The sequence below is a fragment of the Anastrepha obliqua genome, chromosome 3 (assembly GCF_027943255.1).
Source record: "Anastrepha obliqua isolate idAnaObli1 chromosome 3, idAnaObli1_1.0, whole genome shotgun sequence".
Taxonomy (NCBI): domain Eukaryota; kingdom Metazoa; phylum Arthropoda; class Insecta; order Diptera; family Tephritidae; genus Anastrepha; species Anastrepha obliqua.
The window spans coordinates 40,216,788-40,288,254 of NC_072894.1; the positions used below are offsets into that span (position 1 = coordinate 40,216,788).

At 36.6% G+C, this 71,467-nt stretch overlaps 5 protein-coding genes across 10 annotated transcripts; 2 read left to right on the forward strand and 3 right to left on the reverse strand.

Moving 5' to 3' along the window:
• Positions 1-4,480: 4,480 nt before the first annotated feature.
• On the reverse strand, positions 4,481-8,620 carry LOC129240774 (nuclear distribution protein nudE homolog). 3 transcript variants are annotated; one of them, XM_054876754.1, is made up of 7 exons: positions 8,501-8,620; positions 7,878-8,195; positions 7,663-7,816; positions 7,330-7,603; positions 5,926-6,177; positions 5,236-5,327; positions 4,481-4,908 (listed from the first exon to the last, which is right to left on the reverse strand). In XM_054876754.1, exons 2-7 carry the CDS (start codon positions 7,955-7,957, stop codon positions 4,489-4,491), a joined length of 1,272 nt encoding a protein of 423 aa, XP_054732729.1. In that variant the 5' UTR covers positions 7,958-8,195; positions 8,501-8,620; the 3' UTR covers positions 4,481-4,488. The 3 variants fall into 3 exon arrangements, with proteins under 3 accessions (XP_054732729.1, XP_054732727.1, XP_054732728.1); XM_054876752.1 differs by having other exon boundaries at positions 5,236-5,342; XM_054876753.1 differs by having other exon boundaries at positions 5,236-5,342; positions 8,451-8,612.
• Positions 8,621-11,487: 2,867 nt separating this feature from the next.
• On the forward strand, positions 11,488-18,570 carry LOC129241589 (type 1 phosphatidylinositol 4,5-bisphosphate 4-phosphatase-like). Of its 3 annotated transcripts, none has more exons than XM_054878012.1 (7): positions 11,488-11,576; positions 12,169-12,299; positions 12,356-12,542; positions 13,912-14,090; positions 14,165-14,374; positions 14,433-14,597; positions 17,223-18,570. In XM_054878012.1, exons 3-7 carry the CDS (start codon positions 12,395-12,397, stop codon positions 17,337-17,339), a joined length of 819 nt encoding a protein of 272 aa, XP_054733987.1. In that variant the 5' UTR covers positions 11,488-11,576; positions 12,169-12,299; positions 12,356-12,394; the 3' UTR covers positions 17,340-18,570. The 3 variants fall into 3 exon arrangements, with proteins under 3 accessions (XP_054733987.1, XP_054733988.1, XP_054733986.1); XM_054878011.1 differs by lacking the exon at positions 11,488-11,576 and adding an exon at positions 11,902-11,996; XM_054878013.1 differs by lacking the exon at positions 12,169-12,299 and having other exon boundaries at positions 11,504-11,576.
• Positions 18,571-22,769: 4,199 nt separating this feature from the next.
• LOC129241757 (uncharacterized) lies at positions 22,770-23,473 on the reverse strand. The gene is made up of 2 exons (XM_054878257.1): positions 23,099-23,473; positions 22,770-23,030 (listed from the first exon to the last, which is right to left on the reverse strand). Exons 1-2 carry the CDS (start codon positions 23,308-23,310, stop codon positions 22,889-22,891), a joined length of 354 nt encoding a protein of 117 aa, XP_054734232.1. The 5' UTR covers positions 23,311-23,473; the 3' UTR covers positions 22,770-22,888.
• A 1,978-nt stretch (positions 23,474-25,451) lies between these two features.
• Positions 25,452-32,047, forward strand: LOC129241538 (transcription initiation factor TFIID subunit 2-like). Of its 2 annotated transcripts, none has more exons than XM_054877930.1 (10): positions 25,452-25,575; positions 25,723-25,777; positions 25,903-26,066; positions 26,125-27,274; positions 27,383-27,831; positions 27,907-28,319; positions 29,961-30,171; positions 30,230-30,625; positions 30,691-31,264; positions 31,328-32,047. In XM_054877930.1, exons 1-10 carry the CDS (start codon positions 25,520-25,522, stop codon positions 31,538-31,540), a joined length of 3,681 nt encoding a protein of 1,226 aa, XP_054733905.1. In that variant the 5' UTR covers positions 25,452-25,519; the 3' UTR covers positions 31,541-32,047. The 2 variants fall into 2 exon arrangements, with proteins under 2 accessions (XP_054733905.1, XP_054733906.1); XM_054877931.1 differs by having other exon boundaries at positions 31,331-32,047.
• A 1,996-nt stretch (positions 32,048-34,043) lies between these two features.
• LOC129241306 (trithorax group protein osa-like) lies at positions 34,044-55,895 on the reverse strand. Its single transcript, XM_054877556.1, has 3 exons — positions 55,811-55,895; positions 51,406-51,797; positions 34,044-36,307 (listed from the first exon to the last, which is right to left on the reverse strand). The coding sequence occupies exons 1-3, from the start codon at positions 55,845-55,847 to the stop codon at positions 34,289-34,291; spliced, it is 2,448 nt and encodes an 815-aa protein (XP_054733531.1). The 5' UTR covers positions 55,848-55,895; the 3' UTR covers positions 34,044-34,288.
• Positions 55,896-71,467: the final 15,572 nt, after the last annotated feature.

Here is a 71,467-nt window from a genome sequence, read left to right on the forward strand (position 1 = left end):
ATTATTAAGTAATAAGGCTTATCCAGTTCATGTTTCGACGAGTCTTCACATTTGCCCTTTTTTTTTTTGCAATTTTCATCTGTGGTTCATTGCAGCGCTTTTCATTTATTATCAACATTACTAGCACACAATCTTTTTATACACATTTGTACGCATACGTCTGTGCAGATTATAACGGATATTTGTATATATGTATGTAAATACTGTTAACCGCTAAATACCAGCAATGAATAATCCCGCTCTAATTTTTTGTTTGTTTGTAATCAATACCGTTGGGTAACAAGCTTAATTATCTACAAGTGGTTGAACAGTTATGCTGTGTGTATAAATAGTAGATGTTGTTGTGGTAGTTGTTGAAGTGAGAAACGTTGCTGAACTACAACTATGTGGCTGTCATTGACGTGGTTGCACGATAGGGCCATGCTCCCGATAGGTCTTGAGCTTCGTCTCCATCGCCTGCAAGAGGAAAAGAGAGTTTTGACAGAGAATCGTTAATTACAAGAGAACCTAAATCATTTTGGGAGAGAATATTTCATTTTAGGATCATATAACATTGTGCTCGGATTTTCATATTTGTTTTTTTATTTTGGCAAAGTTTCGAGAGGGACCTTCTAAGTTCAATGGCGTCTTCCATTGTGTCAGGTTGGCTTCAGTTTGCGAGATAACGGTATTTGAGAATGGAGCTTGGGCCCCTGAAAGCTCATTTAGAGCACCATATCTCGCCCATTTACTGCAATAGTGTAATAATCCACAAAATCCAAAGGAATATTGCTCGAAAACTGGAGTCAATATGGCAAAACGGAGACCGCTACTAAATTTAGAAGACCGTCTAAATAATTATGGAGGAAATAATTAATTTTGAGAGGATAGTTTACTGGAGAGAATAGTTAATTTGTAGATGATAATAAATTTTGGAAGAGAATATTTAATTTTGGAAATAGACAATTAATTATTAGGATTTTCTAAGGTTAAATGAGTGTCGAAGTTTGAGATCTTAATTACAGTTTCCAAGTCAAGCTAAAGCATCACTTAAAAATCCCACAAAATTCGGATCAAGACTACCGGAAAGACTCAGACTTACATACCGCCGGTGTCCCTCTGGTGGTATTCCGAAAAAGTGTTTTTTTATTCTTAAAAACAACAAAAAATATCCTGTTTGCTTATTAATAGCAAATACTAAAAGTCCTGGATGATGCTACTAGCCCTGGACAGGATTGAAACCCTGGATGGTACTACATCGGCCGTGTAAAAGTTGTTGCTGTTGTTGTAGCAGTAGCTTTGTCCTGTCAGTGTGGTGCAATCACCGGTCGTCTTCGTCTAGCTCATCTAACGCTAGGCCCAGGAAACTTGCTGTTTCGACAGGTTGGGTCCAGAGGGAGAGGCGTGTTAGGCGTGGGTTTAATGGGGAATGTGAAAAGGTGGTTAATGTCGTGCCGGGTGCCTTCACATGTCGGACATATGTTTAGTATGTCGGGGTCGATTCTGGATGCCGTGTATAAGTACTTTAGGGTGCTCACTGTTCTATGTTACCTGATGTGTGTGTTAATTTAACTGCATTTTAACTATAGCTCATTTCACAAAGGGGCAACATTGTTTGTTTTTGTTTCGCATATAAATCAGATTTTGCTTCGGATGCCCATAGCTGGTAATCTATCATCGTTGGCCTACTCATTTTACACGCAATTTTACGTTTTTCCAATTAGTCATTAATCAGTCAAGTCTGATAAAAAAAGTTTAAAATTTTTATAAATTTTTTGAAATTTGTAAAAATTTTGTGAATTTTTTACAAGGAAGTGATTTTTGCAGGAAGTGATTATTGAAAATGTTTCTTCTCATGTATCCAGGATGTTTGGAACTGACCAATATTGCTTTCAACAAGTTGCTGCCCCGGCTCATAGGTGCAACGACAACATGCTTGGTTTTTATCGGCAGATGAGTAGCTTCCATATTCTCCGGATCTGAAATCTTTGAATTTTTGCATATGGGATTACATAATGGGGAAATTAGCAAATACAGTGTACTCTCTCTCTCTCTTAAGCGGACACCTACGGAACTGGCATATTTGTTATGGGAGAGTTATCCGCTCAAGAAAAAAAAATAAAAAAAATTCTTAAGTATTTGTGGTATGTACTGAAAAAAGTGTCCACTTCTGGATAGTACAGTACCTATATATGAAAAAAACGGATATTGTCTTATGTGAAAAACCAACTATTTTTAACTAAGTGAGAATTCGTAATATGAGTTGTAGTGTACTTTGCGAACGACACTTATGACACCTTTGTGAATGCCCCAATAAAAGGCGAAAGGTTTAAATTGAAACATACATAAAACAAGCTTTGGGCTCAAATTTGATTTACTTTTGTCTTATTTTCCAAAAATTGGGTGCGACTGTTTTTAGGACCCACGCTGTATTTTCTGAATTCGAATACTAATTTTTGATTTTAAACATGATGATTTGATAAAAACCCAATCGTCCAAATTTTTCGACAACTACTGCATAGAGTTTAAAGAAATATTGGATGTCGATGAAACTGCGTCAAATTCTCGCTGGTTTCTTGCCAAGATAACAGAAACAAACTATTGATGCCAGTGATATTCTGTTCACTAGACAGGGCTAGTTTACTGGGGCGACAGCCTTTGGTCGGGAAAAAACCCAAGTCATCCCGGTAACGTAGAACCGGCTGCCATCTAACACCTCTCTCCCTCTGAACCCAACCTGTCGAAACAGCATATTTCCTGGGCCTACCTTTAGATGAGCCTGACGAAGGCGACCGGTGATATACCTTACACTGACGGGGCTTCTAGTACTGCTACAACAACAACAAAAATTGATGCCAGTGATCGTCCATCATCCCACACAACGGACTGTTCAACTTTCGCAATTACGCCCTCGTCTTTCAGCATATAAAAGCTAACATCAACGTAGAAAGCGGTATTAATCACAAATGAAAAAAAAATTAAAAAAGAATTAAAACAAAAAAAATTAACCTTTGAAATCGCCGACGCAGGGAGGATATTGCTTACGTATGTATCTAACTGCTTAATACAGCATACTGATCTACGGAGGAAGCAAGGCTTTAATTTGTGTTTTTGATGCATTGCTTAAGCAAAATTCCAAACCCCTTATCTACTTAGTCTTGCCATATATTGTGACAAATTTTGCAATGCATTACGGCGAGAAAAAATTCGTACAAAAAAGTTCCGTTTTTTTTGCTTTTGTTCGTATGCATTGTCGCCTCATAAATTATACTTAGTTTCGTGGCATATTTCGCTTGTTAACAAGAGAGTGGGGAGCTAAGGAAGATCGCATTGCAAAAGTGTGGTAAAACTGCAAGACAGATTTACAAATGGCTGAAAAATCGAGAATATTTGTTTACCGCACGACCAATCGTTTTTTCCACATGTCTGAAGTGACAGACAGAAAAAGAAGTGGTCGTTGTCGCGTGGTTCGAACCAGTGCAGCCCCTTAGTATCCCTTAGAAAATCATGTCCATTAATGTATCGACCAGATCCATGTCAAGACTAATTAGAGATAATCTTCACGTGAAAATGTTCCGTCGCTCAACTGCTCATCTTTTGACAAGGCGCTTGAAGAAAATTAGACTCGACAGATGCAAGCAGCTTGTTCGGTGACACGAAGTCAACGGCGATGAAAATATTATTTTTACTGATGAGAAGAATTTCACTGTTGAACAAGTTTTTAAAGAGCAAAACGACAAAATCTATGCTAAAACTTAAAAAAACATCGTGTTAAGACTGGGGCAAAAGTGTACCAAGAGAATGTTTTAGAAGGCATGGTGAAGCAGTTGAGCAGTACTCTCTTTAATGGGGTGCGTTAGATCTTCAAGGAAGATTCCGATCCAATCCATAAGGCAAAAATCATCCGGCAATGGATTGACCCGCAGAAGATTGGCGCTCTGGTAGTCCAAATCTGAATCCATTGGTCTACAGTTTGTGGTTAGAATTGGAGAGCATGGCCTCTCGAAGACCTCACAGAAATTTGGCGAGTCTCAAACAATCTTTGGTTCGAGCAGCGACGTCAATATCCATGGAAACCGTACGTGCTGCAATAGCTGAATGGCCTAATCGTTTGACGGCTTCTGTAAAAGCAAATGGTGACCATTTCGAATGAAAAAATTAAAAAGTTTTTCTTTAATATTTACATGATCAAATAAAACTTACTTCATTAAAAAATGTATTATAATTTCATATCTATAACGGACTTAACTTGTAACAGAACTTATGGCAGGACTAAGCATACAACAAGTCGAAATTCCACTGAATTTAGAAATTTCTGGCACTCAGCTTTGCATTCATCAAAAATAATAGGAAATGAATATAATTAATTAAATGATTGAATTACCAAAAATTCTATATAAAACATTTATTGTACTAAAAATGTATTAAATGCATTTTGAATATGAAAAAATGAAAAAAAAAAACTACAAAAACAAAACAAAATAAAAAATACACCAAAATGTAAAGATCTTATTGTAGTTCATTCGCTTTCGAAATGTTTGAATTTGTTGCAGGTAACGGCGTTTTAGTTGAATTTGGGAAATTTCCACTTCCTCCACTCATGCGCTCTGCAAAGCGCTTAAAAATATTTGAACCGAAATTTAGACTCGAGTTACTACGACTTGCGATACGTCGCAAGGAAACTTCAGAAACGTCTGCATCGTACTCGGCGTAAGAAGTGTTGGTGGAAGTGGAAGAGGAGGTCACAGCAGCATTTGTATCGACGGAGTTAGTGCTGCCAAATGTGCTCGTAAAACTCCGTCTAAGGCGGCCTACACTACCGGCCACAGGTGTGGAACCACAGCTGCTTGTAGAGTTGGCAGAAGCAATGGAACGATCACAGATACAACGAAACCTTTCACATTGAGGGCATAAAAGTGCCTTATCCAACTAAAAAAAAAAGACACAGAAACTATGATGCGGCATTGCGTGGTTTTAAGCATATTGAGAGTAAAAAGTAATGTTAGCGTTTTCCAATGGTCACTGGGATAGTAAGAAGTGAAGAGTGAACGGAAACAAAAATTATTGGATGCAATACAAACTGTTAGTACAGAACGAATGTGTTTCGCATAGTAGATCTTTCAGACTTATACAAAGAAAACATTTGTGTTAGCATACTTGCAAGCGTACATATTACTTTACTATAAGTACATTGAACGGATTATAAACTATGAAACCATTAAGGTATATAATCAGACATAAGTAGTTTGAACTTACATTCAATTTCCGAAGCATATCCGCAACAATGTTTAGAGCAGTTGTACGAGAACCGGGCGTCATTGCGTTGCCATTGAGTAAATTAGTTGAATCTGAAAGGGGTTTTTCTAAAATTGAGTTATAGGCACATATTCATACACAATATAATACTACGTACATATAAAATAGTATTACAATAAATTGAAAATTCATGCCTACGGACACACACAAACAGCACAACTACTTTTTCGTTTAGCTTCTGTACTTAGCTTGAGATGTAAAATAACTTATAGAAGCAGTTAAATAATATGCATTTAATCAATCTTGTACAAAGAATAAAAAATAAAATATGTGGTTATTTCCAATTGTTATTACATTTGAGCAGTGTTGCTTAAAAACTAAATAAAGTATTGAAGATAAAACTTTCATATTTTCACATAAAGATGGATTTTTTACGTTACATCACAAATCAGATAAATCTTCAAACATTATAAATATTCGGTTTCGGAGCTATCATTAATCGTAAATTATGAATATTGTCATTTACAGTATTATACTTAAAAGTAGCCGAACATGTTTGTGTGTTTCAGCTTTAAGAAATTGGTATTTATTAACTCTGTCTTATTTTTGATCTTTTTAATTTGGATTTTGCTGTAAACTTTATGAATTTTATGCCACATTTCCTAGATCGTAAAACACCTAATATCTTACTTTTTAAAGAATGATGTTCACCATAATTGGGTATAACTGTTGTGCTGTTATTTAAATTATTTGTAAGGCTGGTATTGCTGAGGCTAGTCTTATTCAGACTGGTATTATTGGGGCTGATGGTATCATGCGCAATGTCACTGTCCTTTATAGCGCCAATTGGTACAACTGTGGACAGTGTTGTCGATTCTGATAAGTTACTAACTGAACCATTTAACGGGTTACGCGTTTTTACATTCAGTTCTTGTTTTAAGTCTGAAACGATAAAAATACATAAGTTAAAGAAATATCTAATTTATTAAAATAATAAATGATGTGTTTTAGGATGAGCTCTTTTCGCAAGATAAATTCTTCTTTTTGTCCTTGTGCTTGTAAAAAAACATAAAACATTTCGCATTAAATTGTATGCCCTGCTTTTGGAGTGAAAGTCCTCCGGGGACCGGAAACGAGAACCCGGCTGGCGTGGTAACATTGAGTCGATAGTTGAGGGGATTTTACATGCCGAAAATGGCATGGATATACTGAAAAATGGTTAGATATGTCAAAGCTCCTAAGATAAGCTTTCAATGCCCGAAGGGGAGAAATCTACGAACCGAAACGGTTGCTTCGACAATCGGTTCTAAAGTGTTTTCCAATAAGAGGTGTTATTTTGATATTCAAAGAAAAATGTAACTTTTTAATATAAACGATCGGATGTTTATTTCATTATAAAGAGGAAGTGGAAAATAACATCAGGCAAATGACCACCACGGCGATGCTTACAGGACAGTATCCTTTTCATGAAATTTTCCATAACCGAATTGCAAAGTGACTGCCCTATGTCCTCGATAGCCTCACGAATTCCATATTTGAGGTCTTGAATCGACCCTGGCTGTTGGCGTAGGCCTTCATGTGGCCCCAAAGAAAAAAATCACAAGGTCTTTAATCGCAAGATCTCGATGGCCAATTGTGATCACCTCTTCGAGAGATAACACGGTCCGAAAACTTTTCCGGTAAAAGTCAAAGATTTCGTTGCTTGTGTGGCACGTAGCGCCCTCTTGTTGAAAATAAACGTTGTCCAGATCAATACCACTCCATTTCGGCCATAAAGAATCATAAATCATCTCTCGATAGCACCGAATAACACCCATTATTGGAAAACCCTTTACATCACCGGAATGACCCTGAATAAAGCCCCGACATTGTCATATCCCAAAAATGTTCAAATAATGTTTTGTGCTATAACATCAAAAACAACAACAACGTTGCCGAAATAATACGAACGTAAGTTTGCATAATCAACAAAGATATGCTACTTTTATGGTGGAATGCTACCAAAAACTCAGTGATTTAAGTGAATTGCGAAAAGCGCGTCAGTTCAAAATTCACATATTTATAAATTAAAATCAAAATTCGCCCCCATTTTACCTCTTGTTTCATCCATGAGTCTTTGTAGCTTCTCTTGCAGCATTTCCTTTTCATCCATCTCCATTTCAAGAAGTGCATTTTTTTCATAAGCTTTATCCAACATTCTTTCAAAGTCTGCAATGCTTTCGTTGAGTATACGATGTGCCCTTTCGAGATCATCGTTCTTTTGTTCCAACTGTCGCAGGTACACTTTCAGAGTATCTCGTTCATTTTTCAAATTTTCCAATTGTCTCTCTGTATTGGCTAATTCAATGCCATGGGACTGTAATTTGAGCTGAAACAATACTCTTCCAATAAAAAAGCAATACATTTTGCAATGATTCCATCGCATACCTTTAAGGATTCATTTTCCTTCTCAAGTGAAGAAAGTGTCGATCTGAGATCTTTGATTATACCCTGTTTTTGATCAAGTGTAGCATCCATTTCCGCCTCCATCTGTCGTGACTGTTCCACGTATTCGTCGTATTCCTGTTTCACATCTGTCCATCTAAAAATGAAATATACGTTAATAAGTTAAACCGAATAAATATGTTAAAAAATACGCCTACTCTTTGTGATAAAGTTTTGCGCGTTCTTTCCAATACCGACATTCATCCTCAACACTGTTGAACATTGGAGGAGACTCCATCGCTGGCTATGAAGCTGCAAAACAGGCTGTGCGATATATATATTTAATCAGAAAGACTAGTTGGAACCTCCCCTATATTTTTTTTTGTAGCTTTCGGTTGCTTTCTACACGCATATGTTGTCTGAATAGCCACTTTCACACTATTTGACGTTCTTCCTCAGTTGTTCTTTATCAACAATTTTTCTAAAAAAAATTGTTCAAGTTCTTTTCACTCCGCTATTAGAAAAAATACACATTTCTGAAATTAAAATAATTTGCGAAAAATCAATTAGTTAACAAGTGTGCGAAAAATCTGAATTTCCCTCAATTTGATTTGTCCCCACTAGTTATATTGTATACTTTCTGTGTTTGTATTTTCCTAAGCCAACGACGGCGTCGACGCTGGCGTAACATCGACATCGACGACTGCGGAAGAGTTCGAACGACGAAGGCTGGATGTCCAATGAAATCATCGTCGACTTTTTCAAAACTGGTTTACCCACTTTATACTTACAAAAACCCTTATGAACTGTGTGAAAATGTGAAACTTTATACGAAACTTACATTTTGAAAACAGCTTTTTTTAAATACAGCAGGCTTGTGTTCAGAAAATACTCAAAATAAAAGTGCGTCAGAATTCGTTAAATATTGTGTTTGCACCAAAATGCCAAAACTGTAGTTCAGTATTGCCAGATTAAACGTAAACACGAAGTTTTGTCCAAGGCAAATCGAATATCGAAGGTGTCGCCTTCTGAAAACCGATACTTTATTCTTCGTCATTTTGACAATGGTAGTATACAAGATTGCGCATTCCGAACTAGCCGTGTCGTAAGAGCCCAATAAACAAACAAACGGAAGGGGAATTACTTGTTTGTGGAGAAGAAGAGTATGCAAAAGTAATGGGAACAACCAAACAAAACAAATTATATACACACACACACAAGGCGATCTTGTATTCTATCATTCTTGGTTGATAAGCGTATGTATATAAGCAGAGGTACACGCACATACGGTATTCAGTCCTAAGTTGAACGTGTGAAAAAGTAAACGAAAATTAAACCAATAAATTGACTCACTAAAGCAAGCAAATTATATTACCTCTAATTTGTAACTTTTATTTACCAATCTTGTGATCGAACTCAAAGAAATTATTGTGGGACATTTTATTTGAATATGAAACGTAACAAATTCGTAACAATTGGTGCCTGACTCGGGATTGTTGAATAAAGTCCCATATGTCATATATATCATGCTGCTGAACGGATGTACCTTGGATTTGGTTAAAAGGACTCTAGGACAGGCGAAGTTTGAGTCATAGAATCTGCTGAGGAGACGGCGAACATAAACGTGTGAAAAACACTAGTGAGAACGAGACACGAGTGTTTCAATAAGAGTACTAAATGATTTGAAGCCATCAGTTATTTTGGATAAAGGAGCTGTAAGTGGGAAATGTCGCACTGTAGAAAGTTTTGTAAACTGCGATGGACCCCAACAGGAAAGTGGAAAATTCCGGGAAGCTAGAAAAAACCCCCAACTTCATAAGGACTTAGTTGCATGAAGTAAGAGGGCTAGAGGGGACGTAAGCTAAAAGAAGAGAAATAAGGTTACATATTCCACGGCGATTGTGCACATAAAATATGCAGAGACACTTCGTCAAGTTCCACGTCGAGTTCCACTGGCAAAGCGCAAAGAAACAAATCAGATAATCCAAGATATGCAGCAAAGTGGAGTTAATGATCCATAAATAAACCCGTAGAGTTCAGCGGTTGTGTTGGTTAAAAAAAGAAAGAGATAGTAGCATAGCACCCGGGTTTTTGTAGATTATAGAAAGCAAAATGAAGTCACGAAATAAATTCCACTTTCGAACCTTTATCCGGTGCGATATCGTTTTCCACGCTTGATTTAAAAAGTGGTTACTGGCAGGTGGAAATTGAGGATTGCGATCGTGGGAAGGCAGCCTTCAGCTTAGGAGATGGGTTGTGTCAGTTTTCAGTGATACCATTCTGATTTGGATCGCACCGCAAACCTTTGAGTGCCTGATGGAGCGTGTGCTAAGGGGACTCCACTGGAAAAAATGTTTGGTCTGTCTAAATGACCCCATCATTATCGGTCAATATTTTAACGACCATCTGGAAAACTTGGAAGAAGCACAATTCCAGCAACTGAGATACCTTCTTTGTGCTGCACCTATGTTAGCTTGGCTTCACTATGGAACGAAAGAAATACAAAAGGGGCACAACTCAAAATTTTCCACACTCGAGCTTGACTTGTTTACAGTAGCACAGAAAACAAACTATGTGACATATCACGCTGAAATTTGCCATGTAAGCTTATAACAGTCCTACCAAAAAACAAAAAATTTATTTTTGCCATATGTCATCCGCGGACCGTTTTATTGATAACGTCTCGTTCATATTTGAGCTTCTGCTCATTTTGAGTTGTGACCCTTTTGTATTTAGGGTGCGATATGTTAGCGTATCCGGTCGCGGAAGAAAAGTTCGTTGTAGATACAGACGTTAGCACATGCGGAATAGGAGGAGTACTGTCACAGATCATTAATGGAAAGAAAAAGTCATCGCATATAATATCAAAGTCTTCAGGAAGTCCGAAATTAATTATTACGTGACTAGACGGGAACTGTTAGCTGTGGTTGAGTGCGTACAGTGCGTTGAGTTAAGAACAGACCATGCAGTATTGAGACGGTTACTCCAGTTGAAGCATCCGGAAGAACAAATTGCCTCACGGATCGAAAAGCTGCAAAATTACGACTTCGAGATTGAGCATTGGAAAGAGGAACAACATGCAAATGTTGATGCACTATCTCGGCGACTTTGGCTTATGGAGTGTAATAGTACGTTCACATATAAGTAGATCAACTACTTTTTTGTGCTTAACTCCCAATCCGTAATTAAAAAGCGAGATTTCCCTCACAAAATTTCTTTCCCAAAATCTGAGATTATAAAATGATCCTAGATAATAACCATACTTTTTGACATACAACTCTGTGTTTTCTGTGTAATAGATCATTATTTTTACGAGTGTAAAGAAAAACGTCAAAGTAAAAACTAAAGAAAGCAGGTTTGTAGACATAATTCATAACACAATTCATTGGTTAGGCATCATTAACTATGCGTTTATATAACAGAAAAAAGCGTGTCTCCTCTTATTACTTATTATAAAATCTAATATCCAATTTCGAATGCGTATTGCTGCTATAATTTTTTGAAACCTCTGTAAACATGGTTTACGTATTTCCTCCTCCAACTGTTTATTACTAGCAACCAATTGCGCAATTAAATTAGCTTTTCCCTCTCCTTGTCTTTTCTGCATATCGTTAATAATAATTAAACAAACAAAAAACACCGAAATAGTCCACCAATAGAATTTCAATATTCAGTTTCATTTCAAATTAAACCTTTCACAACAATAGTGGCACCTGATTGTCAATTTTGGTAATCTGCCATATGTGGACTTTGGTAATTAATGCATATGTGAACGTACTGTAAGGTTACTAAACCATGTAAGCATACCCTTATCTTTGTTTCTTCAAACCGTTGCATTGTAATGCAACGCTGTGCAAGTTACTTCGCTACTTTTGGGAGGATTTCGACTAGCTCTCAAAAATATTGCAGAAAAATTGGTAAATAAGAATTTAAAAACCTCACGAAAACTAAATAGTCAAAAATAATAGTTCAAGTGTATATAGTTGCAAAAATAAGCCCTTAAATATGTTTATTTTGCCGACAAAACCGGAAAGCAAATTTCACAATTTATGACGGGAATGGAGAACTAGGGAATTAAAACATTTTGACAAACAAAGAATTGGTGAAACATGAAGACAAGAAGTGACGAACATGATATACAAAAAGGAAAAACAACAATAGCAATGAACGCAGTTTTTAGTGCAAGAGGAATGTATGTGCGCATATAGTTATTAAATGAAGGGAAATTGAAATCGGCATAGCCAAGCAATCGTATGTCAGTAGTTGCTGATTTAATAGAAATAGGAGTAAGAAGGGGTAGACAATGATGAATTGAACAGCGCAATTGTAAGGGAACTGTAAGGAAAAATGAAGAACTTCCAACCACTGGTTGTGCCGCTTTAACGAATTTATTTCTTACTTGCATTCAAATGCAATTAAAAGCTGTGGAAAATCCCCATTTCATAACATTTAAATTTGAGCTGCTTTAAAATTTAAATAATATTCAGAATATACATATATATTTCATAGTTGCAACAGTAAACAGCTGAGAACAAAAAAGGGCACGTAGTTGAACACAAAGAGCTGGAATCGACCAGAAGTCATCGGGAGTAGAAACAGCTGAAATAACTATTATAGGCCAGTGTGCAATACAGTGATCGGTAGTTTGATTAAAAATATTGTGAATATCCGGATTAGTGATTCTAAATTTAATTAGGTTTACGTACATCGGATTTATTTGGTGCTGTTATAAATTATGGCTGATCCCGAGAAACAGAGCCTCATTAACAATGAAGAGACCAATAATACCTATACCAATACCCAGCCGGCTGTTGTTACCGGCAGTCTAGGCGACAGCGGCGAGGGAGGCCCTGTTATGTCCGCAGATGCCAATTCAGCCGAAGGTAATTATGTTTTAATAATTTGATGTATCTATATGCTATTAATGTAATTAAGTTCATTAAACCCGGTACTGGATGGTAATCTGTGCAACGTAGATGCTGCACACATAAACAAATTCCAAATGAACTGTAAAAGAAGCGACCACAATGCAGTCATAGAAACCCCATAAGTGTGCAATCGTAGACTTGTTAGAGGTGATAAGGGTGTGGGTGGTGTCAGATTTGTGAATGCTTTTCCTATTGCATGAAGTTATTCAAATGTGTTTTTTTAGTATTTGTTAAGTACAATGGTTAGTTTTGTGCTGCATATACTATGTGTAATCAGCTATAGCTTCATAACTGCAAGATTTTCTTATGTTGCCTCTCAAGTTGAATGCAAAAGCATAATTGTCCATAACCTTTATACTGCACAATTTATATTTTAATATAAAATTTTACAACTTCATTATAGAAAAGTGTGATTACGAAATGACATATGTGGGTATATATGTATATAATATTTTATATACATAGCTTCATTTGGATGCGCCTTATCACAAAATGTCCTCGTCAATTTATCAATATTCCTTGTTTTGAAATTATCACAATTAACATGCCCATTGTATTTATATTCATAAAAGTGTGGTATCTCACACACTTCGTGTGACTCATTCTCCATGCCCATTGTGATGTCCAGCTGTTTTGCGAAATGCTATCAGCGTACATTGTTTATATATAAATAATTAATATGTAACGTGAATGCTTCTATAAGCACGAAAAGCGATCGGTGCGCCGCCTGCGATCCTTCCCTATTCCTAATTCAATCTGGGTGGTGCAGTATGCTCAATTTTTATAGAGCTAGGCCAAGCCTTGACCCCGGCTGAGTGGGGTTTATTAAATGGACATGATGAATGAGAATCTAGTTTGGAGACGTTGCTACAATAGCGTTATTGAAATGCGTATAAATGAAGATATTTTTACGTGTACCTAGTCTTGCCGCTTTTTATACACTTTTTAAAATTATATGTGCTTACGCAAACAATTCAAAAGAAACCCGCTGCTTTGAAGACGCAAAACATAAAGCGATAGTCAGTCAGCATTGACATAGATTTCTATCTCTTTTACCAAAGTAATGTACTAAGTTTTCAATGAAGCAATTTCATTCATCCCATACCAACTATTCAGCCAGATACTCATACTCGTATACCCATATTCGTTTGCATTTGCGGTTTGAAACTGTCTCGAGACTCAGTTTTCACATACCATTCGATGCGAATCATCTGCCATGTATTTGTTCTACAGAAAAGGTATAGGATTTATTTGTTCAATAGAGCTCAACATTGTACATCTTTTATTATTACTGCATCTGTTATTAATATTACCTATATTTTAGGAGGTGTATCGCAAGCAAATGTACCATTTGTGGGTCCGGATGAAGTGCCACCACCGTATCAGGCCAACACTGGCACCGGTGTGCCAATGGTTACATGTCGCGTATGCCAAAATATGATCGATATCACAACAAAACGAGACCAGCACGTGGTGAAGTGCAGTCATTGCAATGAAGCAACGGTATGGATAAAAGAAACATTGAATATTGAATCATATATTTAGACTGGCACTTTCTGTTCATCATATTTTTTCAGCCAATACGCAATGCTCCTCCAGGCAAGAAGTACGTGCGTTGCCCATGTAATTGTCTGTTGATTTGCAAGAGCTCATCGCAGCGTATTGCTTGTCCTCGGCCCAATTGCAAACGTATCATTAATTTAGCACCCAGTCCGGTAACGCCACCCGTACCGGCTATGCCCGGCATGTGCCGTGTTACTTGTGGCCATTGTTCAGATACGTTTTTGGTATGTAACTCACCTTTTTACTGTATTTAAAAGTGCTGTAAATGCAAATTTTTTTCAGTTTAACACGTTTCACAATGCTCTGGCGCGTTGCCCACATTGCAGGAAAGTATCATCTGTTGGTTCGCGTTTCGCCTGTGGACGAGGTATATTGTTCGCTATACTTGGACTGTTATTCCTAATTGCGGGCATAGGTATTACTGTTGGCACGTATAAATATGCACAGGTAAGGTTTGTTCATTTTATGCATACAGTCATGTGAAAAATAATAGGGACACTTACTTTAAAATATTTCAAAACCTAACTCTGTTGGTCAGAATTAATAATTTAATTTCTTGTTCCGTTATCAAAGCGCACATATTTTGCGTCATTGAATAATTGTTGATCATTTGGTCATGAATATTAAATAACTCTATAGTTTATTTTGAAATGTTGTGGGTTTTCAATATCTGTAAAGTTTAAGGGGTTATATACCTTGTGGTCCGGTGAAATTAGCGAAAGTTGGGTTTTTTTTAAAGATATGTATATTAGCAATAATTTTATTGTATAAAAGTTTTTATTATTGGATATTACAATGTTTAAAGAAAAAAAAAAGGCTTCGTTTGTGTAAAAATATTTAAAAATGGCGGAGTTATGGCGTTTTCCCCCAAGACCCTTTTTTTTGGAAGAGGCTTGCGGTGGACGCGATTCAAGTCCACCAAGTCAACTGAAATCAAAAAATCGAAAAGATTTCATTAGTATAGGGTTATATCTTCTTAGTGAACGATCAATATATTAAATATTTTGATTTTTGTGAAAATAGGAACATGTTTTTAAAAAACTCCACTTCTACAGTCCTAAAATTGGCATTAAAAAATTCATATCTGCAAAATAAAAATTTATACATAAAAAGTTGATCGTTCACTAAGAGGCGACATCAATTACGAACAATTAAAAAAAAAATTATAAAAATCGGTTGAATACTTTTTTTGCAATCGCGTCCACCGCAAAAGCATTTTTGGAAAAACACGTTTTTGAGATAATCGCGTTTAAAGTTTCAAGTTTAGTTACGTTACGTTGTGACGACGCACAATTTAAAACGCTGTAACTTTCGATCTATTGCTCAGATCTCTATGAAATTTTTGGAAAATGTTCTCAAGGGATTGTACTTTATGATAAAGAAATAAAATTTATTTTGATTTTTTTGAAAAACACAAGGTATATAACCCCTTAAAGGTATCAAGGTAAAGGCAAATCTAAAGTATACATATAGGTAGTCCTGGCATAGGTTTTGTTACAAGTTAAGTCCGTTATAGATATGAAATTATAATACTTTTTTTAATGGGGTTAGTTTTATTTAATCATGAAAATATTAAAAAAAAAATGTTGCTTTTACACAAACCTTCGAACGATTAGGCCATTCAGCTTTTGCGGCGCGTACGGTTTCCATGGATATTGACGTCGCTGTTCGAAGTAAAGATTGTTTGATACTCTCCAAATTTCCGTGAGGTCTTAGATAGGTCATGTTCTCCAATTCTAACCACAAACTGTAGTCCAATGGATTCAGATCTGAACTTCCAGATGGTGAATGTTCTGCGGCTATGAACCCAGGAATATTGTTTTTTAGCCAGTGCTGGATTTTTGCCTTATGGGCTGGAGCGGAATCTTGTTGGAAGATCCAACGCTTTCCATTGAAGAGAGTACTGCTCAACTGCTTCTCCATGCCTTCTAAGACATCTTTCTGGTACACTTTTGCCTCGGCCTTAACCCTTTTCTCGCAGAAATGAAGAGATGTAACGCCTTTACCAGACACTCTCCACCAAACCATTACAAAGGCTGCATGGTGGCCACGCTGAACCCTCGGTTAGCATAGATTTTGTCGTTTTGGTTATAAAAACTTCTACAACAGTGAATTTTTTCGCATCTGTGAAAAGAATATTTTCATAGCCGTTAACCGCATGCCACCGAAGAAGCTGCTTGCATCTGTCGACGTGAGGCTTTCATTCGAAGATCATCTCTAATTAATCTTGGCATGGATCTGATCGATACATTAATGAATGTCCCGTACATGATTTTCTGCTTTTTAAGGGGATTTCTACGAATTCTTTCCCGAGCAGCTTTTATGGCTGCACTGGTTCTAATTACTCGAGAACGACCACTTCCTTTTCAGTCTATCACTTCAGACGTTTGGGAAAAACGATTGATCGTGCAGTAAATAATAATTCGCGAAATATTAAGTTTTTTCAGCAATTTGTAAATCTGCAATCACTGCAATGCGATTTTTCTTAGCTCCCCACTCCCTTGTTAACAAGCGAAATTTGTCACGAAACTAGGTATAATTTATGAGTAGACAATGCATACGAACAAAAGCAAAAATAACGAATTTGTTCTCGCCATATGCATTGTAAAATTTGTCACAGAATTTATGGCAAGACGAAGTAGTATAAATTAAATCGATACAGGAGATAATTACAATTACAATTACATTTATTGAACTATTTTGCGTGTCGATGGGTGTTTCCGCAGGACAACGACCCGAAGCACATTTCGAAGCTGGCCAAGAAATGGTTCACGGAATTTGAGTATTTTCTTTTATAATTTTAATAATATTATATTTCAAAATAAAAAAAACTACTCAGAAATCATTGTATGTATTGTTCGAAGGCCCAAGCAGCTAGTGTGCTCTTTTTTTGTTTTTAAGTTAGTGTAATATTTTATATTATTCTAATAAATAATAATAATAATAATATTTGTTTTCCTGGGATATATCGCAATACGTCCCTATTATTTTTCACATGACTGTAAATATGTATCTATTATATATTATATGCTTACATATTTTGCATTAATGCATGTTTTGTGTCTCTTACAGGATCACGGTGGTATTATCATTGCATACATCGGTCTATTTATGATTGCAGCCTTTTTATTTGCACGTTCAGTTTACTATTTCCGTTTAAAAGTAAGCGCCATAGATGGTCCAATGTAAGGGCATATTTAGATGTTTTTTTATCATTCCTTTTGATATTAACAAAACAAATAAACAAACAACATACACACGTATATTCATATAAAGAACGCCAGAAGGAGGGAAGTACGTTAACAGCAAAAAAAAAAAATTAGAAAAGAAAATATACTGCATATTACAGACCACATTGAAAGAAAATTTAAACTAAAGCAAAATTCACAACACGTGCACTCTAAAATGTATTATTCACGGCGCGAAATAAATATGCAATCAGAGGAAGTTGCTTTATAATGAAAAACGAAAATCGTGTGTATGAAATAACTACAATAAACTATTAAAATTTGGGAAAATATGTAAACGTAATGTCAACAAGTAATATAAATAAGTGCTAAGGCATTGCAAATGTTAGCAAAAAGCTATAATATTAAATAAAAAACATGCATTCTATAAACTCTTTGTATAACAGTTAAGGAATGCTCAGCAATTTTGTGGCACTATGAGAAAGCACAAAATGTAGTCTACGAGTATATTCAATATTATATTAATCAAAATCCAACATTTTATAATGTGTAGACTACTTTTTTATGTGGATAATTCATAGTCTTACTAGCGAGCTCTTCTTCTTTGTTAGGTTAAATGTCGGCCTGTAGCACTCTGCTGTATAATTTATTTGTAATTGTCCTTTTGTTTTTGCTTACATATTCCCTATTATTACTTCATCATGAGTTATGTTTGTTTCTCTCTGTTTATGTTTGTGAAAATTCGTATTCTCTGGCTAAATTACAAAGCTCTGCGCTGCGTACATGATAACATATATATATAATCGTATATATATATATATATATATATATATATCCGCTTCCGTTGCAAATCATTGTAGATTGGAAACCTTACAAATATAAAATAAAAAAATACGTGTTGATAATTTGAACGCATGTAAAGTTGTCTCAACGCTGGTGAACGAAATTGGTTAATTAACCTATAATTATTTGGGCCACTCAACTATAATAATATTTATAGCAAATAAAAAAAATAGCAATTAGGAGTCCCTAGTTTCTCAAACGGTTCACGCAAAAAATAAATGAACAAAAGCGGTCAAAGTAGGAAAAAAAGCGAATGAACAGGAAAGCAAATCTGATTTCTATAAAAAACATTTAATATTTACAAATACGATTAAATGAAATATTATGGAACTTATACAATTATATTTAGATTATTACGATATACTGTAAATAAATGAAAGTAAAACCAAGGAAAATGTTTGTTATGGCAACAAAGGTAGCGATACACATATAATATCCACCCAGGAAGCATGGACCAAGGACCGTTTTCACGACAACCGGATTGAAGCTTCAGCAGCATCATAAAAAAAGCGATGTGGATTGTTTTATGTTGTTACAATAACAATGATTACAGTTTTAGTGCACACCGAACCCGAAGAAAAATTACTTTACACTTCAAAGTACATTTGAACTGTTCCCACGTCAGTCGGGCCTACGTGAACGGAATGATCAGCATTTCTCGTACATGTATGGGGAATGTTTCTGCTGCTACAACAACAACAACAAAACTTTATATCTATTAACTTATTTAAATTATACACCCGTTTTTTCAGCCAACAATTTCAATAATTTGTAATGCGGTATTGGTGGAAATGCTATATTCATTCGTCGCGCAAGTAGTGCCCCAACGACAGCATCCCTGAACCTTTATTCAGTCTCTGTTGATGTGAAATGTTGTTGTTGTAGCAGCATAAACATTCCCCATACTTACATACGGTGAATGCTGCTGGAGTGACAGTCCTTGGCCGGATATAAATCCGGGTCGTTTCGGTAACGTAGAACCGACTGTCGTGGGAACGATGTGAGATCTCATTGCCAAGCTCTTGCTCTACCCATTCGTCTTCAACCAGTTTTTGGCGTTAAAATATCTCAAATTTTTCAATGAACCTATATAACATATCTATAGTATGTCAAGAATTAGTTCTATTCGCCGCTTCCCCGCTCGCTATCTTTATGCTCGATAAACTTCACGAAAAATTTTCATGCAAAAGCAACAACAAAGTTATTGAGCAAGTTCCGCCGCTAGCGAGTATGGATATACCTCATTAAACTGGTATAACTCACTGTCGTACAAACACTTGTAATTTAAGGCAACTCTATACCAGCGTCCCTCATCCATTCGCTACTTGCAAACTCTTGGCGAAAAGAAGAGGCCTATAGAAAATAAAGTAAAATTTTTGACTTGTATAGCAAAAAATAGCACTCTTTATTTATTTTTGGCACTGATTCATATTTATTCACCGCATTTAAAGAGAGTTAATAAAAAAAGTAAAATTATTTTGAAAAACAACAACTAAAGCAACAAAAACAAATAACATACTATTTCGACACTGTCAATAAACTGTTTTTACATTTTCTTTTTTCAATTTCTTTAGCATTTGTTGCGCTATTAACTTCGATTTACCGTTATATTTGTTTTGCAATGATCACTTTGATGCTTTCGTTTTATCATTCAAATGCTTGCTTTATTCGGATTTCAAATTTATATACTGTGTTTTTAAAATGCCTGGCGAAATATTGTCTTTGATATTACGTAATTATTTTATTATAATTACCACTTGGGTAAAAGTGTTTAGGAATTCTCTGAAATGTTTTCGGTAACGCGTCAGATAGTTCATAATGATATAAATCGAGGGGAAAAAGAGGGTAGATTTGAGCAAAAGCGTGCAGGTGAGCCTAAAACTAAAATTACTGAACGTGCAGAGCGCTTGATGATACGAAAATTGTATTAAAACCCGAAATTTCCTTGAAAAAACTTACAAAGGAGCTTAACGAGGAGTGTGCTATTGTTGTCTCTCATGGAGCAATGCATCAAGCCATACTGCACCACAAATATTCATCCAGCTATCTGCACAAAATGTGGAAAAACGCTGCCTTTTATTTTGGACCACATTTCCGAACCAAAAGATTATTGGAACGACGTTATACTTTTTGACGAATCAAAGAAAATCTGTATTACATGATGGACCGGACCGACTAGAGTATGGCCTGAGCCCTTAACAGCTTTACAAAATCGAAATATAATTCCCACGGTGAAATTTGGAATGGGGATGCATTTCAAGTAAAGGATTGGGAGACTTTGGCACAAAGACGTCAAGCAATATTTAAATATATTTAAAAAAAAACTTAGTCCGTAGAGCTAAAAAGTTTGGGGCTATCACTGAGAATCAAACTAATTTTAAATTTTACCAAGATAACGGTCGAAAGCATACGGAGCATAATGTGCAGATGTGGCTTCTCTACAATTACGGTTAAGTTGTAAATGCACCAGCCCTGAGGCCCGACATAAACGAGATTGAAAATTTGTCGGTCTTGTTAAAGAAAAGAGTCGGTAAAAGACATCCAAAGAACGCAGCAGCAGTAAAAATACCGAACGTATACGACGTAAACAAATTAGTCCATTCCATGAAAAAGCGCCTGCAAAATGTTATTGAAGCTAACGGTTATCATACCAACTATTAAATTATTAAAAAACACCAGTCTAACGGTTAGACGCGATAGAAGTGAAACCTTCCGTAAAACAAACTGAGAGAGAATGAGACGAAAGCAGCATTAGGAGCAAGATAATTATAGGTTCATTATAATATTGCTATAAAGTTCATATTTTATTTTCTTCATTTTATTATTATTCATCCTCAATGTTTTCAATTTCAACAAATGATACGAGTGGCTTATGATAGCTAAAATATGATACAAATGCTTTGGTTTCGATGTTGTCAACATATCTTTGAAATACCGCGTCAATGGTTGTTTTTGATCGTGTTGTCGATTCAGTGCGATTGTTACACATTTTTAAATTGAATGTTGTATTGAGAACGTCAATTAAAGGAACCGCTGTGTCCAATGCAAAATTTACGTTAAAATCGCCACTTAAAATCATTGGAACTTTATTGTAATCTTTTCTAAGTATCCGCGATACTTCTGGTGTATACTTTATTAAATTTTCGTGAATGAATTCCGTGATGCTATTTATTGATTTTTTTTCTGTCGATATTCACGACACTTTTCTGCATTATTTTTCGGCATAATTGCGGTAAATATTTAAAAATGAAAATATTTACGAATATAAAAATACACACGCGGTTGCTATTATGAGCGTCCCCAGCAAAACCTGCGTGACCGAAACTCTAACACAATTACATTTTTTTGAATGTTACAAACACATATGCACGCAGGTTTTGCTGGGGCGTGACCGAAACTCTAACACAATTACACATATGCACTCGTATTTGTTTGAAAATCGACTTTTTTTGGTTCTCCGTCACCTTTGGAAAATGTGTAAACAGTAAGCAAACTTTATTCATATATTTTTCCTCATTTTTGCATCAGTAAAATTAAACAAACGCCGTAGCCGAATGGGTTGGTGCGTGACTACTATTCAGAATTCACAGAGAGAACGTCAGTTCGAATTTCGGTGAAAACACCAAAATTAAGGAAAACTATTTTTCTAATAGCGCTCACCCCTCAGCAGGCAATGGCAAAACACCGAGTGTGTTTCTGCCATGAAAAAAAGCTCCTCATAAACATATCATAAAATAAAATAAAATAACTGTATAAAAAAAATTTTTTTCTTGTGATTCGAACCAAGGATTTTGAATCGGAAGCTCACATTGCTAGCCGCTCGGCTATCGCGCCATGCTGTCGGCGCTGGCCTAAAAGTTATTTAGTTCTTCGCTACGTGTATATGTAATATTCGTAGCCAAGAGTGTCGCTTTTTTCGTTTCACTTTTTCTCAAATCACTCCCAACGATTCTGAAGAAGTTTTCACTTAAAAAAAAAAACAAGTATTAACATTATGTATTTAATAAAAAAAAACCTGTATTGAAGTTTGTAAAAACAATTTATTAGTAGTGTTGAAATGGTGTGTTATTTGTTTTTGTTGCTTTAGTTGGTTTTTCTCCAAAGAATTTGAAGTTTCTTTATTATTTCACTTTAAGTGAATAAATATCAATCAGTACAAAAAAGAAGACAAAGATAAATAAAGAGTACTATTTTTTGCTATCGAAGTCGAAAAATTGTATTTGTTTTCTATGTCAAAAGACATTTTTGACAAATTGTATACACTGTGCTGTGTGTCGTGATGTTTTTCCGCCATTGGAGGGATATGGGGTTTTACGCTACTTCCGAAAGGCAGATGGTTTTTTATGACTTTTTCGTGCCAGAAATACACTCCGAAACACTTAATAATTTTCTATTAACGGGTTACGATTCCGGATACTAAAAAAGTAATTGCAAGTACTATCTAACTCTAAATTTGTAGATTCATCCGATATGTTAATATTATATTTCAAACAGCATCAGCACTCAAATGATTGCGTAGTTACATAGTTGAGACGAATATGAAAATTAGTGACTCAATATATTACTAATTTTGTTGTATACGACTTTCGTATTATATATATTTTATATTACAGATAGCGGATGTATATTTCATTAGTATACAAGTATTATTCGTAAAAAAAAATCCAGAGAAATATAATATTTAATTGAAGATTTCATACCACTTCATTATTTCACAACGATTTCAGCCGTGCCACCGGGTGGACCGGCCTCGACCAGCGCTTGTTTCACATCATCAATTTTTATATCTTTGCCCTGACAAATTATGTTCAGAAACTCTAAAAATTCCTCAAAATCCAGACGCCACTTCCTTAAGATATCCAATGCAATAGAAGTCAATTAGCTTATAGAAACCTGATATTTTCAATATAAATATACTTAAATTTCATGTAAGCCAGGCCCGTCTCAGTCATAGTGAATACCGTTCTCAGTAGTTTTGCTTGATCTAGCCAAAAATCCATTTGTGACAACAATATGCTCTCATGCACCTCATTATCTAAATCCAAGGCGTTGATATTGTTATTCGCATAGAGCATAAATAGACTTTCGACTGTGTGCTTTTTTTGTTTATTTTCATCATCATCGGCCATAGCTCAAGGGCTGCAAATTTTGTTTTAAATGCATATGCACTATGTTCAGGTGTACGAATAAAAAAATATAATTCTGAATTTTATAATTTTTTCTTTATGTCATTGGAAACTCGATATTTGTATAACACAATTGTTTTTGTGTTTACCAAGAAAGAAGTTGCTATGGGGTGTTCATATGATAGATGCCAGAACTGTTTATGTACATACAATGTTCTCGTACATACGCATTATTAGGCTGACTTCCTAAACGTCGGCTGCATTGCATAATTATCAGGTGTTTTTTTAAGAGTTTGATATCTTCAAATAATAATACAAAATAGAAATATTGTTGGAATGAATTTTTGTATTGTTATAATTTCGTAGAAAATTTCATTGTAAAATATTGAGTTATACCAGTCTAATAAAGTACAACCATAGCGCTAGCGACGAATCTTGCGCGATAACTTTGTTGTTTGTTTTTTCGTTAAGTTAGTTGAGCAGAGAGATAGCGAGCAGAGAAGTGACGAATAGAAGAGGCCTTATGATATATGGTATATGTTCACCGCTGCTACGAGTTCGATCAGCACAATTTTTGACTACTTTTTGCCATAAATCTGGTGGTACGATAATCAATTTATTTTTTTTTCATTCAGAGTATTTTTTTGTTTTCAAAGTAAATTTCTACAGTTCGAAAGCGTTGTTCTGGCATTAAATGATTTATTATGACTTACAAAACGTTCATACATAAGTAGATTATCTACTTTTCCGTGCTTAACTGCCAATTCGTAATTAAAAAGTGAGATTACCAAATATAAAATTTCTCTCCCGAAGTTTCAGATTACAAAATAATCCTAGATTATAACCATACTTTTTTAAATACAATACTGTGTTATCGATAATTATTTTAGCGAGTGTAAGGAGAAACGTCAAAGTAAAAACTAAATTAAACGGATGCCGGCAATGAAAACAAGCTTGTAGGCATAATTCTAATTAACCTTTTTTTGGATATTATTAATTACACAGTCATATTATAGAAAAAAGCGTGTGTCCATTGACGTTGTGGCCTTTATTGTTTATTATAAAATGTAATACAGAATTTCGCATGTGCAATTTCTATGAAGAAAAACCTTTCAAAACAGTTTTGACGGTTGATTGAAAATTTTACAGTATGTGAACGGGGATATTAATTTTGTGGATTTATTGCTAATTGCTGCATATGTGACCGTATTTTTACCCTACCGCACTGAACAAATATGCCAATAAAGTTTGCCATTCCACTCTGCCAAACCTTAGTTATCGATACCGATAATTCTACTGCATCTTAAAACCAACGGATATAACTAGTAAATAAATAAATAAAATAAAATAAAATATTATTTATCAATATTAAGAATTCCGTATACATGTTTTTTTTTAATATGTTTACTTTTCTCAATATTGCCACAAAGAATTCTTGATTTGATTTTACATATTCTTTGTCGATTGGCAAATTAGGTCGATTAAAGCTTAGAAACACGGAAACTTAGGCTGCTTAGTACCGGCGTATTTTCTTTTGCTTTGTTTTAATTTTTGACTTCTAATTTTTGATTTTTTTCTGTCCACGAATTGTGGAAACCTTATATACTGAGAAACTAGTCCCCGGCAAAAAGAAAAATATATTCCATTTAATTAACTATCTAAGTATAGCATAGTTTAAAGAGATAAGGTTACGACGAGATAAGGTTACGTGTGAGAAAAAAGATACAAAACAACTAATTGTTTAACATATTAATTAGTTTGTGCCCATTTTTAATGCAATAATACTTATCTTCTAGATATCTTATTTGTATTGCTTAGTGCACAGTTTGGAGAACCGAAAAGCATACATCTGGCATAAGCGCACTCTCAGATTCGTAATACTTTGGAAGAAGGGGCAAATGAAGAGTACGGATGACGTCACATCAATCAGTTGATCGTATTCGCGCACCATTTTGCAGCTATTTTTGAATTACCACAAGAGCTACACAAAATGTATCCTAAGCGACGTGTCAGCCAGAGTTCCCCTCAAACATTTTTTTTCACCATAGCAGTTAGTTGGTGTGGGCTTTGCGTACTTATTATACTCGCCACCATTTTAAACAGCTGGTATTTTGATAATTGTAAAATAGAAATAAATAAATGGTACGCCGGAGAAGTTTTCAGCTCAGTGAAATGTCGAAATTATAAGTAGTTTTTATCAAAATATTGTAAAATGGATAGTGAACCTAAACAAGACACTAAAGATGTACCCGCGCGCCCATTTAAATTATAAGTATCCATTTAATAGAAGAGATAACAAAATAAACGCTGATTTGAGGCGATGAGCCGGTGTCGGCATGATCAAATACAGTAAAAATATGTTATTTTGTATTCTAATAAGGTTCTTTCGTATTAATTCTCATTTCATAATTGTACGGCGCATCAAATTGTGAGCTTGACGGGTATCAGTTTCGAGCGGAAGAGTCTAATTGTGAGTTGGTTTACAATTTGTTGTTATTGCATTGGTATGGCTTTTTGCGGGCTCAAACCAGCGACATTCCTTTAACACGGAATAATCGTGCTCATGTATGTAACTTATAAATAAATTTTTCACAGGGTGCTGTAGAGCTGACAATAGTGCCCACCAAAGAAAATTTACGTCTCATAAGGCTGAATGCAAAACAATGCCGGATTTATCGAATACTATTAAATGATGTGTGTGAAGCGGAGTTCTACTACTTTGATCCATTCATGGATATCTGTCAGGGAGATGTGAAAGTGTAAGATAATATTATTTTTTTGAAATAAATATATTAATCTTGATCCAATTTTCAAAAGGCGCTCTCTGGATGTATATTCCAAAAATCACTTATCTGCCGCCCAGAAAACGGATCCTGATGTCAACTCCGGCGAACTATTAATACAAATACCACCGGAAGGTTATCATATGATCCAAGAAGGACGCGGTTTGCGTATAGGCATAGAATTCTCCATGGAAGACCCACAGGGAGGTATACATTTCGTCATACCACCAACTAGCGAGGACGAAACGCAGCCCAACAGTGCACATATGTTCACCTATGCATACGAAAATTCAACTCGTCTGTGGTTTCCCTGCGTTGATAGTTTTGCAGATCCTTGCACCTGGAAGCTCGAATTCACCGTGGACAAACACTTAACCGCCGTATCTTGTGGTGAACTTGTTGAAGTTGTTATGACTCCAGATTTGAGGCGTAAAACATTTCATTATTCGCTCACAACACCTGTATGTGCACCAAATATCGCACTTGCTGTTGGGCCCTTCGAGATCTACGTGGATCCTCATATGCATGAGGTCACACATTTTTGCCTACCACAGCTTTTGCCACTTTTAAAGAACACGGTGCGCTACTTACACGAAGCTTTTGAGTTTTTTGAAGAAACTCTTTCCACGCGTTATCCATTCTCTTGCTACAAACAGGTCTTTGTAGATGAACTTGATACAGACATCAGTGCCTATGCGACATTAAGCATAGCTTCTGTCCATCTAATGCACTCCATTGCTATCATTGATCAAACATATGTAACGCGTACCTTAATGTCGCGTGCCATTGCGGAACAGTTCTTTGGCTGTTTCATTACATCTCATCACTGGTCTGATACTTGGTTAGCCAAAGGCATTGCTGAGTACTTGTGTGGTTTATATTCAAGAAAATGTTTTGGTAACAATGAGTATCGGGAGTGGGTTCAGTCGGAATTGGCGCGTGTAGTACGATACGAGGAGCAGTATGGTGGAATTATACTTGACTGCAGTCAGCCACCGGCACCTTTACCAGTCTCTAGTACAAATCCCGCAAGCTCGACCAGTAAGCAAACGGAAATTGTGCATTATTTTCCAATAAAAAGTTTGCATACTGTTTCACCAAAATATGTTGAGGCTATGCGGCGTAAGGCTCATTTGGTAATACGTATGCTGGAACACCGCATCGGACAAGAGTTGCTTATACAAGTGAGTTCAAAATTTGTTTTTTACACAAGCGCACAATTGTGCATAAATGTATTATAATTTTGTTTACATCATAATTGCATTTATTATATTATAAAAATGCCTTTTCAGGTTTTCAATAAACAATTGGTGTTGGCTACAAATGCGGCAGTGACAAAGATTGGCTCTGGCTTATGGCATCATTTGCTCATATCCACTAATATATTTATTAAAGCAATTTTCACAGTAACTGGCAAGGATATGTCAGTATTCATGGATCAATGGGTGCGCACTGGCGGGCATGCGAAATTCTCCTTTACGTCGGTGTTCAATCGCAAACGTAACACTATTGAGTTGGAAATACGACAAGATTTCGTAAACCAACGTGGCGTGCGAAAATATAATGGCCCATTGCTAGTGCAGTTACAGGAATTGGATGGCACTTTCAAGCATATGCTTCAGATTGAGAATACCGTAGTAAAGGCAGATATTACTTGCCATTCGAAGAGTCGACGTAATAAAAAGAAAAAAATTCCACTATGTACGGGCGAAGAAGTCGATATGGATTTGTCCGCAATGGAGTAAGTAATCGTCCTTTAAAATCATTTTTCTTTACTGGATAAATAAGCTAACGAATTTCGTTATTAATTCTGCAGTGATTCGCCGGTACTTTGGATTCGTCTAGACCCGGAAATGATTTTAATACGTGATTTGAATATAGAACAACCCGATTTTCAGTGGCAATATCAGTTGCGTCATGAGCGTGATGTGACTGCGCAATTCGAGGCTATAAAATCCTTGGAGAAATATCCAACAAATGCAACGCGTTCTGCGCTAACGGATACAATTGAGAATGAACGCTGTTTTTATAAAGTGCGTTGTGAGGCAGCGCATTGCCTTACCAAAGTGGCCAACCAAATGGTTACTCAATGGAGCGGTCCCCCAGCCATGTTGAATATTTTCCGAAAATTCTTTGGCTCATTCAGTGCGCCTCATATAATTAAACAAAATAATTTTGCCAATTTCCAGTTATACTTTTTGCAAAAAGTTATACCTGTCGCAATGGCCGGTAAGTATTTAACAACATCTTCTATTAGTGTAACGTAAAAAGGGGCGTTGAGCGGGCAGTTTTTGTCGGCATGAAATTCTATTATTGAGAGTTTTGTTCTAAACCCTATATATATGTATATGTCAGTATATACAGTATGTCTAATAGAAGCGTGACGGGCAAAATTCAACTGCAGCAAAATATTTGAAGAAGTCGAAGACGTTCATAATTTATGATATTTAATTTATCATATGAATCATAAATAAAAGGTTGCAATGGTAACCGAAGTTAAGAACGTTGGGCCCAGCACGAGGCGCAAAAAATACACCTCTGCAAAGCAAGATCAAAAGGTCATCGAATCCTTTGCCAAACTTATCGTTGGAAAAAGGGAAAGGAAAAGTACTGTAAATGCGTCCAAAGGTACGATTCGATGAGGTTCACGTGCATAAGACCTCAAATTTGAAGCATATTGAAAAAAAAAAAAAACCGTTACTCTAACTATCACGCATTGAAAAAAGACTTGCATGAGCTAAGGGAAATTCAGAACGGAATATGGCAGCCGTAATATTAACGGATGAATCTTCCTTTTGGGCGAATAGTGGCATACGTCGGGCCTAATGAACTAATAGACAACTTCAACGAACTGTTAAGCGTCCAGTTAAGGTTTTTTCGGGACTGCTTCTCCGTTAAACCGCTAATTCGAATGCAGTTTTGATGAAAAAAATTACCAAAAGGCTTTGCTACCGTCAGCTTCGAAGATGTTTGGAAGAACTAGTCCACCTTGGATTCTACAAGAAGACAAAGATCCCAAGCATTGAAGCCGAATGTGTGTAGAGTGGAAACACCAAAATGGGATTGAGATGTTGGATTGGTTCCACAGTCGCCTATTGGAAATGTTTGGACAGTAGTTAAACAAAAACTCAAAGGTAGCCTTTCTCAAGGCTAATTCGTTAAATCAGCCGATTACCTCGACAACTTGGGCAGAAATTAAAAGTATGACTCGAAGATGTGAATCCAATAGGGGGTTTTTATGTTTTATTTAATATATTGCGTATATTAAAGCCCAAATTCAAAATTTCCAAAATAGGCACTGTGGCACCATAGCCTAAAATAATTTTACAAATCACTTCTATAGGCTTAAAAGCAATTCCGAAGTGTTAATGGAAATTTTGCGAGCACATTTGTTAAAAAAAGATGTCTACATTCGGAATAGAAATTAAAATTGTAAGATGCACTTTGGTTGTTGTTGTTGTAGCAGCTTATTAAACTTTGAAGTGCAATGTAGCTACCGGTCGTCTTCGTCTAGCTCATCAAACGGTAGGCCTAGGAAACGTGCTGTTCCGGCAAGTTTGGTCCAGAGGGAGAGGAGTGTTAGGAGAGTAGGTTTGATGGGGCGGAGTGCCTTCACGATACTAAACGAGTCCTTTCTAGAATCACTTTGGCATATGAGATTTATTCGTGTGGTGTCTATAAAGCGTGATTTTCTACCTCATATTATATTTGGACACCTGTAGTAGCATGTCGAACTTACTCCGCACGATGGATATATACGTGTTTCTCAACATGTCCAAGTTTCTCAGCCCGCCACGTTCCACTTATATTTATTTAAAAAAGGGTGCTATTTATGCTATTTTCAAAAAATGGTGTTATTAATTTGTTTAGGTTTACGCACATCCCATGGCATTTGCCCACCGGAAGTCATACGCTTTCTATTGGATCTTTTTAAATACAACGATAATACTCGTAATCATTACTCAGATGTTTATTATCGTGCCGCTTTAGTTCATGCTTTGGGCAATTCTATTACACCAGTGGTTTCAGTCGCACTACGTGGCACACCCATCACTTCTGACAGCCTCTCAGCTGATGCTAAGTATAAGAAACTAACTTTCTTTAAATAATTTGCTTATACTAATTGAAAAATATTCAAGGCTCGTACTGGAAGAAGTCACACGTCTACTTAATATGGAGAAGAATCTGCCGTCATACAAATATATGGTCTCAGTTTCATGTCTGAAAGTGATACGCAAATTACAAAAATGTGGTCACTTACCTTCGCTGCCGAAAATCTATCGTTGTTATGCTGCATATGGCCAATATTTAGACTTACGTGTAGCAGCTATGGAGTGTTTGGTCGATTTCGTTAAGGTGGATGGTCGGTGGGAAGACTTGGACCATTTGATTACATTACTCGAAACAGATCCTGATCCGGCGGCACGGCATGCGCTCGCTCAATTACTAATCGATAATCCACCATTTACGCGTGAACTACGAAGTAGCCGTTTGGATCGTCCAGAGTTAGTGGAACGATTGTGGGCGAATATGAAGTGAGAATAATTAGGTTTAATAATATTTATAGGAAAATATTAAATAATAAAATTGTAATTCGCAGTAATAAACTGGCATTCGATACCAAACTGCGTTGTGATATGGTGGATTTATATCACGCTTTGTATGGCACCAAACGGCCGTTATGCTTGCAGTCGGCAGATGTCAACAACATGTACAAAGAAATTATCAAAGAAGGCACCAAAAAAGCCTCCGCTGCAGTTAATCCCATTTCAAATAATGATACAAATTCAGCGCAGCCAATTAAAGAGGAGAAAGATAAAGTGGTAGATGTTGTGGAGGAGCAGCGCACGGCGTCAATAAAACGCACAGCCACCGAGGCATTCGAAGTAGGCAATGAGGTTATCAAACTTGAAGCAAGCGAGGAGGTGGAGTTTATTGCAATGAAGGCGGAGTCAGGCGAAAATCAAATAAAGGCTAATGCTGAGCAAGAGCCTGACACAGCAGCAGTACATTCACCTGACGCGAAACGTTTGAAGAGTGAAATTTTCGAAGATGATGATAATTCTGTAACAATTATCGATATTGGCGAGACTACTATATTGAAAGCAGATAGCAGCCTTGAGACCAACAAAACAGATGCCGAGAGTAGACTTAAGGCGGAGAGTGCTTCGAAGGTATGCGTCGGTATAATTTTAATCAAAATACCCTTTTCAATTATATTTTTCACACTTTTGTAGCAGAAAAAGAAGAAGAAGGACAAAAAGAAACACAAGCACAAACATAAACACAAGCACAACAAAGAGAAGGAACGTGATAAGGAACGCGAGCGTAAAGATAAAAAAGATCCGAACATTTCACGCATTCAGGCAAAGGAAGCCACGCCTGAAACTCTCAGTTCAGCAGATAGTAGCAATTCAAATAGTAATCCGCCAATGCTGAATTTTATGTAAATAAGATATAAAATATATGTTTTTTTACAATTTTCTTTTATATATAGTAATTTGCTAAAATTACAAACAAAACGTATAGTTTACAGTTTTCTAGTGGCAGTTTTTTACAATATACAAATAGTACATATAATAATTATTTAATTGAAATTTGAACTAAGATTTTGTAAAATTCATTGCAAAATATATGTCTATAAATTCACTACTGTTAATTTTCAAGTTTCTGCATATGTAGTTATTACTTGAACGTCGTGTTTCGTTTTACTCGAAATATATGCGTACTAATATATTTAATATAATATTATATTAAAAATTACATACAAATAAAATTAATCATAAATAAATGTGCAGTATAGAGCCAACTGAAACTGAAAAAATAAGTGGGCTTTTACGAAATACTTCGTACTTTTAACTATTTTTTCGATAAATGTATGCATATTAAATAAGAATGGTTTTTTATGACGAATGGGGTGACCTGTTCCAATAAAAATGTTTTCGTGAAAGAATTAAGGATGCATATTTTTTTAATGAAGAAAATTGCTGAGTAACGGAATATGTAAAAAGTTTATGCTTACCTAATAAATAATTTGAAATAGAAAAGTGTATGTGAATAAGAATTTCCGTCCGAACAGGAGAAACGAGAAACTTCGGTAGGCGTACTCCCGAAGATGGTGGAATTTACATTTCATTCATGCCTATACTTATGGGGAAGGGGTGATAGTGGCATATGCCGATGAGCCGATGACATGGTAATTATGGATGCTTTAGACAATTATGGATCATGATGAATTAAGAATCAGTTCAGGTGGAGTAGAACCAATGAGTACAGGGCCAAGAGCAAAATTACTGAGTTTGCAAACGAAGTATCTGTATCTGTATGTTTCAGATGTTTACTAAGATTTTAAGATCAAAATCAAAGAGAGCAAATGCTTGCGTACACTGGATGTTCACAGCCGTATTTTAGACAATACCATTTTATCATATAGTTCGTGGTGAGGCCTATGAAACGAGTCACAAGTATCATAAAATAAAGCAATTTTTTTACATATGTACACATATTTATTTATTTAGTTTTTATTTGAATATTTCGTACGGCCCGAAGATAAAATGAGAGTGTAAGTTGATAGGCGTGTTTGAGAGAAAGATTCTGCGGAAGATTTTTGGACCTTTGCACGTTGGCAACGGCGAATATCGCAGATGATGGAACGATGAGCTGTATGAGCTTTACGACGACATAGACATAACGCAGCGATTAAAGATCCGGCGTCTTCGTTGGCTGTGCCAAGTCGTCCGAACGGATACAAACGCTCCGTCTTTGAAAGTATTCGATGTGTACCAGCTGGAGGTAGTAGTGGAAGAGGAAAACCTCCTCTGCGTTGGAAAGATCAGGTGGAGCAGGACTTGGATTCACTTGATGTTTAACACGTTCCCTGTCCCAATACAAAAATGCAAAATTGACCGACAAGTCCAACAAAGTTTTTTAAAAAATTTGTTTTTTTGTAGTCATAGGATAGCTTTAGTAATAATAACTAAAAAAAAAAACGGATGTAGGGTATTTCTACCTGAAACACATAAGGTCCATGAGCGTAGAGGGACATTTTTGCTTCTGCATGTTCATGAAACACATGTGGTTCAGGGAACTTTTTCTATGCTGACACACATATGGCTCAGGAACGTATCAGTGCTTATCAGGCGCACGTTTCCTGAACCATATGTGGCTCAGCGGACAGGGAACGTGTTAAACTGGCGCCGGTTAGGACGAGAAAGAAACGATTGGCGCACTTTGTTAAACTCGGCCAAAATCGCTTAAGCGGTTATCGCGCCAATCAAGAAGAAGTTGCCAGTTGGTAGAACTACCTGAAGGTAAATGATGAATGAAGGAGTGTCTAACTCAATACGCCTTTTCAGGCAAAATCTTTTGCTATCAAAGAAAATTACTTGGTCTGGGCATATTTTACAATTCAATCAAGGCTGGTTAAGTAATAAGACCATTGATGAATTATTTGGAGCGCGAAGAAATCCCATCAACTACGATCTTCAGCAATCATTTCATAGAATACGCCTTTCGTAAGACTGGTCAAAAATTTATACATACATGCCATTTATACTAAGGGCTGAAAATTCTATAACGAGCAGTAGATTTGGATATGAACAGGAGACTATTGGGACAGAAAATCTATTCTGATAGCAAATTAGTACAAAAATTTGCAATTTTGTGAAACCCACTGCTTGGTGGTTCTGAGTGTAACCGAGTATAATTAAGCTCTTTTTTTAATTTTAATTCTGGGTTGTAGAGTAGTAAGATTAAATTCAATTTCCGGAAATGGCAGGAGTTTTTCAAAACCAAACAAACAAAACAAGCGATTGAATTACTATTTCAAGGCGTGAGATAATTGGAAGTAACAATCAAATGCGACATCGAATTTAAACATTAACTAAAAAAATTATTTTAAGCAGGAACATCAATATTTTTCAAATCTGGTTCTAAACTGGATGCTTTCTAAGGTTGTATGCACACAAATAACATTCAGGCACCGAATTGTGGCACACGCCAATGAATGACCATTCGTTTCGAATGCTTGCCTATCCAAATATTGTCCACTTTTTTTTAATTGTTGCTAAATACACACTTTAAATATTGCTCTTTTCTTGGCTCGGTATTGTGCTGTTCTCGACTATACATAATGTTTCGTTTCCTTGACGAAAAATACAGTTAAAAGCTATTGTTACATTTGTATATTTATTCGCACATTATTGTTTGGCTTCATCCATCTTCCCAGCGACTGCTGTTTCCTTCTCCTCACGGGGATGCCTTTTCGGTTCAGGCACTGGACGTAGATATGTTATGTTTCCCTCATCTATAGCTGCCGCGCTCTGTGCGTCGGACATTGCAGACACAACGTTTGCAGTTGGTTCAGAGGGTTGAGCTTGAAGTCCTCTACGTGGACCATATTGCTGAGCTATACGCTGCATCAGCTGGGCATAGTCCACTGGCTGATTGCGGTACTCGGGATGCTCTTTGATATACTGCTCGTAAGGTACGGGTATTGGCACGGGCACAGCTGTGACTGGGTACCCAGCATCAATCAACGCCTGGAATTCGCTCTGTGTGAGTGGCTTACCGCCGGGTTGTGGTAAATGCAATTGGCGTACATCTTCGATGGACTTTGTTTTGACAGCAGTGCTACGCGTGGGTGTAGAGATGCCTGTGCCTTGCGAAACGTAAATACTCGATTGCGATGGTGCTGGAGAGGGCAAAATGTATTGTCGGCCTGGGTGTGCTTGCGATCGTGGCGGCGCTGGTGCTGAAAGTTGTTGTATATGTGCTTGTGGCTGAGGCTGTGGATGTTGTTCGGCTATCGGTGTGTTCGGATCAGGAGGGCTGGGATGGAATTGTGCAGGTGTGCTCCGGCCATTGGGTTGCCGATCATATTCGTAATACAAATGTGGGTTAATATACTTAGCTGCGGCAGGCACATTTGGGTAGTTTGGTGGTTCCTTTTCGCGCAATTTCGGTGAGGAAGTGGAAACTTTGGAGCCATATTGCTTCGAACGTAGAGATTTAGGTCTGGCTGTAGGTGTTAGTTCCTGATAGAAATACTGTGTGGGCTGTGGTTGTTGTGCGGGCGCGGGCGCCTGCGTAGCTGGATATACTACGGGTCCCAATTTCTTTGATTCAACGACGTGCTGTGGCAATTGTGTGGGATAGATGGGCGTTGGCTGTTGTAAGTTGCTGAATCTAAATAAAGACGGTATAAATGGCTGATTGTTGGCATCTACCAGAGGTGTGGGTGTGGGTTGTGAACCGCTTGGTGACGAATAAATTTTCTGCTGCACCGCATGTGGACGTGGACGTTGTATCGGGCGCGGTTGCAATTGCTGTTGTGGCACTTGATATTGTTGATGTACTACACCAGACGGTTCGTTAGAATTATCCGTCAATTGTACGGTAGAAGGTTTGTTTGCGGCCAGCAGTTTTTCAATTTCATTCTCCAATGATGACTTTGCTAGCGGGTGATTTGGCAAGGTTTTATAGCTTACTTGCGGTTGATAGTAGGCCAGCTGCGGTGGTATCTGTGGAGGAGGCGGCACCTCTGCTGCCGGTTCAGCTTGCGGTTCGACTTGTTGCTGTTGTGGCTGCGGCTGAGGCTGTGGCTGTGGCAGATATTTGGGGCCGCCGCGGTGTCTTGGTACATATTGTACGTATTCGGGCGTTGGCTCTTCGCCAAGCGATTGGGGCTGTGGTGGCGCTTGTTGACGATAACTGCCTAAACCTTGACCGATGCGTTGAGTGGGATGTGGCAAGGGTAGCGGTTTAGTAGGTGCTGGAGCCGGTGCAGTTTGCTGCTGACGGTATTGGGCTTCGTGAAAAGCACGTGCACGCAATTCATCTTCTAAAAGTTTTAGAAATTCTTCTTCAGGTATAATTTGGTAGGGCTGTTGTGATGTGCCTGGTTGGCCTAAAGGCGCCAAATGTTGCTGATGTTGCTGCACCGGAACCTGGTAACGTGGAGCAATCTGTTGGGGTGGCGCTGCATAATGTGGTGCTTGGGCGGATGTTGGATTGGGTGGCTGTATGGCGATAGCATAACGTTGCTCGGCCTCTTCGGCGTTGCCGCGGTACTGTGGTTGTGCTGCATGAGCTCGTCCCGATTTGGTACCTTTCTTCGGTTGGTGCGCAGTGTGCGGCTTTCCAGTTAATTCAGAAGCGACGGCAGACGACTTCGGGTGGTTACGGTTGATGTCTTGGAGGTAGGCAAAATGTTGGATCTGTAACAAGAGGAAACGTTAAAGAAAAATTTACTTTATTTTTATAACTTTGGGGGCTACTGATACATATACATGGTCTAGACGAATTGCTCTATATTTAACCCAATCCAAACGAGATAATGAGTAGTCACAGCTTAGTGTAACGAAGTGGCTTCAAGTAACATTTTTTAGCTTTGTATTTTGGATATTCTTTGATGAATGCATCATAGTTTTCATGGAATCTGCGGTGATCACGGCTTCCGCTTGTTTTGCTTTATCATTTGCTTTATTATTGAAAAAAAAGTGAAACCCAGAGTATTTTTTTAAGTAAAATTTACGTGTTTATTGTACCGGCATTCACACTAAACTTCAAACTCAAACTTTAAAATTAGTTAAAACAAGTAGTTTGAGTGATATTTGACTCCTCCTAATGAAGCATATTTTGGATAACAGCCATTGACAGTAAGTCTTGCACATCTTCAAAGAAATATGGGCCTATAATAAAGCCGCCAAACTTGAAAATTTTTCTTCTTTACGAAGCCAATTAATCAGAAATGCGCCTCAACACTGAAGATTAATTTCTTCCCGAAACGTGTTGAAAAAACAACAACAAAAAATAAATCGTTTGATATTTGAGAGGAATGAAATTGTTGGCTCGTTTAATTAAAATAAAAATCCATTCCTTCTTGCATAAAAAAAAAAATTTACGCTATCCAATTTTAGTGATCCGATTTCTGTCATTCTTGTTGAAGTACTTATTTTAGGTGGACTTTGGAGCTAATTTTAGCCATACGCCTTACCCATGCGCCAACATACCCATGCCCTTATATATTATTTTACATGATATTATTTATTATAAGGCTCCAATACTTCCTTGCGATTGGGAAATGTTAAATCCACTGTCGCCGGTAGGCACTACGTTGTTCCACGAAGCTAGTGTCTTAACTTTATAGACCATTGCAAACTCTAAATTCTTTTTATTTTTTTCGTACCAAGGCTCTGCTTAATCATAATAATTTTTTTAGCCTAAACCTAATGTTACGATCAGTAGTATACCTATAAATTAGTGGAAAGTTTCACAAAGTTTAAAAAAGTTTTATTCCAGAGTGTATTCGAAATTTTATACCTGGCTCAAATAATTCATAAAATGTCAATGTCAAACTCGAAGCGAGAATATTTCCACTTTTAAGTAATAATACATACATACATGTAAGTGGGCGTAATTATTGGCCGATTTTATCTATTTCAAATACTAGCACACGAGGTGTGGCTATTAAATAACGAAACCGAAACTGCTAAAGAAAAATTACGCATGCATCGAACGCGACCTTCAGCTGTTTAGCGTGAAGCACCTCTTCGCTTTCGTGCACATTAGAGCTGTTATTTTTCGCCTGACCTAAAATATTTTAATTTATTATTTTTCATTTATTGCATTAGAATAATGCATTAAGCCTAAACAAATCCAATTAGCAGCTAAGTCAGCTTTAGGAAGTGCTGTTTCATATAAAATCTGTAAAATCCGCTACTGAAACGCATACACTATGCAAAAAAGTATATGGTAATTAGTGTTTATCGCGTAAAACTCTTTTTGAGTGGTTTAGCACTTTTTAAAATGGCCGATACAACTTTAAAGATGACTAACGCCAATCGATTTCCCTGTTAAACGATTGGTAACATTACTACTTTTAAGTGTCTACCGAATATAAGGGAACTTTGGCGGTGAAGCACACCATTGTGAAACGCTGGTATAACGAGTTCCAAAAACAGTTGTTGAGCCAGAAATAATCGATGCTGTGCGTCAATTGATAACGCAAGAACGTCATGTGTCATATCGCAAATTCACTATTGCATGATCATTTGGTCGTCCAGAACATTTGTTCTCGTTGGTAGTCGCATAATTTGACTATTGCCCAAAAAAGGACTCGCCTTGATTGGTGTAATACCAATCCATGGTTTATCAGTGCATGTCGCAACTGTACCATTAGAGAAACTTAAAATAGTCATTTCAGAGTGGTACATAAATGTTTGTCCGTCAGAAGTTTTCGGAGCATTCAGGAAAACCAAATAATTAATAATTTTTTTTTTTAATATTCGCATTTCTATTTTAAGATTATTTCTTACATTAATTTAAAATATGGGTTGGTGCGTGACTCCGGAAGGAGGAGGAGCTCGGCCAAATACCCAAAAAAAGGGTGTAAGCGCTAATTGTATATTAAAATATATAATTTAAAATAATTATTCTCCATCAGTTACTGAATAACATTGCATTTTATTAATTACTTTCTTTAATATTAGAGTATTACTGATATTTGGAGGTGGGTGTAGTTATATGTTTCTACAACATTTTCAAAACCAGCCTACTTTAAGTCAAGGCGAACTTGTGTAAAAAGTTTTGTTATAATATCTAAAGAGGCCACCGGAGCGGAATGGGTTAGACAGCGACTACCATTCTGGAGAGCGTACATTTGAGTCTCCATACAGACAGCAAAATGATAGAAAAAATTTCTTTTGATAACGGTCGACCCTCGGCAGGTAATGTATTTCTACTGCGAAAAAGCTCCTCATAAAAAAACATTCGCCGTTCGAAGTCAGCTTAAAACTGGACCTACAGTGCCTACCTCTTTATATGTTGAACAACATTAAGACGCACACCACAAATAGGAGGCGGAGCTTAGATAAACACTCAAAAAGAGTGTAAGCGCCAATTTTGTATTTATACGATATTAGTTTATATATATAATATTAGTTTTGGTGGTAAATAATCCATTATTTGTGCGAAAAATTTTAGCGCGAATAGTTTAAAACTGTTTTATGATCGAACTTTAGCTCCTGGGCGGTGCCACCACTACTAGCATGCCGGTTAACTTCGATTATTTCTGTAATCTTATCGACATTTTCTTTAACATCAAAAATGCCTGAATGGAATCGGTGTAAAAATTGCACGTAATTAGCTGTTAGAGTATCGGCTCCATAAACTTCTTCTTCTTAATTGGCGCGATAACGGCTTACGCGAATTCGGCCGATCAATTGAGGCTTTGTTGTGTTTTTCATTGGGCAAGAATTTTTACGTGGCGGGTTCCAAACCCAGCGCACAACAGATATCCTGGATTGATTGGCCTTCTCACATTAGATCACTCTCAAACGGATGTTCGAGAGCTATCCAGAGGATGCTGAGACGAGGCCCGGAAGTAGTGAGCTGTTTGAACCAAATGCAGAAGAATAGTCCTGACCACTCCCAAGTGAATGGCAATCAGGTACTTTACCCACTTGCGTGGACTTCTACACAAAACCATCCGCCACCGGCGCCATAAACACCATGCACAATTTCAGCAGCCTGGCTTGCACTTTCGCCTTTATTCAAGAAAAGATGTATCGAATTTTCTCTTTGTTGACTTCCATTGTTAACACCCTGTAACAGCACAGCTGAATGGAACAAACAAAAAACAGGGAGCTATGTCTGGACTATACGGCGGGTGGGGTAACACTTCCCAGCCAAGCGTTCCAAGGTATTTTTTGACAGGTTGAGCAACATGCGGCCGAGTGTTGTCATGTTGCAAAATAACCTTGTCGTGCCTTTTTACCGTTTCCGGCCGTTTTTCTTTCAATGCCCGGCTTAAACGTATCAATTGCAGTCAGTAACGATCCCCCGTGATTGTTTCGCCCGGTTGGAGCAGCTCAAAATATACGACGCCGACCTGATCCCACCAAATGCAGAGCATGATTTTCTTGCCGTGAATATTCTGCTTGGCCGTCGACGTTGATGCGTGGCCGGGCAAACCCCATGATTTTTTGCGTTTTGGGTTATCGTAGTGGATCCATTTTTCGTCGCCAGTCACCACCCGATGCAAAAAACCCTTCCGATTTTGTCGCTCGATCAGCAATTCGCACGTAAAAAATCGCCGTTCGACGTCGCGCAGCTTCAACTCGTACGGGACCCAATGTCCTTGCTTTTGGATCATTCCCATCGCTTTTAGACGCTTGCAAATGGTTGATTTATCAACGCCCAATGATTCAGCAAGCTCTTCTTGGGTTTGGCACGAGTGCTTGTTTACCAATTCCCCCAATTCCGCGTCCTCGAACTTTTTGGGCTGGCCAAGACGCTCCTTGTCTTCGGTGTGAAAATCACCACTTTTGAATCGTCGAAACCAGTACTCACATATTGAAATGGACGGAGTATGGTCTGGGTAGGCCTCCTGCAGCAATTCACGGGCTTGGGCTGTATTTTTTTTCAAATTGAAGCAGAAAAGCAAAGCTTCCCGCAAATTGCGTTTCGACGGCACGAAAGTTGACATACTCGGAGCACGAAAACACTGCGTTGTTTATACTTCAGCGAAATGACAGAAACTGATAAACAAAGCCTAGGGATGAGGCTTTGTCATGAATATATATTCAGTATTGCCAACGCGATAAAGTGATAAATAGCGCCATCTGTGTGTCACCTTTAAAACTAATTCAACCTCCCAATACATATCCACATATGATGCAGTTCCATTATGCTTGTTACAAACGTTGTTTGAACAAAATTATAATATGATATCTTGGTGCAATAGCACGATCGAGAATAAAAAAGATGTTTCTTAGCACTTTGTTCTATTCCCATTCTTGCACCGTTGATATGAACATACGCTCACTTTGTAGGCAATAAAATTTAAAGTACATCACTAAAGTCTCTGGTAATAATAACGGTGAATAAATACATGACATACTCGTACACACTCCTCTCTTTGCTTGCAACTATCAAATAGTAAAATATTTAGTACAACCACAAGTTGTGGCATACAAATGACCTCAAAAGTCAAAGCGGCGAACAAATTATTAAGACTTAGGAGTTAGACAGCGTACTAAAATCAAAAACAATAACAACACAGCGAATGCCAGCTTCATTGCAATTCATTTCAAAACGCAAAGCAAACATAGATCGGTGAGAATTTTGTGGCATCTACAGGTAAGTAGATGAGAAACAAATATAAATCAACAAAACAAACGTATTGTACATACTCGTATATATGTATGTGTGTATAAAAGCACTTGGAGGAGTCGCAATGTTGTAATCGATGAGTAATAAAAAGCGATTATGTATGCATGTATGCATGGCGCTTGTATGCGAGTATGTATTGTTATAATGTTGTATTGAAAATTTATACCATATTTATCTCATTAAATTAATGTCTCTGTTAGGTTTTAGTTTTCAATAATTTTTATACATACGAGTAGATACATACATATGTTGCTACCGAATTCACATAATTAAAATAATGAGGTGCTCTACAAAAATGAAGAAATTTTATTGTAGGCTTAGTGTACGCAATACGAGTATCGTATGTAACTATGGTAAGTACATACCATAGGGCATACAAATGTACATTAGGGTTAACATCTTTTTGGTTGCCGTTCGGAAAAGCTCAGAAAAGTATGTCCTTATCGACCAATTTAAATGTTTTTACTAACTCATTATAAGGGATCAGAATAGAATATGAAACGCTTACAGAAAATAAGTACATAGCTGCAGCAATATATAGAGGAGCGGAAAGGCTGGAAATGGCTTGCATAAAAGCTGCAGGAACAAACCTTAAGATATCTGCTTTCGGAATGCATGAAGCTGTGAGGACTGAAATTCAAGGGTGCAGGAATTTTATTGTGTTTGATTTCCGTGGTACAGCTAAACCTTTTTTTAAATTTCCTTACCTAAAATTAAATTTTCTATCGATTTATGGGTATGATCTTTTAGGGCGGATCCTCGAATAAGACGGGAAAAAGATTTAAAAAGTTACACCTTCGGTTGGGCAATCGGACGTGTTTCGACTTTGGACGTAAATTTAACATATTTCTATTATAGCTAACGACTTTAGCTTACAGATAGCTTCCTAAAATTTAATTTTCTATCAATTTATGGGTATAACTTAAAAAAAAAACATCCTCGAACAGGACGAAAAAAAGATTTAAAAAGTTACACAATCGGTTGGGATGCCGGGTCTGGCCAGAGCCCTATGTATATTTACGCACATTTGTATGGAAATAAGTGGCAAATGCGGCACATTTATAATTCATTTTTAATTTCCTACCTTTTCCATTGGCTTTGGCATGCATTGAGCTACCTACAGAAGCAAAAACTATTTTGGTCTGCGACAAAAGGAGTTTTTTGTTTTGTTATTTTTTGACTCATTATGAAGAAGGTTGAAGAAAAAAAAGTTGATTATAATGAAATTTGTGGTAAAATATGAAATGATATTCATTTAAGGATTCGGTAGAAGGCAAGCAAAACATGTATCAGAGATTTTTGAGTGCTGTTGACATACTGCATTCTTGCATACAATACAAACGAGTTTTTCAACGAAGCTTTTCGCGTCCTTGTCGTCAAAGACGACAATCTCTCTTCGCTGTGAATGCATCGGCACCGGTGGGTTGGTTGACTAAAATATTCCCAGGGATAGTTATTGGTTTGTTGGTGGGATTATTCATCCGATTTTCGATGTTTGCATGGACCAATGTGTTCGATAAAGTCGTCTAAAAATTCGGTGCCCAACGGAGGGTTAATGATATGATAAAATGCTCAGATTTATTCATTCTACATCTTGGTTCGAATACGAGCGGGGATTTAACCTATGTGGCATCACAATCGACCAACTTACGGGCTTAGTGAAGGCTAAAATAATTTAACGCACGTTTACCTGGAAGCCCAGAGTTAAAAAGAGGTTTTAAAGATAAACAAAATTACTCTTGGTTTTTATCTTCTTCATTACATGCATTTTTTCATTACTCCTTTCTTACTTGAATATTTTTATCACAGTGCTTGATGTTATTGAAAATTATTTGTGTTGAATTCGAAGAAAAATATCCGTTATCAACTTTAACAGAGAATTTGTACCGAACCATCTAGATAATAGGCGTACCAATCATCAATAAGGGGTAATAAAGCATTTAAGTACTCTTCAGGTCTTTTATTCACTATCCGAAAATTTAAAATTCAAATTCATAAAACTTTAAAATTCAATAAATTGACTCATTTTTCTTTCCTGTGGCAGTTTATTCTTACGCAGAATTAAACGAATGATTTTCATGTACGACCATGCGAATAGGGCTGCCATCGAAGCGCGTCGTCTTTATGCTGAGAGTATTTACATCAAAATTTTCCATGTACATAAGTAGGCGTAGGTGTAGGAGTATTATGGCGTACAATATCGCCAGATTTAAATCCTACATTCTTTTAGCTTATGGTAATCTTGAGAATAGCGCTAAAGAGCTGCCATTACGCATTAGTCAAAAGTATGCGTAGTTATGTGAATATGCATGTGAATTTGGACTGCAATTCCCACAAGTCTGGTGATTGTTTTATTTCTTCCCCCATTGCGAGTATTAATTTGCAGTTTCCCAGCTAGTGTGCGAGTAGAGCTTTTCAGCATTATTATTTGATTCGCGCATGCTCATGCATGCATTTTTTTTTTGTTTCCCTAAGAGTGAAATTACAGAAATTACTACATTTTCATAGTATTTATGATGCAAGATAGTGTCGGTTATTACGACTATATTTGTACTTGTGGCATACTCTTGTTTTCCGTTGTTTTGTTTTCTTTTTTAATATAATTATCCGCATTATCATTTTTCACTGTAGTTACTTGCCAAAAAAAAAAAAAAAATGGTCGTGACTTACTTCAACAATAGTTGTCATTGCTGGCACGCGAAGAAAATACGCAACGGAAGGTGTTTGTTTCCTCTGAGAAATATTTAAACAAAAAATAGCGGTATAAAAATTACCTCAATTAGTTATTATTTTAAAAATTAGTGTGCCTTAAGACATTATTTTATTTCGGTCAAGGTGAGCTATTAATAAAAGCAAGCAGGGCTACGCAGTTTTTATTATATAAATAAAATGACTAATACCTCTACATCCATAAAAAGAAAAGAGTGACAACATCAGCCTTATTGAAGTTTGTTAAATTTCTTAAAGTCGCTTGTTATTGTAGATAACAAAAGATTTAAGCGACAAACCTCATTTCGAAATTCCATGCATTTTTAAATCAAAAGCTGCTGGATTTAAATCAATGATATTTGAGATTAACTATATAACATAAAATATCGTATTCAAGTTTACTTATTGCCATTATATCAGTTTAACCTTTGTGGTATAGGTCTGTAATCGGCATACACAAGTACAATATGATCCACCTACGTGGCTACTATTTTTTATTTTTTGATGAATTGCTCAAATTGATTACACGAGTATGCAGATTAAAAGCTTTTCTGGCTGCCATTTGACCTCAATATCATTTAAACTAATATTTTACCAATCAAAGTCATTACAATAGGAATCATATAACGTGAGATGGATTTCATTGCTTACTCAATGTTTAAGCTAATTAGAAGTAAGATGCAGTGACGCCAAATGAAAAACGTTTTATTTCGTTTTATGGCAACTAAATCTGCATATCTACGCAGAGTTTACATTGAACTTGAATAATTTTTAATCGCTTTTGAAGGCAATATTTTAAGGTAAGATAACACTAGGATAGATTGGCTGCTCAGCAACTCTTCAAAACAATTATCTTTGTGGATAGAGAGGCCCATTGCGGCGCCCAGAAGAGATTTCTCTAACCCTATTCCTACATTTTGTTAAACCACACTTAACTCATAGCAAAGCCCATCAACCCTTCCAGCCAGAATATGCCTACATAAACTATGCAGTTTTTCGCTGCCGTGCTGGTTACGGGTTCACTAGCAGTCTAGAGTTCCAAATCCGGCGATCATATGACCAATAAACCAGTGTCACGTAGCTGAGAAGATCAAATATTATTTTTGTAGAACATCGCTAAGTGCTGTGTTCGTCATGTTAAATTGAATACGATACTCGACAGATTCTTAAAGTTCCCTTACAGACCAGTTATTTTTAGATTGACGCTGTACTATCAAAGAGATAATAAAGAGTTTCAATATAATAGATTGGCTACTCTTCAAAAGAATTGTCTTTGAGGACAGAGTGGTCCATTGCGGTGCACAGAGGAAATTTCACTAACCCTATTCCTACCTTTTGTTAAACCATACTTAACTTCTAGCAAAGCCCGTCAGCCCTTCCAGCAAGAATATACCTAATTTTTGGAAGTCCCAGTAAGATCTGTGTTTTTCATTTATCGAGCAAATTGAATGTGATATCCGACAGATTCTTAAAGTTCCCTTACATACCAGTTATTTTTATATTGATGCTCTGCTATCGAGGAGATAACAGAGAACTTCAATATTCCTAAATATATTTTTTGAATTTGTCGTTATTGACCTAAGGCTGTTGATAGCAACCAACTATATTCAAATTAGACGACGCGACTTTTCTTGGTGCGAGGTCCAGTATGCTTACCAGCTTTTCCATCATTTAAATCACTTAGATCCCAACCGGAAAACATTAAAGTAGGCTGAAAGTCTGAAATTTCTCTTAATGAGAATTGCTGAGGAAGACATCCGATTCCGTTCCAAAATTTATTGATAAACCAGTTGAAAAAGTTGGAATCTAATCAACGCTAAAGTAGACACCCGTGATTTCATTGTCATGAATTCTATATGTGACCATCTTTTCTACTTAAACTTCGCACCTATTTTCAGCGAACTTTCTTTAATACGCATATCTCTAAAGGCGAGTTGGTAATTTTCGCATTTAATGAATAATGTTTAGTATTTGGAGGTAAAGTTAGGTTAACTTGACTGATTCATTCATTCACAGCATTACAACACGGGGTGCGTCAAAGCTTTCTTCACAAAACTCCACCAAAGTGTTCCATCGCTTGCTTTTCCTTCGTAGTTGCGAATTCCTATTGCTCGTTCAATTCCGAGGTGTACCTAATTCTGTAGCTTCCATCTTAATTTTTAATGGGTCCGAACACTTTCCTTAAAATTTTTCGAAGTTAGCAATAAACGCACTGCCATTAATTTTCATAGTCCACACCTCGCAACCATATGTCAATATTGGTCGTATAAGAGTTTTATACATGGTCAGCTTCGTAGATCTAGATAAAAGGTGAGACCTGAACAAATTAAGGTGTGAATAGTACGCTCTATTGGCGGCGTTTTTCTAATAGCGGTCGCCCCTCGGCAGGCAATGGCAAACCTCCGAGTGTATTTCTGCCATGAAAAAGCTCCTCATAAAAATATCTGCCGTTCGGAGTCGGCTTGAAACTGTAGGTCCCTCCATTTGTGGAACAACATCAAGACGCACACCATAAATAGGAGGAGGAGCTCGGCCAAATACCTAACAGAAGTGTAGGCGCCAATTATTTATTTTATTTATTTATTGGCAGCGTTGACGCGATCTTGACTGATTAGTAATGGTCTCATATCACCAGAATTAGTCTTTAGTGTTGTTTCATAATGCACTGTCTCGCAAGCTTTAGTACTTGTGGATTGCTGATCCTCTGGTTCACGATATCCCTCAATGAAGGGACGAACGCTGTACGAAGGTGGCTTAATTGTGATCTTCCAATTGTTGGAAAGGGATACAGGAGGTGCTCCAGGATCCCTCATATATTGCCTTCGACACAAGCAAGAGTACCTTACGCTGCAGTAATTTTTTATGAGATGCTTTTTCATGGCAAAAATACACACGGAAGCTTCTGTTGCCTGCCGAGGGGCGATCGGTATTAGAAAACACAATTTTGGTGTTTCACGGAGGTTTGAACCTACTTTATATATATAATTGGCACGTACACCCTTTTTGGGTGTTTGGCCGAGCTCCTCCTGCTATTTGTGGTGTGCGTCTTGATGTTCCACAAATGATGGTGTTGAACCTACTACGTACTCCGAATTCCGTTTGATAGTCCCGCACCAACCCATTCGGTTATGGTAACCTTAATATGCATATAGGTAATTTGTTTAGGTAATGTCTATTTGCAGCAGTCTAACTGAAGCCATGAGCGGGCCCAATTCTGTTGCCGTTCTCTCACAATTAGTCTCTGTTGGAATTACTCTCACAATTTTGCTTCGGATACCAAATCTTGTAATATGTCATCCTTGAAGCAGAAGTGAGATAAATATGTGTAGATATATGTACTTGTATATAAAAATGACGAAAATAATTGAATGACAATCTGTCTGTCCGTGCACACTATAACTTAAAAAACAAAAATTTACATATCTGCTCGAAACTTGGAAATATTTAGAGTTCAGCTCAATGTAAGATAGTATTGAAAATGAAAAAATTGATTTATAATCTCGTCCCACCTTCCTATAACGAAAATTTTCAAATTCCAAAGTGTCCATACTATATTTCGTGCATAAAAATTTGCCTAAAATTGGTAGGGATGAGCTTAAAGACTATATCCATTTATATAAAACTTTTGAAAAATTAATACCTCAAACTTATGATCACGTCATATTTGGTCTTATACAAAAATAAACGAACTCAGGCGTCCACGTTTCATATCCCTTAAAGGATAACATTATTTGGCTCAGTGTAAAGGAAAACTTCGTCGTATCTAAGGAAGCCCTTTCTATTTTAAATTTGGTCTATGAAAAATCAAGCATGGAAGTCTACCACACTACTTTTAATAATAATAAATCATTTTTATATATTTTATACCCATTTGCCGCTCTTCCCGCTCAGGGATATAGAAGAATTTTATTTTCTTCCAGCTGATATCTGCATGTATGTTTTTGATTACGACCTGCATCAGATACACTGAATTCGGTTTCGTCCGAACGTAGACACTTACTTTCATATTGAAGTAACTTTTGAAAACATATTAACCCAGTGTTTAACAGAATTTCGCCGCATGATCCCGGATATATGAATATGCACGTTTTAAATACAATTATTTAATAATATCAGAGTTATTGGTGCACTTTCCTATGCAAATTTCGCCCATCTTGTTTACTATATCCTCCATACATAATATACAGGGTGTCTGGTGGCAGAATTAGGTTTTAAATTTAAAGTTTCTTGTTAAGTGCTAGCGTATGTGCGGAGAGGCGACGGTGTTAATATTGTTATTGGTGCCTTTATTGAGACACCATGTCGCAGTGGACGGGTGAGCAACGTGCGTTTTCAAGGCCAATGCTTTTTGTGCAACTGCTCGTTGTAGATTTTGTTTCTGTTACAATATTAGACGTTTAAATGATATCCTAAGTGAAGATTTGATTCATTCATGGAGGCAAAGGTTCCGGCAACAAGTTCGGTATCAATACGTTCACGGCTGGGGCCCAGCCGGATATCGAGAACAAATGAAAATATTGAACTCGTCACTATACGTTTGCGCGATAATTCGCGTAATTTCGTGCGCAAGAGAGCGGCTGCCCTGGGACTTTCAGTAACTGTTGTGCATGAAAAATTGAGAAAGGATCTTAGACTTCACTCCTTCATAATTCATATCGTGTAAGCGCTTAAGACTAACGATTACAATTTCCGTCAAAATTTCTGCGAGACAATGGCCCCTATTATGAGCAACATTCGATCTTCGACTGTAGTCGAAAGTGCTGATCGAACGAATTTTCATTTGGTATTATGGTGCTCATTCGTTGAAGAATAGGACTATTGTGAATTTCGATCGCTCGACGCATTTACAATAGATAATTTTTTCTCAGCTGATACAGCAAATCAAAATAAAAGAAAAACCGATTGTGTTGAAATTCTTTGCTAACAACATTTTTAAAAGTTAAAAAAAGTATTTTTTGTGAAAATGAGTACAGCGGAGTTGTGGTTCGACGATTCATCGGACGATGAAAGATTAGTAACTAGCTAGAAGTAGAAAGCAGTTGAGGGGCGTATCCAACTCCCTAGAAATGGCTTCCACTGAGTAAGTTTAGAATTTTCAAAATGTGTTGACGTACTTAATATTACAGAAATTTCCTTACAGATTTTGAAAGAACTTTAGATTATCTAAAGAGGTGTTTATGAACCTACTGTCCAGTACAGAAAACCAGTTGCAGCAGTGCACCCGAGCCAAATCCATTCCAAAGATGTTAAAGCTAGCCACAGTTCTGCGATTTTGTGCTCAGGGATCGTACCAATTGAGTATTGGTAATGAAGGTATGCTAGGACTTGCTCAACCCACTGTGTACGATGATGCTGAAGATATTGAAGTGGAGTCAAATAACGGAGAAGTAGAAAACATAAGAAATGAAATTTTGAGAATATTATAGAAAAATCTAAAAAGTATTAAATAGAAACCTTTACGCCACAGTTTCTGTTTTATTTTTGTTATAAATTTTCTTTATTCAATTATTCGTCATTCGAAAAAAATATGTATTTCAGTTCCTCTATGTATTTCAGCCCATACCTACCAAGGGAAAAAATGTATTTCTATAAACATCACAAAAACAAAACCATTATTAACCTTAATCCATTTTGTTGCCGTTCTCTCTGGTGCTCTAAGCAATTCAGCTCCGTTGTAAATTCCTCCCATTTTTTTACTGCTTGAACTTTGGTGCAAATCCTTTTTGCGAATTGTGGATTCGCCTTTCTAATTATTGTTTGGTACTCACGACTTTCGACCTGCATAAAATTAACAAAATTAGTATATATTTATTATTTGGTTACTATAAAACCATAAATAATCGCAAACAACTTACATTTTAACAAATTTTCCCACAATACGCTACACGATCGAAAGCAAAATTGCATTCGACTCTAAATTCGGTAAACAACGAAAATTTCGATAGGGTTGCACCGCTCATAATACCAAATTGACATTCGATTTTCGATCTTCGACAACCGGCGAATATCGAAGATCGAATGTAACTCATAATAGGGGCCAATGTTGGATTTTGATGATGATTTCGTAAGGAGTGACGAAGCCCATTTTGATTTAAATGGAGGTGTAGGTAAACAAAATTTCCGTTATTGATTACCTAAAAGACAGAACGTAGTGGGTTCTTCATCAACGGCCACTTCACAGTCCCAAAAGTTTGGTTGAAGGTTTGGTGTATTGTCCAGCAGTTGAACCATATTGCTTTGAAAATCGGCGAGGCAAGCAATTTCTGTGGACGGTGTGTTTTATCGGCTTATTATTTATTATTTTCTGCCTTTCTTCAAAAACACATATGCTTTCAGCAAGATGGCGCCACGCTGCATACGGCCACAGAGACCATAGCGACATTGCGTTATTACTACTGTAATAAACCCGATCTTAGCCCTATGGACTGTTTTCTGTGGGCATAATTCAAAAGTAAAGTCTATGAAACAAACGCAGCGACCATCTCAGCATTAAACATTAGAAAATATCCTTTGCGAGATTAATGTCATCCCGACATCACTTCTCCAGCGAGTGGCACGGAGGCCAGATTCCAAGAGCGTATTCGACGTACGGTCAAAATATAGGGGAAGTAAATAAAAAAAGAAAAATCCGCACTTGACTTCTTTGTAATTTTTATTGAAATAATCTTTTATCATCAATAATTTTGGTTTTTTTAACTTAGCTTTCAACTCCTAACTCTGCCACCGGACACCCTGTATTTATATTTTGCTAACCCGATATATATAAACATTCAACTCTGGAGAAAAACCTTCGTTTAGCATAGTGAAATAACATCGCCAGCTTTACGGATTTGCCAACATGTTAATTGTGTTTGACCGCTGTGCAGTGCAAAGTATTATGAAAACGCTTAACTTCAAGAATCGTGCAAGTAAAACCAGTCACGACTGCGACCTGAGTACAAATTTGCGCTTTGAAAGCACTTTGTTGCTAGTGTTGTACACACACACACACAAAGAGCAACTGGCATTGCAATCAATGAATGAATCTCTGTCAACGAAACGGATGAGTCGTTTTACCCTTTCGAATTCAATGAACAAGAAACAAAGCGCAAATAAAAGCAGCAGAAAAATGTTAGCAACAGTCATCGTAAAACAAATCCCAATATCGCTTGCCTAGCTTCGCGACTTAGGTCGGAGTTGTTTTTGTTTTTGTTATTTGGCTCAGTTTACGGTTGAAATCTTTATCTGAGACAGCAGCGCCTTTACAACAAACTAAAACAACTACTTCATTGCAGTCGCGTTGCAAACTTTAAATTATCTAATTAACATTTGTGTTGTTGTGACTTTTATATATGTATGTGGCGCACAATTTGAAAGCAGCAACAACTCGACAACAGTGACAACAACACTGTCATCGCATTTGTCGTCAGTCACCATTCGTCACCCCACTTACCTCTTGACTCTGCTCCAGTAATTGTGTGCTATGTGGCCGTATTGTTGCCGGATAATTACGCAACTGCGGCGGCTGATGATCTTCGTGCTGCTGGTGTTCATGCGGTGCGATAGGACGTATGATGAATTGGGTTGGTTTTGGGCCATAAATGGTTTCCTGTGGATTTTCCGGATCGTCAGCGCCAAGAGTGTCGGAGCGGTGATTCGCATAAACAGCTTCATCTTTAGCGCCAATTTGACGTTTATCTTTCGCCGTTTCATCGGACGTTGGCGATGTGGCTAAAGTTGATGTAAGCGATGTAGTCTCAGGTAGCGATGCTACCGAGGTCAGCTCAACGTTGCTCGCGGTTGATTTGATTTCGCTGGTTGTTTCAGAGTGGACAGTAAAAATGCCTGGAACAAAATAAGAAAAATTTTGAAATGATAACTGAGTCTTGGAAAGAAGCGCTTAACTCCATAAAATTTGCTTAAGAAAATCAACTGGCTTACAAAATGTAAACAGAAAGAATGGTTTCAAAGCTGAAAATTGTGAATATATGAAATGCAAGGGTCCTTTGCGTAATCCAAAAAAAGTGATTCTGCCTTATCTCTGTCAAAAGCGGAACAAGCAATCATAAAAGGAAGCGGTCTCTCGTTGTAGTGGCAGCATTTCACGGAAAGCAAGAGAATAACGAGGGAAATATGAATTGAGATGCAGTTTTGTTTTATTTGACAAGTGAACGAAAGGATATTACTATTCTAGGTGGTAATCGTACTTTCGGTAATGCTTCCACTTCTCGACAGTGAGGCGGATTATGAAACTCTAATCATCATAAAAGTATGCCGAGTTCAATTATCGGAGCTCATAATGAAAAAAGTATTGAAGAGAATACCAATACATAGTACCAATATTTAATACGAAAGCGAATCATTAATTCGATTGCAAAAGGTTTAAAACGGGTAGCAGCTCATCACAAAAGTCTCCTATTGACATTAAGCGTTGGCTTTCATCTGGAGAAATCGACCTATATTGGTAAAGTGAAATGGGTTTGAAAGTTGAGGCAGGTGTCCATTTTGAAATCCTCAGGCTAATTTTTCTTTTTTTAATACGGTGAACAATAAATGCTCGTTACTAAGGTATTAGTCAACAACCCATCCCCAATAACGAAATTTTCGCGAGTTTCTGCACTTATTTAACTAATTTCCAGAGAAATTAGTGGATATGCATGTCGCATACACTCTTTGTTGGCTGCTTGACATAGCTTGTCCTTAAATTTGTGATGTGCGCTTTGATGTTGTTCAACAAATCGAAGTACCCAACAGTTGTATGCCATCTTCGAGCAGCAGATGTTTTTTATGAATAGATTTTTCACCGTTTTTTTCTTCACAATAAATTCACTATGTGATTTTTGTGCGGAAGTATTTTCCCGTAACAGAAAAATTAAACCGTTTTCATACTTCGCTCCCTCTTATGGGAGGCTTTCAGCCGAAGCATGAACGGCTTAAACTCGAGGCATGCCTTTGAAAATTCTGGAAAAAAGTTATCTGTAGGATATACGGTGTAGCTATTAGGGGCTTCACTTAGTGATTCATATGGTCTACAGAATGTAGATGGTTCAGGATTGAAAAAAATTGATGGAGGTGGTAGCTGAAGAAAACGGTTTGCATTTGAAAACTCCAGTAGTGACTAGTTATGGTTTCAATTGGTCTTTTTAATTGGCACGAGATGGATCAAATAATTTCAGTCGATGATCATAGTGCCAGTAGAAGAGATTAAATGCCAATGTCATAGGAAATACTACTTAAAGACAGTCTATTAAAAATATAGTAATTTATATATCTAATTGAATATTACTTCCAAATAATGCCGCTATTCGTGGGTTGAAATTTCAATAGGAATTCAGACTTCTGACTACTAAAGTTATGACTAAATCTACATGCGATATGAGGACATTGAGACATAAGTATTTATAAGTTAAAATAATATATTAAAAATGAATAAAAGCGTTGAGGTAACAGAAGAATTATAATGTATGTGGCGTATGAATTAAATTTGCTTTACTAAATCGTAAATCCGCCGCCGTAGCCGAATGGGTTGGTGCGTGATTACCATTCGGAATTCACAGAGAGAACGTTGGTTCGAATCTCGGTGAAACACCAAAACTAAGAAAAACAATTTTCTAATAGCGGTCGCCCCTCGGCAGGCAATGGCAAACCTCCGAGTGTATTTCTGCCATGAAAAAGCTCCTCATAAAAATATCTGCCGCTCAGAGTCGGCTTGAAACTGTAGGTCCCTCCATTTGTGGAACAACATCAACACGCACACAACAAATAGGAGGAGGAGCTCGGCAAAACACCCAAAAAGGGTGTACGCGCCAATTATATATTATATATATTATATAAATCGTATTTAGCGGATTTATGGAATATTTGTTCCAAAAATCAAAGATTAGCTGTGGTAACTTGAATAAAATGTAAGTAGTAAATAATAGTGACTAGTGATTGTTGGAATAAATTGAATGGAATTCCGATATGATTTCTCTAAAACTTTTCTGAAACGGTTCAGCATAAAAATATATTATTATATATATATTTATATACATATATTTTTATATGTTCTTTTGATTTATTAGGTACAGCTGCCTCAAAAAGGGTACTTTTGGACAGTTCAGTAAAGGAACTGTTGATTGTGGTATATTAAAAACCATAAAATAGGACAGGGTAAGAAAGTGTGGATACTTGTTGACAATAAATTTCTACAGATGGTAAACATTGAATAGCAGAAGGACATTTTTCTCCGGCTTCTTGTGGCTAATACTTTTTGAGGCCATGGTGACTGCCATGCGCTAGTGAGCAGAATAGGTTTCAATGGCATGTGAAAATCTTTAATATTTTAAAAACTATATTAAGTCTTGTTATACTCTAAAAGCGCCTTTAAATAGGACTCTAGCTAAATTTATTCAATATTTCTACTTGCATTTTTTTATTTCAAGAGGCATGCTAGCTCTATTTTAAGCTATCATTTTAAGTAACTTAAGTTAGTCCTCTTAGTCAGTAAGAACTTTGTATTCATTGGCCAAAAATAAATCAAATAAATTTGAAAGCGTGTGTAAAAAGTGAGAGCAAAGATATTTGAGTCTAAGCCTAGAAAAGTAGGACAGCTGAGGAGATGTCTGTCTCATCATCTTTTATGCACCTGCAGTTTACGAGTATACAATAACATTTTCTTTCCCTCGCATGGATTTCCAACAGAGGGAACTAGCCTCAATTTTTTTCTGCAACTATGGCTAGCTCTGAATTGACTCTCCCAAGAGTAAATCGCAAGTATCTAAAGAAATCCTTATCCTCCAGTGATGCAAAGGTAGCTCTTCAAGGATAATCTGTCTAGTCAACTTACCAGATTTGCAGTTTTCCTTGTAGACGAATCATTGGATGAATAACTTCGTTCCACTTCGAACGTTCCTTTCTTGAGGCGATATGTGTAGAGAAGGAGTCGCAGAAGCCAACATCGATGCACACTAGTTAGTTTATGTGAGAATGAGCTTATCGTTTCTGAGAAGTTTGAAATGCTCGGAATTTAGAACAAATCTGTAGCACTTGTAACCAAATCACGACGCGGACAACAACAGTTTCTTCTACTATGAAAAAGCGTATCATAAAAATTGTCTGCCTTTTAGGGTTTATATAAATCTATAGGTCATTCCTTTTGAAAGCCTACATAAGAATGCAGGGAAGGGATGTTAAGCGGAAAAGCTTCTCTTTCGGAAGCAGTACGTTTTGCATCTTTCAGCGATTTTTTATTAGTTTCGTCATGAGGAAGTAATGGCTAAAGTTCTCACATTTGAAAGGCAAAGAGCTCACGAAAATGTGCGCACTAACGTAATGCATGTCATTGAAAATTCCCTAAACTTATTGGTAAGGGTAATAACAGGTTTCATACTTATGATTCTGAAATGATTCGCCAATCCATGTACTTAAGCCTGCAACTTCCTCGAGAGTCAAAAAAGCTGGATTGATAAAATTAAAATTCAAAGCAATGGTAATTTTTTTCGATATTCATGAAATTATGTACTTTTACTGGAAGAGCTCACTAATATTCAATAAAAACGCATTCATTTTCTGGTTGAAGATTTGAGACCATTAAACCGTTAAAGAGAAAACGGCTCGCGTCGTACTTAAATAAGCTCATAAGACTCGCTAACTGTCTCGAACAATGGAAGATTCATGACGCGCATTGTATGTATGTATATTGCAGAGAACAGAGTGAGTTCTACCTCTTCATATTCACATACTTAGAGATATTTTAATTTTAATAAAATTTTATGATATAGTTAGAAAATGTATAACTTTCTTAGCAAGAATCTACTGTTAACTATTTTTGTTATTTTTTATATATTCAATTTTTTCCATCTTTCGTCCCTACTTACCAATAATGAAACAGCAAATAAAAAGTTTTCGCTTCATTTTGTGGGTTTTTTAATCCACAGCTGCAAGGGTCCAAGCACTTAGTTTTATGATTTTATGTAAACAACTATCGAGGCGCTCGTTGAAAGGACTAGTATATCAATACAATTTGTCTGCACCTTATCGCACTTAATCAATCACGAATCAATCAATCCAACAAGAAAGTGACAACATCCTAAGTATCACTCAACATTGTCTTCTAAATTTAAGCACAATTCGCGCCGGCGTGCAGAATTGTTCGCCTCACCGTCTTTTCACACAACAATGACACTGTAATAAATGAGCGCAAAAAATTTTGTTACGCTTAGCATTACAAAACTTTGCACATTAAATTAGTTTTTTTAATTTTTTTGCTTTGTCACTGTTTTAAGTTTGTGCTATTTTTTATATATATATATATTTTTTTTTAAATTTAGCAAATCGCTGTCACAATTGCAAGTCGTGCTTTATAGCACTGGCAAAGTGCAATTTACTAGACACACCAAAAAACAATGGTATTACTCAAGTAAAGAAAATTGCAGTATCCGTTGCCGTAAGGCACAAAACTACAAAAACAAAAATAAAAAATAAACAAAAATTTTAAATTCCAAAGTTTGAACGAACAAACTTTATTTAGTCCGGCAGCAGCGTATCCGTGTGAAAGACGAGCACGGGTAATTTTTATATGCTGTTAAGCAGAACACGACGCGTTTAAAAGCTGTTTGCTTGGCAAGTAAGTAGTAGTTGAGTGTTGCACGACCGAAAGACGAATCTTTGAATTGCGCTGCGGCACTGGCATTTATAAAAATTTGCACCCAAAAGAGACCATCGCCTGAGACTATCGATCGATCGTTGCGCTGTTGTGCAGTTGCGGCTTTGTAATGTCAGCGCTGAACTTTGGAGCGTCGTCAGAGAAGCAACAATGGCCAAGTTGAAGCTGCTACATGCAACAAACAACAAATTCGCTGGCGTCGCTCTTGCCTGAGTTGTTGTTGTTAACTTTGCTTTGTACTTAATTTTTTATACTTTTTATGCTTTCAATTGAAAACGAAAGGTGTAGCGTAAAATTTGGTAGCAGCAGCAGCGATTACTTAGGGAAAGACAGCGGCGAGGCCAGCATAAAAGCCAAGCAGCGCTAGCTCTGCGGGCTGCGACGTCGACACCTACCTGTGCGGTTGAGCTTCATCACTGCTGACTTTGGGTTATAACACCCTAGTTTGTCTGCTTATGATTGCTAGCAACTAGAAAAATACATAGTATGCGACTAAGTATTAAAATAAAAGCAAATGAAAAAGTGAGTAAAAATCTGAAATTAATTTCATTCGACTAGGTTGAGGTGCGCTGAGATTATATGATGGTAGTGGGTTGGTTTGTTGTTGAAGTTTGCAAGTCGCAATTTGACAGATTTAGGAAGTGGTCACGTAAAATGCCCTCACATAGTCGTTACGTTAAGCCACAGCTGACAGTAGGGAGCTGCTTTTTTGTTTTTTTCGCACTTTAAGCATTTGTTTGCCTACGGTTCCTTGTTAGCTGATGTCTCTGTTTGGTTGCTTTGAAGGGGTCACATTATTGTTTGTGGTTGCAGCTGCTATTTTACTTTTACCTGCTGCTGACATTTCATTGCTACATTAGTATTGTTGCTGCACAAAATCGTGTGGACATTTTTTGTTTTGACTTTGGATGCTTTTATCCAACTTATCGACTGCGTTACCGTCCACGTCGGCTGTGGCGTGCGTGCGATTGCGCGATTGTGCTATTAAATTGTCGCATTTCATTGTTATTGCATTTATTGTTGTGGTTGAGGCGAAAAATAGTTTTTTTATTCATTAGATTTTTATGTAGCAATGCATATAATAGGTAGTTTTATTGTGTGTTACAATTTTTTTCCGTTTATCAATGCCGCTTTTCAGGTTGCTCGCTTAAGTCTTTTGTATTTGGAAGGGTTTAATTATGTGCTTTATATGCTTGTGCGCGCCTATGACGTGTACAAATGTGCAAGGTTGCCAAAGATTGCTAGCCGTAATTAGCATTTATTAGTGCAAAATTGAGCAGACCGCAAGATGACAATTAAATTTTTGTCTGAGTATATACGAGTAGGCATACATGTGCCTTTTATATGCATTTGATGCGTGCAAGAGCACAAACATACATTTCACATCAATTAATGTAATGGTAGTAAAGTTTCCATGCTGCTGAAATTCTTTTGACAATCAGCGATAACCGAGAGGCGCTTTATGTTGCAATAAATCAAGTAAAGTGTTGCTTACAACAAATTCATATTTCAAAATTTTCCTAACAAAACACATTAAAATCATTGAAACTATATATGTATACATATAGTAAGTATATTTTAGCTTTATAGCATTGAGTACTTATTAATAATATGAGGAATTGTGGCTATCTCAACATAACCGACATTCTCTCTCATAATTTAGATTTTGAAGTGGGCAAACGACAGACATGTACATATATGTACATATTTCTATAACTTGACACATAGTAGCTCAAAAGGGGCAAATGGCATCATTAAGGCTAATTTTTTTATTCGGTCCTCAAAATTTCCCCCCACTAGAGTGATGGGCGCACGGTAAGGATGACAACCCAGGGCCCGTGGTTTTCGTATTTTTAAGTCACCTAAATCCCGCTATTTATAATCTCTTACGAAACATGTGAAATGCTAAATCCCTTTTGATAGCAGAAAAGCATCATTGACTAACTTTTTAGTAAATATGTATATGTTTGTTGAGATCAGATAAACATTGCGCAGACCTCTGCCACTCAAAAACTCAAATATTCGTACATATTTTAAACGTACTAGGTTGCTCCCAACGTTTTGCAGTTCGATAAGAAAAACACAATTGTATGATTACATTTATTATTCAGTACAGTCTCTTTGAACATCAATACACTTGTTGCAACGAGATTGCAATTTATGATTTCCATTGCTGAAGTGAGAATCTGGAAGGGCTGGAAAATACGCGTCCACAGCTGTTACGATCTCATCATTTGATGAAAAACATTTTTCACGCATCCATTTTTTTAGGTCTGGAAACAGATGGAAGTCGCTATGGGCCAAATCTGGTGAATACGGTGGATGCTCCAACAATTCGAAGTTTATTTCATGGATTTTAGCTATTTTAACAATGCTGTTGTGACATGGTGCATTGCTCTGTAAAATTTTGTTTTTTTGAATATTGGGACTTTTTTCACGAATTTTCTCTTTTGTATTGTTTTATAAGTTTGCAAGTAATCCCCAAGCAAAAATCCTTTCGCATCACAAAAAACTGATGCTAACACCGTCTCGGCTGATTTCTGGACACGAACTCGTTTCGGAGGCGAATAACCAGGTTCTTACCAATTTTTAGCCCGTTTTTTGATTTAGAATCAAGCTGATAGACCAAAGTCTTATCCGTAGGTATGAATCAACACACGAAATGCACTTTATCATTTCGAAAACGCTCTAAATGTTGCTAAATCATATTCGAATGTATTTTTGTTCCACTGCTAGCGAATGCGGCAGCCATTGTGCACTCAGCTTTCTGAAAGTCAACTCACCCCCTTCAGTCAAAATATTGCTTAGACTGCTTAATGAGATGCCCACGATGCACCAGAACTGTTGCTGTTTTTGAGCCTCTTTGACGTGGTGACGTAGATCGTCTTCAAGGATTATACGACCACGTTTAAATTTCCTTAGCTTTTAAACCTTTCAAAAATAAAAATTCAAACAATGCACAACACTTGATTTTTTTCCATTGTAAATGACCTGTAAACAAAGAGTGAATTGACAGATTGAAATGACACTTCCCATACGCTCATATGAAGAGTGTACCAACAAACAAAAAAAAAAAAAATTTGGCCAGTAACAACGCCCTCTCTTATCAAATGGCAAAACTTATTGAACAGCCTAGTACATACATAGATCATTAATAACCAGATATGATACATCTGATGAGTACATATGTAAACTTTAATTTGATCCTTTAATAATTGTAAAATGAAAAATGAATCATATACATATATAAAGCACTTTCTCGATGCCAATGTGATTTCAAAAATGTGTAATATGAAAGCATGTTTCCTGTAAGTGAAATTCTCTGTTGTACTCAAAAGACAAAACTGCTATGAAATTTAAAATTTTTATAGATTCCATTAATTTGTCAAGTTAAGCCAACTTTTCCAGCAAAAATATAATTTCCTCATTTTACTGAGTTTTCCGTAAATAAAAGTGACTATTAGCCAAAGTCAAAGTCAAGTTGAAGAATAAAAAACCTGACTTTTAAATCCTTTTTTATAGCATCCGGCAGCTATTTAATTACACTCGTATGTATGTTTGAACGATTATCCTTTTTTGTTCATTTGCCACCACAATGAATTAGTAATTCTCGTTTGGAAGTTAACCGACAGTGCTGCTTGAACTTCATGTTTTTACGGCGGTAGAGTTTATAACTACCATTGCAGTGAATGGTGAACGTATGCACGTTTAAATATGCATACCACAACTTTCTAACACCCAGATGAAAAGTATTTAGACGTTTTAATATGTAAGTATGTTCGTGGCTAAATATCGCTTATTGTGTGCGCAAAATAACTGTTGAGCTATTAGCATTAAGTTTGCGGTTTCAGTTTTTTATAACCAGCATCCTATTGTGCTAGGATAGTAGTATAATTATGTTCACATAACGATTGTTTAAAACAATGTGATGAAATTAAAATCGATGCCCAACAATCCTTTTATACAACAAGGAAGTAATTAATTTAGAATTCTCTCAATACATAAGCCGACGTCCCAGCTTGGAAAATATTTCGTTTATCTCAAGTCTAAAATATGATTACTTCATAGTTTTTACAGACCACTTGGTGCTAATATGAGCTGAAATTACTACAGATAGTTAAATAAATAGGTTAAAGAAGAGTTTAGAAATTCGTAAAAATCATTCTTTTACCCGGAAAAGTCAAGCGGAATAGAACTCGAGATCCCATTGAATTCACTTTGTGGGCGTGCGTTCATATTCAGATTGAAATAAAGTAGATATTAGCAATACTATAAGATGATTGAAAAACATTTTGAGTTTTGGCTAAAGGAACATGAAAACATTTTTTGATTTAAGAGAGCTGCCAGAGTGCTGGACCACCGAACGAGCAATTAATGGTTCTTAAGAGCATCTTTATAATTGCATACGAACATCTAAACCTAGGAACATCCTGAGTATTTCTAATTGCAGAAAATATCTTCAAATCATCAGTATATGGAAGAATATTGGCAAACGAAAAAACAGGTACTAATATCATTAATAACTATATAGAGCGAAGAGTAGAGGTCCTAAAGTACGTTCCACAAGGCAGTGCCCTGAAGATGCAATGAAAGGTTCCGAATTTTTTGTTTCCTTGTTCACTCCTCTCGGGAGCATAGGGCCTCTACAACACTCAGTCATGCGTTGGTTTCGTTAATCTATTTAATTTCTGACAGGGTAGGTGATTAGCCTGCCGCTGTGAAAGGCCCCAAATATACACCCTCAATCATTATCACACATCGTCTAAATAATATGATAAATAAGTTTTCAACCATTGAAAGGAAACATAATGAAAAGGAAGCGAGGCTTATTTACGTAATTGAATTTGCGAAATTGTGTAAGAAACTCTATAAAATGCTTGGGCAAAGTCCAACTTGAAAACCTTCACCGAAAGTAACAAAAAATAAATATTCTCCAAAAGCAGCTATGTTGGAAACTGTAGATCTATCCATGACACATTCATGCTGATTGGGCGAAATTAAAGTTTTAGTCGCAAAATACATCTTTTCTTTAACAATTCCTTCGAAATTTTTGGATATACATAGTAGACAGCTTTGAGATAGGCCTGTAATTACACACATAATTTTTTTTGAATTTTTTCTGTTGAAATTTTCCAATTGTTGATAAGAACTCCAGAAGACAAAGGTTTGTTAAAAATTAGTTTGTGAGAAATAATAACAGTTTTTCAGAAAAATTATGGAAAGCCCATCCTTATGGGCTAATGTCTAGAGAAGCAAGGTTTAAATAGCCAAAATTCAAAGATGAAAGTTGATTAACATAACAAGAAGAAAACGAAAGAAAACGAGTGTGCATCGTCACGAGTAAAGTTAGATTTGAAAAAAAAAATCGGCAAATAAGTTGGCTACTTCTGCAGGTTTAGTAGCAAATTTGTCATTAAAACGAACCGCAGAAGGGACTCTAGCACTAGACTTTTTAAATTTAACAAATCGCCAAAAGGCCTTAGGATTTGACTTAATATTATCTTCAACCCTAAGAATATAGTTATTGTACAGAAACTTATTTAAACAGTTGAATTTTCGCAAGCATTGCTGGTATTTTATAAAAATAGTTTGATTATTAGAATCTAAAATATTATTTCGTGTGCTTTTAATTTTTTTTTTAATTTTGATCCGCCATTTGCTATGGCAGCAGCCCTCTGCATTGGCAACACCAAAGAAGGTGAAAAGCAGGAATTTACTTCTTTTGATATTTCTAATTAGCGTCAGTTTGCCCATGAACGAAGAAATCACAGACCCCCCGTTATTAAAGTTTAAGTAAATGGTTCTGTAAAATTCAAAATCGAAAATTCTTTCCTTCCATTTAGAAGGATTTAGACATGTCGCTGCTCAGCTGCGAAAAATGCATACTCAAGATGAAACATCGTGGAATGGACAGAAAAACATTATCTGAAGTCATGGTACTGCTACAGGACACAATATGTGTGTTATTGGGAGAAAAGAGGAAACGGTGAGAGCCATTCATTACTACTTCTGTAAAGGCTGTGGGAGTGAAGAAGAGCAAGGAATCCTAAGATATTTATTTGGCGACTGCCTTCACCGAAATTCAAGAATGCATACGTTTTTTTAAGGATTTGTGGAATACAGCAAAGTATTTAGTATAGCAATTACACAGTTTTGTTGATTCAATATGGTTCAAGAAGGGTACGGTACGGTATCACAACGGCCTAGGTGTGGCGGTAGAGTCTATCGGCAATAAATTCAATCTAACTTATTCGTTCTATCATTAATTTTATTCGGAACTGATATGCTCATAATGGATCACTCTATTCCACAATCCAAGCAAATAATGATGTTTGGGCTAATATGCCAAAAGATCGCGGAATACGTACGAATAACAAAATAAGGCTTTATTGTTTAGAGGCATAGACTTTTTTTTTCAAACATCTAAAACATCTTCTTCATTTTTGTAAAAAATTGGCTGACATAACACATGAATAAATGAAAAGGAGCACTTCGACATTACGGTCTTTTGAGAGGTCTGAGCTTTTGTGTAGGTGCCCATCGCTCCCACATACCACACGCTAAGCATTCAAGCTTAGTCAGTGCTACCTGTACGATCGAAAGGTGGCCCTTGATACCCATATGACCACGCCGTATGTTATCATTGCTCTAACTTCATTATGTACATTCATCTTATCATTCTTAGGCTACAACCCTACGATTTTCCTGCTAAACGTACCACGAAGGATTATCCATTAATAACATTTCTTAAACAAAAGTCTAGCCAAATGAAGCGATGGTTCCAAATATTATATAATATCTTGCATCGTCTTGTTGAAATCGTTTAATTATCACTTAGATGATTGATATTCATGTGGAGAATGAAAAAGCCGTGAGTTATTAGCCTGTATTTGCTCAGCAATGATGAAAACGTCGGCTTCACCTTCAGTTTGTAAAAGCAATGGGCCAATTATGCCCTCAGATTTACTATTGGAAGCATTTTCTTTTATAAAATTTGACGAATAATTTTATATAATTTACGAATGACTGAACGGTAAAAAAAATTACCAAAGCATGTGAGTCCCTTGATTGCGGTTTTGACAGATATTTGCGCACCGATGCAAATTTATCTCAGGCCCCAAAATATTATTTGCAAGTAAATAAAGGGTGAAGTTCATGTAGAGGAGCGTATAGGTAATTTCGACTGAAATAAAAACTATTTAACCGGAGACTTCACCGCCCTTACTTTTTTAATATGGTATTTCCTTGATTTACAGGGCCCGCCATCTATCGTTACGGATTTGAACTAGGTATTATTTGAATAATGATAACACTTAGCTGTCATCTGATTTGACAGAAAACTAGTTTTATTCTTCCGCTGAACGAAAATGGTTGTGTATACCCTCAAAGAACGCTGGGAAATATTGCAACAAGATGGCGCTACTTGCCACACAGCGAATGCTACGATCAATTTTTTGCGCACTGTCTTCGAAGATCGCATTATCAGCCGAAATTCTGATATCGTTTGGCCGCTTCGGAGCTGCGATTTGACGCCGTTGGATTATTATCTTTGGGGTGCCGTCAAAGACCAGTGTTATGCCAACAAACCAGCAACAATTGATGCACTGAAGACCAACATACGCGATGTCATAGCTGAAATACAGCCGCATACAATCGAAACTGTGTTGAAAAATTGGACCGATCGTATGGGATGGTGCATGGCTACTCGAGGCAGCCATATGAATGAAGTTGTGTTCCATCATTAACAGGAAGGATTGTACTTCAAAATAAAAAAAACAGTTTGGAAAAATATTGAGTAGTTTCTTTTTTATAGCATTTTTAATTCCGTAAAGTTATATGGCGGACCCTATAGTTTCATGAGACCAAATTAGTCAGAAGAAAAAAGTAACAAACCAGTGATTTTTATTTGGCTTCGTTGGTACTCATAGCAGCGAGAAATGTGGATTAGCCGATGAGAAGCTGTAACATAATTGCATACATATCTACATAATCACATGAGCATACATTTGCGAGCATACTCTCATGTAGACAAGTGGGTGATCAAGTAACGGTACAGATGCTGCTGGAGCAGCGGATGATTGCAAATGAAATTGATGAGCTGTTGTGCAGGTGTAAATCACCTGCAAACATTGTTACGTCGCGCCAACTCCAACCATTGAATGCATAATAACAAAATTATAATCACAAAAACGTAATAATGTAAACAACAACAGTATAATATTAGTATACATGCATGTATGTATGTATGTACGGGTACGTATCTTTGTATGCTTATTTGCGTAATCTATTTTCGTTGGCGTTGTCGTCGCTGTCATCTTGAATTACTTATATTCCATTACTTATTTTGTGTAAACAATATACGTTTTTTTGCTGGCATTAATGTTGTTGCTTTGCTTTGTCATGCCATCTCGCTTTCTTTGCATTTTAAAGATGCATATCAATGGTAGCGTTGTAAGCGATGTAAGCAACGAAAAATAAAATTAAACCACTTGAAATACTGGCTTCGACGGCAACATTATTACAAAAGTTTTGTTGTTCCGCCAATTGTTTGTTACACATATACATATGTATGTGCATGTCAGTGTTAGTACATACAATAAAATATGTAGAAGCGCCATCAGCACATTTTCAGCAAGCGTTCGTTGCAGACAAGCATTAGCAGCCAAAATGGTGCGGTGCAGCACAGTTGGTTTTTCTCATTGTCATTTTGCCGTCAGTTAAGAAATTGTTGCATACCAAAATATTTATAAATATATCCACGACTATGTGTCGAGTCTGCAACGAATATTAGCTGCGTTAGTAACAAATAGAAAAATATATCTACAACAATAGCAAGCACAAGTAAGCGGCACCAATAATAATGAAATAACAGTAGCCAAGCATTCGACAACTTGGCCAATAATCAGTCGAGCAATCGTTTACAACAAAGCAACCAGCTATAGTAACAACAACAATCAACATCTTGTAGCAACTATTATTAGCTGCACAAGCAATGACATCTTTAGCACAACGGCCTGGCTGCATGGCTGCAATCCATTAGATGCTGTATATCATCGAGTGCTACCAATGTCCACTTACTGGCTTATAAGTGATTGCCCTCGGTGTTCGGAATACAATTTATTTCTAATAACTTTTATTTTTACGGTTTTTCTTCATCTTTTCTTTTGAGAGCCATACCAAATGGATTTGCTTAATATTCACTATAAAATAGTTTACTGCCGCCATTGGTTCCATTTAAAATTTATGTTTCTGCTGCCTTCGACATTCTGTTTGGTTTTTGCTCCGGCTATTGCAATTATTCAGGGACGAAGCTGCAAACAACTTTTGCTTTGCTTACTTTGACTATAAAGTGTCAACCGAAACAGCGTTAGCAATGATAATAAAATTTGTGCATCGAATTGACTTAATAAGAATAAATTGGTATGGACTAGTGTAACTATAACAGGGCCGTTTTGAGTTCAGTGCTGGTCTAAAAGCTGCAAAACAGCTCAACAGTTTTAGAATACATCGACACAGTTCGAAGTCAGCCATTTTTTGTAGTTGTTGCAAATAAGAAATACTACGTGAACCCAAATCCTTCATGAATACCTCAAGAGATGTAGCCTCAAATGCTCCACGACTCTCACGAAATGACTAAAGCGGGAGGCTAGATGGATCTTAGTTTTGAGAAACTTTCATGCCCTGATAGCGGTGAAGAAAACGAGAAACCAGGAAATTCTTTAACGCAGAATTGGCTTTCTCACATCATATGCCTATGCTGATCCATCTTCAACCAACTTATTGCGAAAGCCTCAAAGACCAGGGAGTATAAATATTCCTGTTAATTTTAAAAGCTTATAAAATTATAAGGCTACACGATACGTATGTTTAAAGTCAGCATATTTAAACTTATCTTTTAACTGAATTCATAATATCTTAGGAGTATCAAATAGTGCCAAAATTTAAAGTCGATCGGTGAAAAATTGATGACGATGCAAGTATTTGAGCGTCCGTTGCCCCAGGCCGGGTTTTTGTACCTGCTAATTTTTTGAAACTTGTTATTTTTAAAGTTCGCGTATGCCGTACCTCAAAATCTACTGGACCAATTGAAATTGAAATTTAACGCATTAGTTTTTTATAAAATTTCTAATTTTTTTTTTCATCGTTATATAAAAAATGCCTTACTTAAATATTTAAAATCCTTTTTTGAGGGTACCATTCAATGAAACTTGCACCGATTGCAGAAAATAGTTTAGTTTAGAAATATTAACCGGGAGCCATCGCATCTGATATATAGATCAAAATGTGAAAACCTGTATATCTCTAAAGTTAGCTATTAAGTTAAGAAACCAAAACTTGCCAGGAATGCTTAAATTGTGTATACCAGATCTATGGTAGGTATTGAAAAAAGGAGCGTAGCACCGCCCATACTGAAATTTCTCAATCGCTTTTCTCCGGAACCCCAAAAGCGAAGATAGTAAAATTTGATGCAGTTACACAAATTGCCAATGCCTGCCTTATGGTGAAAAGGGGTGTAGTAGCGCCCATACAAGCTGAAATCTTCATATAGCCTATCTCTGGAATGGCTTATGCTAAGGTACTAACATTTCATACAGTTATATAAATTACGAATGCCGTACAATGTCTCACTTTCTCTCTATATTTAGTCGAATGCCTCAAGTGTCGATTCTTGGTTTCCTACATTTTGTTTTGTATATGGTCTTGTTTTGCCTTTATGGTTAATACAGCACCTAAGCACCAAGACAACGTTGATGTAGGGTTGTGAACTCTATGCTAATACTCGTAGTCAATGCAAAAAAAAAAAACTCAAAGTGATTTATAATAACATTACCAGGTATATATTTACATATACATTATGCGAAAAATCGGTATGATCACATCTCTCTATGGGCTCGCAAGATAACCTCGATATCACTCGACGATATCTTGAAGTTCAAGTGTTTTATAATGCTTTACAAAATCATAATCTCTGAAGAGCATTCGCATCTCAAAAATCGTATTTAAATTACTCAATCGTCACTATTACAACAGCTTTTGGACTTGAAATTTACTTCTGTAATATCTGAACGTCATTTTTTTCGTCTATACCGTCCGCCTATGGAACAAACTACCCTTTAAGCTCAGGACTACTAAAAATACATTGCACTTAAAAATTTATTAAAATATTATTCAAATGTTGCATTATTATATAGAAATTAATTGCGTAAACCCACACCATCGTATCGCCAGCAAAAAGTTTAAAAATATTCCTATTACCTCCCAAGATGCGACCAAAATGAGTTTGCACCGCTCCTGTAAAGAAGAAAACATTTGCCCGAAATTAAGCGCATCTACTGTTTCCATCAAAAGAATTCAACCTTAACATTTGAGTGGACAGGTCGTCGAATAACTGAAGCACAACTGTCATACGCATCTGACGTCTGTCTTCGTGCGCCGTCTGTTATGCTGCCGTTTTTGTTGGTCCCATGTGGGTCTCAGGCAGCATGAATCTACTATTGAAATTTAAATCTTTATAAAGTGCACCTAACTACTCAACGTGTCTTAAAAGCTAAAACACATACTGGTGTGTGTATGTGCATATGTAGAATTGAGTGCATATACATAGCTACATTTATTTGCCAATATTACGAATATCATTTGATTGGCCCGATTTAGCAGCGATTCTTCACAAATTAAAGCCAATGCTTGCTTACCCTAAATTGCTTTTTAGCTTTTCATTCTTTTTTGAACTATTTGGTTAAATTGTGTAATGTAATTTGTATGAAGCATAGGTATTAAACGAATTTTAGCGTTAAATTTCAATTAAAATGTTGTGTCTTGAATGCGGAAAATTTTGATTGCCTTTAAAGTTGGGTTTTCACGTACGTGAATATATGTATGTATGCATGTAAAATCTGCCTTAGAACATAAGATGAATGCCTGGCGAATTGGGAAGACTCAAAATAAATTTGTTTCAGTTGATTGTATTTACTTATGTGATTTAGTTAAAAATAAATGTTTGATAAGGGCTTTTGTGTGAAAATGATTTTTTTTAGAATCCAGCAGCTTCACAGCATTTCATATGTACAAATCTATATTTTTTCGTAAAAGGAGGTTAGGCGAGGAAGTAAAATGAAGAAATTGCATTAAGAGCAAGGCAAATGTGTAAATTTGAGCCACTAGTTTCTGCGCCTGTTGCAGCTAAGTGTAAACAATTTTACATAGAACCGAATAAAAGTTTAATTTTCGGTTGCCAAAGTCACAAGGAAGAACATTTCTTTAGAGGTTCAAGGAGCCAAAGAGTGGTAAGATCTATTGATTTGACAGTCAAATTTGTAACGTGGAAGATCATCAGTGGTTTCACGGAAAGAATTCTCCGTATAAATAAGCGCACCTGGACGCATGCACATAGGCATATTGGAAAGCCGCTCTGTAGTAACGCAAAAGCGGTTCCAAGATTGGCGACGGTTCCAAACGAGGGGAATTTTTTAGTCCCCGGACATACCATTGCTGCGACGGCAGCTTTGATAGTCACACATTTGGACTTTTATTTGTCGGGGTATGTAAAATCTAAATGCTTTGCGGATAAACCAGTGTCGATTGAGTCATTGGAAGCCAATATTACGAAAGTTATTCACGAGTTACCGACCGAAATCTTCTAGCGAGTCACAAAACGCCTTCAAATTTTCATCAACCGCTACCTTCAATGCATACTACGCATCTTCTGACCCCATAAAATAAGCAACTCCTAGTTGCTTAGGATTACCAATCAGGTCAAGATAGCCTGTGAAGAGTGGAGAAGGAAATGGCAATGGCAAATGACAACGTGGCCAAACAGCGTTAACGTAGAATATGTTCCAACAAACAGGACAATCAGTTGGAAGACCTCGTACAACCTGGCGAAGATCAACCGAATCCGAAATGGCAACTCTTGGCTTATCGTGGAGCGAACTGAGGCTTATAGCGCGAAACCGTTCTCGCTGGCGATCTGCAATTGTTGACGCCCTATGTCCACAAGGGGTTAAAGGAGTACATATATGTGTATATTAGTGGTTCTACACAAAAATAATAAAGATTGCCTAATTAATTTGAAGTTTCGTTGTTTTATTTCAATATAAAATCTGGATTAAATGGATCACCCTTTAGTATATGCATTCTTTATCGTGGGTATTACTCTGAATAAAACCAACATCAATGGATAATTTAACCCTTTTTGCTCTACGATTATTGAAAAATCACGGGTAGATGGTACACAGAGCCTTGAACTTAAATGAAATTTAAAATTGTTTTAAATAATATTTATGTAAAACACTTTAATATCAGTATTTCAAATAATAAGTATTTAGTAAGAGGAAGTTTTCTAAAACCGAATAATTTTAATTAATTTAAACAATTTTACGTTAATTGAGAGAAGCTAATATTTGCACACAAATTCAATAAGAAATATTGTCATAATGATGATGAGACTCGTTGTTGAAATTAATAATTAATTTCGCAAAACACCTTTGCGTAATTATACTTCCATATTTGTATACGGGTATGTAGTAGTGCGTAATCACCTGAGCGTTAAGTATAATTGTTGATTGGACAGTGTGTGAAGTGCAATACTTTCATTTTTCGTGCAGCAAATTATATATGTGCATGTAAGTATGCCGCTGCTTGTAAGTATCTACACATATGTGTACACACACACTTACTCAAATACATATATATAAATACATGTGGTTACTATTATAAGGCAGGTTTTCTCCAATTACAAAATACCTATCGAATTGCCGATTTTATAATATGTATACATTGCGACTTCTGACCAGTAAATAAAGATGAAAAGAAATGATTTATTTTGTACAACTCTATCATCGCCCATTAACACAGTAGCATACCTACTCGTGCTTCAGACAACATTGATATTTGACTTATGCATGCCGTGATTTGATTCATATAAAAACATTTGATACAACTACATACGGTGCGCCGCCAAATAACTGAATATAACACTTGTGTGTGTCACTTTAGCTTTAGTGCTTTATAGCGGAGGAAGTTTCAAATTAAACATTTTGTGGATGTGTGAACACGCACCATAGGTGGTGTTAGTAAACCCGGAACTGTGAATGGCAGCCAACATACGAGTAAGTGCAGGTTCAACGAACGATTACTAAGGATATTTAGTGAAGCCACTTTGACGTAGATTTTATTTAGATGCGATTTTTTGGAATAAGCGGCTCAAAATCGTGACTGTGCATTGCGGTTGATAAGTGCCTAGGTAACAAAATTGTCCACGTAAAAAATAGCCTGTCTCGGTTAAGCTCATGATTCAATAATAAAAGGTTCTGAATTCAGTGACAACTGAAATTTAACCCCACTTAATCTATTATTGTATTTTGGAAGTAGGGAGAAAGGGAAAGAATGTGATTGCCTTCTGTGAAGATGATTGTAGAAAGGTAGTAGAAATGGTACGCAAAGTAAAAAATACGTAAGCATAGGAGGTGTGTTCAAAAAGTTTAGCGAATTTTTAATTTTCGCAGATTACGTATATTCGAATTTCGATTTTTTTGTGGCGATATGTTGGTACTCATTTCTCTCACTCATGCCGACGAGCTCGGCCATTTTGAATATTCAGTTAATTGTTGATAGCTGCTTTGCTTGCACGTGTTTCGGCTCGTCTTCGATTTTTACCTATTCAAAAAGATGGATCAAAGAACCTGTATCAAATTTTGTGTGAAAAAAGAAATTAAGTGCGCGGATGCATTCCGAATGTGGACTGTCATACGGAGAAGCTACTTTGGATCAAAGCAACGTTTATCGGTTGTACAAAATGTTCTCAGAAGGCTGAGAAGATGTGAACAACGAAAAGCGTGCCGGACGCCCGAGCACTTCAAAAAACAACCGA

Excerpts from the sequence above, each read along its gene's own strand:
- LOC129240774 (XM_054876752.1), bottom strand. The coding sequence starts at position 7,957 with ATGGAGTCTCCTCCAATGTTCAACAGTGTTGAGGATGAATGTCGGTAT. Across the intron at positions 7,817-7,877 it reads GCAAAACTTTATCACAAAGA|ATGGACAGATGTGAAACAGG; the intron begins GTAGGCGTATTT and ends TTTCATTTTTAG. Across the intron at positions 6,178-7,329 it reads ACTCATGGATGAAACAAGAG|ACTTAAAACAAGAACTGAAT; the intron begins GTAAAATGGGGG and ends TTATCGTTTCAG.
- LOC129241589 (XM_054878012.1), top strand. The coding sequence starts at position 12,395 with ATGGCTGATCCCGAGAAACAGAGCCTCATTAACAATGAAGAGACCAAT. Across the intron at positions 12,543-13,911 it reads AGATGCCAATTCAGCCGAAG|GAGGTGTATCGCAAGCAAAT; the intron begins GTAATTATGTTT and ends CCTATATTTTAG. Across the intron at positions 14,091-14,164 it reads GTCATTGCAATGAAGCAACG|CCAATACGCAATGCTCCTCC; the intron begins GTATGGATAAAA and ends ATATTTTTTCAG.
- LOC129241757 (XM_054878257.1), bottom strand. The coding sequence starts at position 23,310 with ATGGCCGATGATGATGAAAATAAACAAAAAAAGCACACAGTCGAAAGT. Across the intron at positions 23,031-23,098 it reads CTGGCTTACATGAAATTTAA|GAAGTGGCGTCTGGATTTTG; the intron begins GTATATTTATAT and ends GGATATCTTAAG.
- LOC129241538 (XM_054877930.1), top strand. The coding sequence starts at position 25,520 with ATGGATAGTGAACCTAAACAAGACACTAAAGATGTACCCGCGCGCCCA. Across the intron at positions 30,626-30,690 it reads CGATTGTGGGCGAATATGAA|TAATAAACTGGCATTCGATA; the intron begins GTGAGAATAATT and ends TGTAATTCGCAG. Across the intron at positions 31,265-31,327 it reads AGGCGGAGAGTGCTTCGAAG|CAGAAAAAGAAGAAGAAGGA; the intron begins GTATGCGTCGGT and ends ACACTTTTGTAG.
- LOC129241306 (XM_054877556.1), bottom strand. The coding sequence starts at position 55,847 with ATGAAGCGAAAACTTTTTATTTGCTGTTTCATTATTG. Across the intron at positions 51,798-55,810 it reads TATTTGCTGTTTCATTATTG|GCATTTTTACTGTCCACTCT; the intron begins GTAAGTAGGGAC and ends ATTTTGTTCCAG. Across the intron at positions 36,308-51,405 it reads TACTGGAGCAGAGTCAAGAG|ATCCAACATTTTGCCTACCT; the intron begins GTAAGTGGGGTG and ends CTCTTGTTACAG.